The sequence below is a fragment of the Arachis hypogaea genome, chromosome 14 (assembly GCF_003086295.3).
Source record: "Arachis hypogaea cultivar Tifrunner chromosome 14, arahy.Tifrunner.gnm2.J5K5, whole genome shotgun sequence".
NCBI lineage: Eukaryota > Viridiplantae > Streptophyta > Magnoliopsida > Fabales > Fabaceae > Arachis > Arachis hypogaea.
Genome location: NC_092049.1, coordinates 44819884 through 44891972, shown reverse-complemented (window position 1 = coordinate 44891972; position 72089 = coordinate 44819884). Strand labels below are relative to the sequence as shown.

Genomic DNA, 72089 nt, shown 5'->3' with positions numbered 1-72089 from the left:
ATGCACATATGATAGAATTAAAATACAAAGTTGAAACATGAGTATGGGTTGAAAAAGGGAATTATGGGTAGCTAAGCATGAATTTAAAAGCATATACAATATATGTATATTAGGTGAGAGCTTAGGTTAATTAAAGATTCAATTTATATAGCTCACTTAGCCATATGTATATCCTTACCTGCACCTTGGCCCCATTACAACCCTGAAAAGACCTCATGATGTTTGCATTAGTATATTAACTGTTGTTGATTGGTTAAGAGAAAAACAAAAGTTAGAAAACATGACTAGAAAAGAATTGAGTGATTACCCTATACACTAGAGATTGGAGCGTACATACATTATCAGTGAGGGTTCAATGCTTGAATTTTCATGTTTCCTGCTTTCATAAGCTATCTTCCTGCACTTTTATCGGTTTTATTGTATAATGATAGAATTAGTGGAATTATATTTGTAACTGTTTTGAAGGGCTTATTTACTTTTGATCAAGTGGACAATAATCATATAGTTGCATTTATTTATATACGCAGGACTGTATTGCATTTCATGAGTTTTTGCATGTTCATACTTATTTCCTTGTCTCCTTCAATTTAGCATGAGGACATGCTAATGTTTAAGTGTGGGGAGGTTGATAAACCACTATTTTATGGTTTATATTGTGTTTAATTGTGTGGTTTTGTCATGATCCTTGCCCACTTATTCATCAATTTAGCATGCATTTAGATTTTCTTCCTAAATTCAGTACATGTTTGAAAATTGCTTCCTAGAGACTATAATTATTTACTTTTAATTCTTCTTTATTCCATTCGATGCCGTGATCTGTGTGTCAAGTGTTTCAGGCCTCATAGGGCATGAATGAGATGGAGATTGGAGAGGAAGCTAGCAAAAATGGAAGGAACACAAGAATTTGAGGAGATAACCAGCGAGAAGTGACGCGGTCGCATGGCTCATGTGACCGCGTGAAGGAGCGCAAATTGCAGCGACGCGGCCGCATGGCTTGCGCGGCCGCGCGGATTGGAAAGCGCAAGCAACGCGGTAGCGTGGATGACGCGAACGCATGGAGAGGAAAAAGCGCAAGCGACGCGTCCGCATGGACAACACGATCGCGTGACATGTGCGATCTGCATAATCTACAGAATCCGCTGGGGGCGATTTTGGACCTTATTTCGGCCCAGTTTTCAGCCCGGAACAGCAGACTAGAGTCAGAGAATATGCAGAAACAACACACACATTCATTCAGCAGTTTTAGATCTAGTTTTCTCACTCTCTTAGGTTATTCTCTCTAGTTTTTAGGATTTTAATTTTCAATTGATCTTAGCATTGGAACATTGAGAAGAGTTATTTCCTCATCAAGACTTCATTATTCTAGTTTGTTCTCTTAACTTGGTTTTATTCTTTCATGTTCTTTGTTATATTCAATTTTGTCATTCAGATACTTTTATGATTAATTAATGCAAGGATTATTTCTCTTTAATTCAATTTCAATTCCAATAATCATGTCTTCTTTTAATTCCCTTTTATGTGTCATGGATTCTTTATTTACAATGTGTGAGTAGTTTCATTACTTGATAGGGAGTTGATTAAAAGGAACTTTTGAGTTGGAAGGATCGAAGGAGAAATTTATAGTTGGGTTAAATGTTGGATTGCTATCCTGTCACCAACGCCAATCCCTTTGAACTAAGTGGGTTGTAACTCGTGAATAGATTTGGCAGTCCAACTTGTTTGACTTTCCCTTACCTAGTAAAGGATAACCGAACAGAGTAACCGTTAATTATAAATCAATCTTAATAATCACTCCATCAATGATAGAGATTCTAACTGATCAATTCCAAGTCAAGGCTTTTATTTATATTATTTAAAATTCCTCAATTTAAATTCCAATTTACTTAGCTCAACTTCTTGGAATATCTGATTAATAAAACAACACACTTTTCTGCAACTCGTTGGGAGACGACCTGGGACTTAAAACTCCCAGTAATTTTAATTTAAACTCTCTGTGACATATTTCTAAATTGATAGGCAGATTTTCGGTGAGTTAAGAACTATACTCGCAACGTAACTATTTTAATAAATTTTTAATTCACCAGCTTCTGCTTCCCATCAGACACTCAGCTTGCCACCAGGGCTGGGCCTCTCCCACTAGCTGATAAGCGGCAAACATGACATATTGATTGAGGGGAACATGTTGCGCCCATAAAGCACGCTTCATAGCCTAAAACCACTGATCCGCTTCAGTAGGATTAGTAGACCCTCGGAAAGTTGGCGGATGAACCTTGAGGAACGTCGCCAAGGTCATCGGAACTTCTCCCATGTTATCGCCATTTCCCTCAGTATTATCATTGGCATTTCCTTCTCCGTTCCCATTGCCATTCCCTACCGGTTGGCCTAACCTCTGCACAGCTTGCAGAGTCACAGCATCATTATCTTCCATGGCATTAGCGAGATTCGCCATTGGCGCCATAAATTCGGCATGACTGTCAGCTGGTTGCTCATTCCTACTTTCTCGGGTACGTGTTCGACCTCGCCCACGAGTGGCCATGTAGGGTTCCTGTCTACACCAAACAATCGATATCAAGGTGATCAGTCTCAATATCAAAAGTCTAGTGCTTCAATTATCCCAAACAGGCACTCACAAACAAGCATGCTATACATATATCAAGTAGATAACCTAATAGCATCAAGGAAAAAGTCGCAGAGTATGCAAAGAAGCACAATCGGTTCATCCCTCAGGCTCACGAGGACGAACCGCTCTGATACCACTAAATGTAACACCCTAATTAGCCTAAGCTTAACCTCGCGTCGTAAAGCAAAGGTTAACCTAAGATTACGATAGTTCTAAAGCTCATACGTATAATATATAGAAAGAATAATATAATCTAGAAGCCCGATGAAAGATATAGCTCAAACTTTTGGATTTGAAAAGCGCAAAACGTACTAACGAAGCTACTAACTTAAGGCACAAGAAATAGATAAGATATAACAAAAGATAGGTATATAATATCATAGGAAAGTAGCCACGGCCCGTGGAGTTTAAGCCGGCTAATCATATACAAGTATACAGAACCATACAGAAGCCTGACAGTTAAAAAACAGCTTATACAAGTTTTACTCCCATAATACAAGACTCTAGGCAAAGACAAAATACAAAAGGAGAGATGTATAAACAAGATAAACCAAAAAGACTTCAAAAGAATCCAAGATCCTCCGCTTCTGTCACCATCCAAAGCAACTCACCGAGGTGGGTTGCGACCTGCATCTGAAAAACACAACAGAAATATGGTATGAGAACTGGGGGTTCACAATATGGTAACAGTGCCCAGTGATGTAAGATATAAGACCTCGAGACGCCAAAGGCAATCCTAGCTCCATATCCATCACAAGATTCAACTTAAAGCATTCTAAAACAAATAAGCATAATTATATGAAACCTTAACATAACTAAGCAGGGTACTCTATCTTAGGGGAATACTATTCTAACCAAACATCGTTGTCCCACAGCCTTCACCAACCTATCCTCCATGCGATCTCATCGCCACCGCCTTCTGAACCTCCTCAATCCCAATAGAAAGCATAATTAATAACAATGCAAGTAATTCACAAGTAAAAGCATACAAGGCAGGTAGATCAAGTAAACAAATAGGCATGTTATTCAATTAGGTATACAATTACAAGTCGACAAAGCAAACAAACAGATAGAAAATTCATATGATGAATGCCTGCCCTATGGCTGTGATATCACATTTTCGGTTCAACTGCCAACCCGAAACATCTCCATGGAGATGTCGCCCTTCAGATTTTCTAATATGGGAACCCCCGATTATGGAGTTTTCGAAATTATATTAATTAAACAGAAAATAGGGATAGAAACACTTATGTAATTCATTGGTGAAAATTTCAGATAAGCGTATAGAGATGCTTTCCTGAACCTCTGCTTTCCTACTGTCTTCATCCAATCAGTCTTACTCCTTTCCATGGCTGGCTTTATGCAGGGGCATCACCGTTGTCAATGGTTACATCCCTTCCTCTTGTGAAAATGGTCCAAATGCTCTGTTACAGCACGGCTAATCATCTGAGGTTCCCGATCATGCTGGAATAGGATTCACCCTCCTTTTGCGTCTGTCACTACGCCCAGCACTCGCGAGTTTGAAGCTCATCACAGTCATTCAATCCCAGAATCCTACTCAGAATACCACAGACAAGGTTTAGACCTTCCGGATTCTCATGAAAGCCGCCATCAATCTAGCTTACACCACGAAGATTCTGATTAAGAGATCTAAGAGATACTCATTCAATCTAAGGTAGAACAGAAGTGGTTGTCAGGCACACGTTCAAAGGGAATGATGATGATTGTCACGTTCATCACATTCAGGTTGAAGTGCGAATGAATATCTTAGAAGCGGAACAAGTTGAATTGAAGAGAAAAACAGTAGTACTTTGCATTAATCTTTGAGGAACAGCAGAACTCCACACCTTAATCTATGGAGTGTAGAAACTCTACCGTTAAAAATACATAAGTGAAAGGTCCAGGCATGGCCGAATGGCTAGCCCCTCTGATCTAAGAACTAGGCGTCCAAAGATGTCTAATACAATAGTAAAAAGTCCTATTTATAATAAACTAGCTACTAGGGTTTACAGAAGTAAGTAATTGATGCATAAATCCACTTCCGGGGCCCACTTAGTGTGTGCTTGGGCTGAGCTTGGATGTTACACGAGCAGAGGCTCTTTCTGGAGTTGAACGCCAGGTTGTAACGTATTTCTGGCGTTCAACTCTGGTTTGTGACTTGTTTCTGGCGTTTAACTCCAGACAGCAGCGTAGAACTGGCGTTCAAAGCCCTTTTACGTCATCTAAACTCATTCAAAGTATGGACTATTATACATTGATGGAAAGCCCTAGATATCTACTTTCCAACGCAATTAGAAGCGCACCATTTCGAGTTTTGTAGCTCCAGAAAATCCACTTTGAGTGCAGGGAGGTCAGAATCCAACAGCATCAGCAGTCCTTCTTCTACCTCTGAATCTGATTTTTGCTCAAGTCCCTCAATTTCAGCCAGAAAATACCTGAAATCACAGAAAAACACACAAACTCATAGTAAAGTCCAGAAATGTGAATTTAACATAAAAACTAATGAAAACATCCCTAAAAGTAACCAGATTCTACTAAAAACATACTAAAAACAGTGCCAAAAAGCGTATAAATTATCCGCTCATCACATAGCGTCTCATAATCTCAGTAAAAATAATATTTCAGTGGTTTTCAGAAAACATTTTCAGTATACATGGATCCATCATCTCATTCAAAGTCTGCGACTCATCTCAACCACTGCCCATTCATAACTTAGTTTCCAAATATCAATAGTTCATCATTCGTCATCTCATATATCAATCATCCTTCACCTAACGTCAAACCATTATCAGAACTCCAGAAACCTAGGCCTCTGTTTTCTAATTTATCATAAAATCATGTACTAGAACCCTTAAGTTATATCCCATGTTCTAATACTCAAAACTAGGTCCAAAAGTCTTAAAATGGTGTTATAGAAGCTTACAACCTCGTTGGGAAGGTAGAATAGTTGAAAAACATGTAAAATTTGAGAAACAAGACGTGTGCGGCCGCACAGGGGTCCGTACGTGCGCACGCCCAGGAAAATTTTAAAATGTGTGCATACGCACAGGTGGCTAAACTTACAGAATTTATTTCACTCACACAACCTGTGCCAGCGCCTCTAACAGACTGGCCTTCCCAACGTGTGCGTCCGCATAGGTTGGAATTCTTCCTTAGATATGTGCGCGCACAAGCTGTGCTAGCGCTGCAAACAGAATGCATTTCCCTGCCTATGCGTCCGCACAAGGGTGTGCGCTCGCACATATCAGAAATCATGAAATTCTGCAACCTTGCAGAATTTCAGATTTTTAACACCAACTTTGAATGATCATAACTTACTCTACAAAATTCCAATTTTTACAAACTTTATATCAATTTAAAGGGTTTTCAAAGATCTTTAATTCTAAATAAATTTCAATCAATTTCAAAAATTGAGGCAAAAGTTATGATCGAATAAAGTTCACCAAAATTCCTTTTTTACCCAATTTTCACATGTACCCAAATTTACCAAATTCACAAGCCACACCCAACTAGATCAATACCAAACTTCCATTTCCAGCACAATCTACCCTTTTAAATCACATTGACCATTCTTAATCATCAAACACAAAATATGTGACACTAAGCTTAATTGTTCCACCGACACATTTACCAACCATCAATTTATTCCTATCAATTCTCATCATCAATTTCATTCATACTTATATCAATATCCCACCACATATAATCATTCAAATCATCAAACATCTCAACTCAACATCATCATTTCCCAACAAAACAACATCAATTTAGCATACAACTTCAACCAGCTATCATCAACAACCATAAATCCAACCTATCCTATAGGTCACTAGCCTAAGTGTCCATGAATATTATATACTACATAGAGGAAACCAAAACCATACCTTGGCCAATTCCCTATATGCACCAAAAACTCCAATTAGTACAAACAAGCTCCCAACCACAATCCAAGCTATCAATTCCACTCCAATAGGCACAATTAAGTTCCAATAGCTCCCAAAGCCACAACAATCAAACTATATGCATATAAATCACCTCAAATCAACCAAGGGTTCCAATTAAACATAAATTCATAAGGGTTTAGTGGCTCTTACCTTTTCCAACCAATTTGGATGTCAAAGCCCAAAGCTAAGCAAATATTATAGTGAACCTAAACATCCAAAATCACAAAAACTCACTTAATCACAAACCCTATGAACCGAAATTTTGGAAAGGATAATAAAAAGGATTTCGTGGTTACCTCTCCAGTTTCTTGTGTGGGTTTTGTAGAGCTCTTCACGAAGAACGCGTAGCCGCAAACGGTGCGGCGATCGGAGCTCTATAGCTCAAGATATGAGCTTGTGAAGGTGGTAATAAATAGTAACCATGGGGTTTCTCTCTTCTTCTCTTTTCAGCATGTATGAGTGTGTTTGTTTATGTGTTATGCTGAAACAGGTTCACTTATGAACCCTTTTATATGTTAGGCTTGGACTCAACTTGGGCCCGGTCCAACCCGTTAGCGTTTTTAGCCCGTTTGGCCTAACTTCGGGCTAAACCTTTAAAATTAACGGCCGGTTTTCTATTTCTAAATATTTTTTAAGGTTTTTGACGGTTTTCACTTTTTCTCGTGCGGTACCGGGTAGACTTGAACCAGTTCAACTGCCAGTTCGCCATTTTTTGCAGAAGGCACATTTTCTGACTCAGAAAAAACCACTGAGTCCAAAAATAACCTTTAAATCCTCAAATTCTCTCTCTAACTTTTCGGAATCTAATGTGGGCAATATTAATTACTTAATTAACCGGTTGATTAGTTGTGGTTCTTACACTCAACATTGCCTCAAATTCATACTTACATCCTTTATTCTTGTTTACAACGCCAATACTAAACCGAATTCAAGCCTATATCGTACCCCTCCTTCTCTTTCTTATCCCCCTCAAATCAACCTTAATACTACATCAACATTTCAATTCAATATTCTCCAAGTCTATCTTACAAAACCAACAACTTATCCATTACAATCTAAGCCCAAAGTCATCATGATCAAATATCGCAATCCTTATCTTTCAAACATGATAATTGTACTCACTTTTTACCCAAATCCAATTTACTCACCTACACTCATCTCCACAACCATTTTGGAATCAGTCTAATCTTACAGTCAAATTCAAACTTAGTTTCCTGAAAATCATTATTTTCATTAATCCCCTAACCTAAGATATTTTCGGTCACAATTCTACTATTCCTATTCGCAACTATACCAATTCTAATGCTAAACATTTTTTCACAGTTCCAAGTACTCATCCATCAATTTTCAACCATCCAACACTTTCAAATCCTAACAATTCAAATTCAATCCACTACAATAAGTCACTCAATCCCAACAACAGTTCATATACTAATAGCAATTTCAATACCATCCACACAATCACACTCATAACATACTCAATCATCCCAACACCTAAAATATTCTATTCTCCATTTTCTCCACTCATTCAACAAAATCCTAAGGTCCACAATACTACCTTTATTCCATATTTAATTATTCAATTCATTTATAATTTCACCAATGTATACAATTCAACCTCCCTTAAACAGACTAAACAACTAATGAATTTCTACTTATCGTAACCAAAGTCAAATGTCACTCATTATCAAACCCAGCCTAAATCTCGCTCACTTATTTTTCTCCTTTTGACTTATCTCTGCACTTCAACAATTTACCAGAATTTTCCTTTCTCATTGGTTCTTCGAAACAAACTCTAAGCTTTTCCATCCTTAACGGTGACATTCCATGAGATAAAACTAAGCTAAACCTTGGTCCTAGCAATATATCATACCAACTTTATCTACTTACCTCTCTTCAGTGGATCCGATCCTGTCACATCACTCACATCCAAAGCAAACTCACGGTCTGGTTTCTAATTCTGACCCGCATCTTGGTTTCTCTTACGACGGCAGTTCTTGGATAGATGTCCAGGTAGTCCACAAATATAGCATAGACCACTTCCCTTAATCTGGTTAAACTGAGCATTGTTGTTCCTTCCGAATTCCCTTGACCTTGAAGATACTGAGAAGCATGTCCATCTCTCTTGAAGTTTTTCCCCATCGGTGGAAAGTACTTCCCACGACTTCTGCCACTGGTACTCCCGCGAATATCTCTCGTCAAATTCGTCTTCTTAATGCAATACTCCACAACTTTTGCCTCATTCACCAATTCTTAAAATCTCCTAATCTCCAATGGAGCCACAACACACATGATATCTTTCCTCGGCCCTACTTGGTATTTAATGCATTTTCAACCCTTGTAGGACTCAGGGGAACCCTGACATATTCTCGAGAACCTACAGAGTTCCTCGAACTTGCTGGTGTATGCAACAACAGTTTGACCCCTTGCTTCAGCTATATGAGCTCTAACTCTCTGGCCTCCCTTAGTGACTCATGAAAGTATTTCTTGTAGAAAGCTATCTGGAATAACGCCCACGAAATGTCCATATTCTGTTGGTGTAGCAATCGGCGCTCTCCTTGCCACCATTACTGAGCTTCTCCCACTAATTGATAAGCCGCATTTTCTACGAACTAGTTATACAATACATGTTGAGTTCTCAATGCACGCTCCACAGCTTGAAACCAGTTGTCTGCTTCAGTAGGTTTTGTCGATCCTTTGAAAACCGGTAGGTTAACTTTCAAAAAAGCAGCTAGAGTTCTCGGGACATCACCTAAACTATTCCCAGTCCCTTCTCCATTTCCGTTCCCAACTGGTTGCCTTGTGCTTCCCATAGCATGAATAGTCGCTGCAGTGCCCGCTTGAATCGTGTTAACCAAGTTAGTCATCGCCGTCATGAATTCAACATGATTGCTCAGCGACGGGTTACACTCATTTTTTCTCCGAGTATGTGTCTGACCTCGTCTGCGAGTTGCCATTTAGGGTCCTGTCCATACCAAACAATCAATATCAAGGTGATCAGTCTCAATATCTCAAGCCTATTTCTTCAATTATCCCAAAAAGGCACTCACAAATAAGCATGCTATGCATATCAAATAGATATCCTAAATAGCACAAAAGAAAAATGACCCAGAGTATACAATAAAGCACAATCGGTTCATCCCTCAGGCTCACGAGGACGAACCGCTCTGATACCACTAAATGTAACACCTACCTCTAGCCGTAAAGCGAAGGATAACAAAGTGCCATGACAGTTCTAAAGCTCATACCATACTATATATATAGAAAGAAATAGTAATACTAGAAGCCCGGCGAAGGAGTAAAAGCTCATTTGCATGAAGCGAAATTACAAAACTCGAAATGTTCACACACGATAACTACAAGCGTAAAGAGACAAAATACGACATAGTACACTAATAATCTAGGTACATATACATATATATAAGTTTGATAGTCAAAAGGATACCAGCCGTATCCCGCGGAGTTTAGTCCGACTAGTTAAATACAGATATAATAGAGTGTTTGGTTTACATCATAATCATCAATAATCATCAATATCTATCATCAATCATTATAATCATAAACAACATCAATACTCATCATATTATCATCATAATTCATATATCACACATCCCAACACTCCATATCATTCTCTTCATCATCAAACATAAATTTACGTATAATTAATCATACACCAACATTATTCAATGCTATCTTAGCGTCCACTAGCCTAAGTTTCATGAAACATTACATATTACCTAAAGAAAATCAAAACCATACATTGGATGATTCCCAATATGCTCAAACACCAAAACTTGATTCCAACAAGCCTCCACCAAGCTCTAATCTACCAAAGCCAAACCAAATGTCAGAACCAACTCCAAAATCACCAAATTTAAGCTTCATACATACAATTTTTCTATATATTAATAACTAAAGCTCACAATACACCAAACCACAAGGATGTAGAGGTTCATTACCTTATCCGACAATAATTGGGGCAAAGTCCGACAATTACTTGCTACTAGAGTTCACCTAAACAATCAAAATCACAAAACTTACTCAAAATCCAAACCCAAAAGTACAGAATTGTTAGGACTAGAAACTAAAGTTTGAGTTTTAATTTCTTACCAACAATGCCTAGCTAAAAATGACAGACTTGGTGAGAGCTTCGCGTGGCCATAAATGACTCGTCAATCGGAGTACTATAGCTTAAGTTATGAGCATAACAAGGTTTGAGTGAATAGTGAAATCCCAAACCCCTTCTCTTCTCTCTTCTCACCGTCCCTCTCTCTCTCTTTTCTGAAAAATGAGGCTGAATGCCTCTTAATGATCACATATATATGTTGGGTTTGGGCCCAGTCTAACCCGTTAGTGTTTTAGGTTCATTTGGCCCAACTTTGTGCCAAAACTTTTAATATTAGTGCCCGATTTTTAATTCTAAATATTTTTCTAAGTTTTTCAACTGTTTTCATTATCCTCATATAGTACCAAATAGATTTAAGCCGGTACTTCTGGCTAAATTACCGGTACGTATTTTTATGCAATTTTTCGCAAAAAATTACATTTTTCCACTCGAAAAAATCTACTAAATTCAAATCTCACTTTCAAATTTTAAAATTTAGACTTCTATATTTTTTACCTATTTTCTGGCAATTAATTTATTATTTTATTCTAAGTTATCGGTTAATTATTTTTGGTTCTTAAAACAAACTTGTACCACATCAGCACCCAGATCAGCCTGAGGATCAGCTGGACCCTGAGCCTGAGTCTATGGAGGAGCATATAACAGAGCCTATACTTGAGGAGGATATTCCTGTAGAGCAGATCTCAGTATCTTCGTCTAAGCCGTCATCTGAGGAGTCGCACACCACCTCCATTAGTGGACCGACGAGTGTCAGCCAGACCAGTAGTACGAGTGCCAGGGCCCCTCCTGAGATTATTGAGATTTCTGATGATAAGGTCGAGGATCATGAGTGTTCAGATATGATTGTGATTTTCTCTGACGACGACAGTTGAAGCTTGGAAGCTGAGGAAGTGGCTTTTGGGAGTTTTTTTGTGTTAGTCTAGCTTTTGTGTTTTAGTCTCTCACTTTTGAGTAGACTCACTGAGAGGATAGGATATAAATAGTTGACTAGGCTAGTTTCGGGCGTCAGCTTAGGGCCTTCCTATATGGACCAAGGTCCGGAGTGTTAATTAGGTATATAATAGCAAGATGTGAAGGATTGTACGCTAAATTACATATATATATATATATATATATATATATATATATATATGTATGTATGTATGACAGTACCCTTATACGTATGTATGATCTATGATATATGTTATGTTTATATATAATGTTGGCCTTGTGTATGTTTTTCTTAATTTCTTTATATGGCTTATATATGTTTAATTAGTTGCCCTCGCAAATCTTTATATAAAGAAAAAATTTTCCCGAAAATTCGATAGTGCGCTAATATGATTACAGGCTTAATAATAAATAGTTAAAGTTTTAGGTAAGCAAGTTGGTGACACTCGATTTTTAATATGATCATGACGTACTAGGAATTAGGTCGTTACATAGCTGCCCACCGGGAAAGAAAGAGAAAATAAGGCAGAAACAAATTTTGTTGATGTTTGTTAAAGAAAAAGTAAACACATCCATTAATATTATACATCCTTGAATGAATTCAAGATGTTTGAATCTAAAAATATTCAGGGGAATACCTTCTCCCAAATGTGCATATAATAAATTGTATTATATCCTTAACTTTCCCATTCGCAAACAAATATTTTTAGTGGAATTTATAAAAAAAATACCAAATAATTACTCAACCATTGATAGAATTTGAGCAAGAGAGTGTGTAAGCAGAAAAGCATAGAAATAAAATTGGAAAATTTGTTCCATAAGCACGGCTGAAAAACTAAGTTTTCATTAGTTACAAGCCTTTCAAAATTCTTCTAGCCTTTGTTCAAACACTACACCACCCTCTCTTCAAGCACCCTCTTTTCAAACACCCTCACTTGCCTAAGATTCCACCAGTTTCACATTTTCCAATTCCTCACAAGAGATTTCCACCATTACCACCAGTTTCGTATTTTCCAATTCCTCATAAGAAATTTCCATCATTCCTACCAAAACCAAAGATTTTTCATAAATACCCTCACCCTTTTTTTTCACCTACCACTCCTAGCCATATCTATTTCTCAAATATTTTGTTAGCTATCGAAAAGAAACAAAGAATCAAAATAAAAAGAAGTTGTATATGCGAAAGAAACGAACAATTGAATATTTGATGAAAATGTACATAGTTAGGGCAATGAAATTGAATAGCACAGAAGGAGGTCGTAACTTCTGGAGGAAATTCAAAGACTATAATGCTGTCACACACACTCACCAAATCAATCTTTAAAGACCTATATCATTGAGAAAAGTAGTGAATCATCTAAAATTTTTTATCCAAAAAATTGATGAAAAAAATCAATGAAAAATGAAAGAAAGAGAGAGTAACTGATTTTTGGTTGACCACTTTTAATTCAAGAGAAATATTAGGGTAGCGGCAATAAAGAGAAGGAGGGATGGCAGCATGACAGTAGCGGAGCGACGGTGGTGCGAGCAAAAGGAGTGATAGTGGCGCGAGCGTGAGGAGCGATGGTACCGCGAGCGTGAAGAGCGACAGTGACGCGAACGTGAGGACCGACAACAGCACAGCAGCAATAGAACGCGACGATGGCGCGTGCAAGAGGATCGATGGTGGTGCAACCATGATGGAGTGACGGTGACAGCGGAGAATGAGGGTTGAAAATGGTGAATTTGGGGTAAAATGAGGGTTGGTGATGAATGAAAAATTTGGGAAAATTGGTGAATTGTGTTTCTGAATTTTGTACGCGGAAAGTGGACGCGGGTGTGTGGTTTTAGTGTTAAAAATCAACCGCACTGTTGTCGATTTTAATTTGAAAAAAAAAAGAATAATCTAAGGATTTATTTTTTACATTAAATCTAAACCATTTATTTGATTTTGGAAAGTGATCTTGATCGTTTAAATATATTGATAGTAAGACGGTATCGATATTTTAAATAATAAAATAGACGTCATGTTCATTGATTTTTAAATAAAAATATTTTTCACCTACAATTTGTCGACAATGTGATGATAATAGGAATGGTTTAATGTATTATAAAAAAAATCGATGAACTCGCTGTCGATTTTAATATTTTATTTTCAGTTATCTTTTTTTAACCATATCAATAGCTTTGCTATCGAAAAATATCGACGGGAGAGATAATCGTCGATTTTTAACGTCGAGAAAAACACTGTTTCTTGTAATGTACACCAGCATCAATTACTAACAAACTACATTAACTAGGAAGGAATTAAACCTCGTTGACTTGATTCGATTTAGAACAATGATCTAATTCGCTCTGGTTCAACTGATTTGAACTTGCATCATTCATTGTTTTTGAAAATGAAAAACCTATACAAATCTAATTTCACTACTTGATTTAAAAAAAAAACTAGAATCACAACGAAACAGCTAATAATTTGATCGAAAACGAATTCAGATCAAACATCATTGATCATAAAAGGAAAAATTTATAGAAAAAAAGAGAAAAAAATTCGTAGAGAACACAGAAAAAAAAACAAAATTCGCATAGAAACGCAAAGAAAGAATCCATTTACATCAAAAGGTAGCTAGTTATATATAAGTGGCGCATGGATGTAAAAGAGGTTATACTAACTTAGTTGGATTTGATTAGGTAATTCACTTTGTTGTAGGGTATTATTGTATTTTTTTTTTATAATATCAAATCGCCGAAAAGTATTACTACACATCAACTTTGATTAGTAAATTTAGCATAATTATGTATTACTACTACTTAATATTAAACTTTTATATATAAAAATACATAATACTAATGAGTGTTATAATTTTTGTTAAAGAATTATTTAATTATTATTTTTAAAATTTTGCTATTTTGTGTCCTAAAGACATAAATTAAAAATATTATAAAAAAATATTTTTAATATTATTTATTATTTTTATCCATTAAAAACATAAAATAATTTATTTTTATAATAAATAATATTAAAATATTTTTTTATGGTATACTTAACCTATGTTATTAAGACACAAAATAACAACATTCTTATTTTTATTTGACTAAATAATTAATTATCTCAATCAAAATAGTATTATATAATATCAATAATAATAATATGATAATTGAAAATGCTAAATATTAATTAAGAATGATAAATTATTTTAGTTGAGTTTTAATTTAAGTTTTAAGTTTAAATAAAATCATATATAATTTCTTTTAAATTAAGATATGTTCTGATTCAATTTGAAAAAAAAAAAAAAAAGATTTGAAAACTATCAAAAGACGTCATATATATATATATATATATATATATATATATATATATATATATATATAGCATTAGTAAATAAAAGGCATAGAATTCTATTCACAATCTTATTCCTCCCTGGACATCTATATACATAAATATGTAATATAATTCTTAAAGAATAATTCTGGTACAAAGAATTTCTTGATTTATGTCAAACTTTTATTATTTTGATCAAAGAGTTGATAGTAAAAATTGACATCCATATAGATCAGATATGTGTATAAGACCTTCGTTTAATCGAAAAACAAATATTTTTACTGATAACTAAAACGTATTTAGATAAGTATATTTGATTTAAATTATTTTATTATTCTCGCTATGTGTTGGCACCTAATACTCCTCTAGAATAATAGTCACCCTACTTTCCACTGTCATCTTAGCAGATTAAAGTCCAATATAAAATACCATATACTGCTACATAATAAATAATTATTTGAGGTACATATTTTTACCTTTTTATTAATTAATGATGATTTTGTTTTAAGCAATTTACCGTAACCTTTTTTTATAAATTGAAGAAAATTCGTTACTATTTTTGCTGCACCCGAAATATTGAATTATCAATGAGAAGATCATTCACAAAATTATTAGGTGTACGATAACTAATTTATATATATTCATATAAAAATATTATATCTTTATAATAGTTAAATACTAAAATATCAATATAAATACTAAAATATTTTTATAAATAGACATATATATTCATATGATTATTTTTTGTTAAAAGATTAAATAATCTTTTTTTATTGTTCTGACTAAAATATTTTTTACAATAAAATAATTAAAATCAAATTCTAATCTAATAATAATCACAAAATAAAACTATATTTCCAGAAAACAAATTGGAAATCCAGCATCACCCACGCACCATTCAGAGTAGGGGTGTGCATGGGTCGGGTGAAACCGGGTTTGATGTGACCCAGACCCGATCCGAAATATATACCGCGCCTATTTGTTAGACCCGAACCCAACCTTAGACCCGATGAAACCTATACACTTTCGGGCCACGATTATACCGGGTAAAAACCGGGTAAAAACCGGGTCGTTAACATTATATTACCTTGATACCTTCTTGTAAGTTAGCATGTAAAAATATCCAAATTTCTAAGACTCCAACCATTATTTGACATGGTAAAATTCACTTAGAAAAATATAATAAGAACTAACTCTTCTCTAAAATTAAAGTATAACCATAATCAATACTAATATTGCCTAATAACACCAAATATTTAAATCAATACAAATAACACAAGATTATGCATTAGTCTAAAGTCTTATGCATTTTAAACATAAAACATTAACTTATAGTCTTATATATAATGACTAATAACACAAAATATTAAGGTTTACAATACTTAAATTTCATATAATAATAGCCATCATCCATCACTAATAACACAAAATATTAATTGTGTATGATGACCGGGCCACCGGGCCGATTTCGGGTGACCCGAGCTATGGTCAGACCCGACCCGACCCGAAATAATGACCGGATCTACTTTTGAGACCCATACCCGACCTTAGACCCGATGAAATCACATCAAATTAGCCCCTAAAGTGTTTGAGACCGGGCCGGATCTTCGGGCCGGACCGGGCCATACACACCCCTAATTCAGAGTAATGAAATTAATCCTAGTTTAATCGTTTATGTCAACCCAATAACAAAGCAAAAGTCAAATTCAAACCCTACCCAATTACACCACCCTAAATAACCCCAGCTTCAAAAAATCCCATTTTTCATATAACAATTTGGATTCAAAACCAAATCACATAGTTTTCCCATGAAGTTAGTGAGGATCCGTCCTAACCTCTGTTCAATTCTCCAATCAGAGGGTCCCTCCGCTCTACCGCGGCATCGCTGCCATGGGCCTTGGAAACTCTAATAAACGCATTGCTCATGGCACTTCTGGTGTCGTCGCTACATAGTGAAGCAGAGGCTCCAATTGATGAGTAAAAATGGTTACAAGGGTGATTGAGTGAAGAAGGATTTGGTGCGTTTTATGCTTCTTATATGTGAAAGATATGAGAAGAGGAGATTAACAAGTTTACAATTTGTTTCTGGAAATTTGGTTTTGCTTTTCGTTTTTCTGTTTTAAAATTATTAGACTAAGATCTGATTTTTTTATTATAAAACAATATTTTGATCATATCAATAAGAAGAGTTATTTGGTCTTTAATAAAAATAATCATACGAATATATATAATTATTTAAAATTATTTATAAAGATATTTTAGTATATACATTAATTTAATAGTTTTTAAAAATAAATAAATATTAAATAATGATTAAAAAAATATAATTTATATATGACAATTTTTTATTTATTTATTGGTTTATTATATCGATACGTAAAAATTAAGTATCGCACCGAAATATAAACACCAAACTTTATTATATTGATGAAAATGGAAATAATCCTTAAAAGTCAATTTCTATCCTACCCCATATACAAAAGAAGAAAGAGAAGTACCCTGCTTACCAAGCCATGCATCCACCTTATTCTAATGATCCGGTTTTTATATTCTCCACATAGAAGAACAATATATGAAATTAAAAACTAACAGTCAACAACGGACTAATGAGTCACGAACCACCCATGCCATATACAAAATCTTCTCAATCTCCCTTCTACATTTGTCACTTTTATTTTTACTTTTATTTAAGCATGTTCTCACATTTGAAACCTTTCTATTCTATATGCGGATTCAAATGTTGAGGGGTAAGTTTGATCCAATTTAGAGTAACCAACCTCACTTCTCATCACATTAAAAACAACCGAATGTCTTCCTCCCAATTTGGCAAAAGAAATTATTAAATAAGAATGAGAAAAAATATAGGTCTCATGATACTATTTCTTCTAAATACTTAAGATTTAAATTAATAGAAAGAAATATATAAATAATTATATCTCTAATATATTTTGTATACAATAAATTTTTTTTGATTTGTATAACTTTTATATAAATTTTTTTTTCATTAGCCTTATGCTAAATTTTTTTTTTTTTTGAGGTCAACAAGAATTGAACACTAACTCTTTAATTAGTTCATAGAAGTTCTAATATTATGCTATGATATAATTTTTTTCAAAAACTTAAGTTAATAATAGAGGGCAAAATAAATAGATATATCTCTAAATTCTAGGAAACAACTTTTTAGTAACTAACTTTTTATCGTAAAATTATAATTTTTTTTACCTTTATTTTTAAAAATTTTAATATTTAAAATTTAAAATTTAAAAATTAGCTGAAAAAATTAATTTTCTAGCTGAATTCTAAAAAAAGGTAATTTATATGCGACAAAAAAGTGCCTTTAAAACTTAAAGGTAAATTCTATCGCACCGTTATAAGACCGGCTATGCTTTATGGTACTGAGTGTTGGGCGGTTAAAGGGGAGCACGAACATAAGTTGAGTGTGGCAGAGATGAAGATGTTGAGATGGATGAGTGGTCATACGCGATTGGATAAAATAAGAAATGAAGATATAAGGGAGAGAGTTGGAGTAGCACCCATTGTGGAAAAGATGGTTGAATCGCGTCTCAGGTGGTTTGGACATGTGAGAAGAAGACCGATAGAACATCCAGTCAAGAGGGTGGATGAGATGGAAGATGGACAAAGGGCGAAAGGCAGAGGAAGACCTAAGAAGACCATCCATGAGGTGGTCAAACGAAATCTACATGTAAACGGTCTCTCTGTAGACATGATACATGACAGAGCACAATGGCGTCGTTTGATTCATGTAGCCGACCCTACTTAGTGGGATAAAGCTTTGTTGTTGTTGTTGTTTTTAAAAAAATAAACCCTATATTTTAAATAATTTTTTTTATATTTTTTGGACAAATCAAGTTCGTAGTATTGCCATAGTGAAATATATAATACTGTAGTTGCAGAAATCCATATTCCATTACTACTACCTACTCATCTATCTTAATTTATTATTATTTTTTTATTTTGGTGTCAATCTATCTTAATTTATGATATTACATTAAAATTTTCTAAATGTTTTCGTTATTTATTATTAAAAATATATATGTATGTTTGATATGATCTCAACAAAGCTAAAGCTAAGTGTGCAAGAGATTGCCATGTAGAATATATATGTTCTAAGGTACCAACATTACACTGGTATTTGAGTGGCTAAATAAAAAAAAAAAAAAAAACAAATTATGCATGATCCAAACTTCCAAAACAACTCTGCCATTATTATTTCATTCTCTCTGAATGTGTGTTGTGAGTGAGTGAGTGACGCACGCACAAACCACGCAGTCTCGCATGCATGCATATGGGAGCAAATTAAACCACCGGTCCAAGTCAACTCTCTTTATTTCTTTTTGTCTTCAATTATTATTTATCCAAACCGTACCTACTCTCTCTTCTTCTTCTTTTTTTCTTACTAGCTACTATATATTTTCCTCCTTGTCCTCTTGGGCTTCCTCAAATAAATCTCTTTCTCTCTCTCTTTCTTGCATTGCGTTATTGGCCTTAAAGGAAGGAATTGAAGGTAGCTAGATAGAAAACATAATAATAATGAGGAAGCCATGCTGTGAAACCAACAAAGACATGAACAAAGGAGCTTGGTCCAAACAAGAAGACCAAAAACTCATTGACTATATCAACAAACATGGCGATGTTTGCTGGCGTACCCTCCCTCAAGCTGCAGGTATATACAACGATTTGTTATAAAATATTTTTCATTTTTAAAATTGATACATTGTATGTAAATATACTAAATCATCTATATGTGAAATTTTTAAGTAAAAGATATTATGAAATAAATAAAATATAATTCATATAGAGTCAATAAGGCATATTAATTTTATATACTTTGGTGCTCTTTTATTTTTGTAATTGCAATTTTTTATATAATTTTAATTAGATTAATCGATCTAAATGAAATACTGATTTAAAAATGAGTAATACTAGGAGAGAATTAACTTTTCATACATCATTAGTTAATTTTTAAAATAATTTTATTTATCTTAAATTTGAAATCCTAAATTATGAATCTGTAACTTTAAATATTAAATTATAAATTCTAAAATTAACTAATGTAAACCGATTTTCTATAATTTCTCTTTAAGAATATATAATAGCATGGTACACATTAAAAAAGACAAAAAGTATGATTATGGGTTTTGTCCATTGATGTTTCGTTATACTAATGGATTTACTAGAATGTTTTATAATTAGAAGCTTGCAAACGTGGGTATCATAGAAACTCCCATACATGGAAAAATAAAAGAACTATTTGTAGGTTGGAATAATATAATTAGGGGTTCGTTTTGATGCATATAAAGTAGTTCTACCTATATATCTGATTTAATGTAACACATTACACATTAAGAATTAAGAAATTGTTGTTGATTAGGTCTATTAAGGTGTGGCAAAAGCTGTAGGCTAAGATGGATAAACTATTTGCGCCCAGACCTTAAAAGAGGCAACTTTGCTGAAGATGAAGAAGATCTCATCATCAAGCTTCATGCACTTCTAGGCAACCGGTGCGAATCTATAAGTATAATATAAACTCGGTCTATTTCTTCTTAAATTTCTGTATATATGATTGGATATGCGTAAAAACCTTTTTTGTACCGTTAATAATACAAAACAAAATAAATTGTATTTTTAATTATATAGGTGGTCACTAATAGCGGGAAGATTGCCGGGACGGACGGACAATGAAGTGAAGAACTATTGGAACTCTCACATAAGAAGAAAGCTAATTAGCAAAGGCATTGATCCAAATAACCACCGTTTAATAACCCAAAAAAATCTAATCCCTACTCCACCCATTTCCGATTGTTCAAACTCATCATCGTCTGGCTTATTGAAAAAGAAAAACAAGAATAATGATGAGGCAACAACCAATAAATCCAATAACATTCATAACTATAGTTATCATCAAGTAGTCTCATCAGAAGAGGATGAGTCTAATAATAATAATAATAACAATAAAGGCTTATTATTGCCGGATTTAAACCTTGATCTCACTATCAGCATTCCTTCATCATCATCATCAGCTGAAAACAACGATCTCAAACCAACAACGATTCATCATGAATCAAATTCTTCAGGGCGGGAACGGAACTTGATGATGGCTGGTAATTCCCCTCCAACTCTTCTTCTATTTCAGTAACCATCATCAATGTATATGGAAACGGATGAGCAAGATCATCACGCAAGCAAGCTAAGGGAATGGAAGCAATTCAAAATCAGATCAGCAAATATATATGCATGTAGAGAATATGTTTTCGCATGTAGAGACATATCTTGATGAGGATATGATAACTCAGATCAACATGCAACGTACTTTTATTGCTTCATGGCGACATGATTATTGTGCTAGAACCTAACTAGCTTAGCTTGCAATAGAATCACCATGTCATGACTGTGAAAATGAGAATGATCTATATATTTCCTAAACTCATTCATAAAAGGATTCCATTCTTAGCGGCAAAATGATAGATTTTTTAATCCATTATTGATTTACAGGGCTTAGCTTCTTATTTTTCTAGAAATATAATTATTCTGGTGTCTTTTTTTATTAATTTAAATTTTTTTAAAAAAAATAATATCTTAATATGATATCAAAATGTCTACGATAAAAAAATTTAGTATTTAATTTTTGTTATTCTACTTAAAAAACTATAAAATAAAAATAATAATATCATGACCGCGCGTGTTAATATTTTTGTAATGCAAAAATAATAAGGTTAATGTATATACATAAGTTAATTTTGGATGTGTTAGTGAATAGATAATAGACAATAATCTTAGGAGAAAAATTTTTTTAATCAACGTCAACTAATTTTTTAAAAATTCTTTTGTTTATTTTAAATTTTAAATTTAAATTATAAATCCTTAATCCTAATATCTAATTATAAATTTTAAATCCTCAAAAATATACTAATAAAAAAAATTTGGCTAACAACAACGACTAATGTAAAATTAGTTACATATACTTTTTAATTTCTATTAGAGAATATGCAATATGCAATATAATCCAATTTGGACAATTTTTGGTACGAAAGAAGTGAAGTTAGTTGACTAACAAGCATTAAAGGTATACAGCCAGAAAAATATGGACAAAATTTTTATAGTACAAATGCTAGACATATACATATATAGCACTCAAAACTTCATATCACGAAAGGATTATATATATATGTATAGATGAAATATTTTAGAGCAGTGCTATATATTTTTTGGTTTGGAAACCAAATGCACGAATTAGTCAATACAAATTACAAATTCAACCAATCAACGAGAGGTCTATCCAAAAATTATGGGGAGACAAAAAACGAAGCATGGAAAAGAAAATTCAACGCCATCCTTGCATTGCTCGTGAGTGAAAGCAATATATATACAATTCCATTAGAAAACCAACAAAAAATAACTAACGGTAGTTAACCATCAATTAATTTTGTTTTTTTGACTTTTTCTAGAGAGAATATAAATTTAAATTATCATAAAAAAAATTTAAACCTTCACAAAAAAAATCCAAAATTTAAAAAATAAAACATCTAATTCCGATAATAACAAATATCTAAAATTATATAAATTATTTTAAAAATCTATTTTAAATATTTTAAAAGTTCTAAAATTTATTTTAAACATTCAAAATTATTTTTTAAATTCCAAATTTCATTTAAAAATTCTAAAATTATCTTAAAAATTCCAAAATTCATTTTAAAATTTCAAATCATCTTAAAATTTTCAAAATTCATTATAAAAATTATAAAATCATTTTAAAAATTATTTTTAAAATTTCTAATAAAAATATCCGAAACGTAACAAAAAAAATCCAAAATCTAACAAAAAAAAATTATCCAAAATCATTTTAAAAACTTTAAAACTTAAACAAACGAGACATTCAAAAAATATTAGAAAAAGAACATCCAAAAATTAAGAAAAAAACACCTAAAATTATTTAAAAAATCATCTAAAATTCAAAACAAAGAAACATCAAAAGCATAAGAAAAAACATTCGAAACTTAAGAAAAAGAAACATCCAAAACCAGTAAAAAGAATAATGAAAAACCAAAAAAAAAAACATCCGAAACATAATATGACCAAGCAAAAAATGAGATATCTAAAAATTTTTTAAAATTTCTTTGAAAGGAACGTCAATTCAAATTATCACGAGAAATATCTAAATCCTAATAAAAAATATCTAAAATATTAAGAAAACCATCTAAAACTATTTTCAAAATTCAAAATTATTTTAAAATTGTAAAATTTCAAAATTTATTTTAAAAATTCAAAACTTTACAAAACTAGACATCCAAAATTATTAGAAAAGAAACATCCAAAAATTTGGAAAAAAACATCTAAAAATATAGAAAAAATTCAAAATCTAAGACCAAAAAAATCTAAAATGAAGGGCATCACGGAAAAAGCAAAGAGAAGAAGAAGAAGCGGCGACAGAAGCGATATGAAAAAGAAGAAGGAAGAGGAGGAAGAAGAAAAAAGTCATCGCCGACAACCTACAACTTGCCCGGATGGAGGGGGAGAGGCGGTTGCGACTTCAGTGGTGATGATGACGAGGTGGGAGACGTTGCTGCATGGACAGCGTGAGCATTTTCCTCATTGTTTCTTCCTCCATGATGAGCGCCCCTGCATGAACAGCAATGAAGGCAGTGGCTGCGGCTGATTTCGTCACGGACGAAGGGTAACATATTTCTGAACGACGCATTGCGCGACTGCTTTCTTGCCTTCACGAGGGTTCTTGCGTCAACAGCGGTGACTGCAGAGGCAACGCGGTGGCAGCCTGACGAACGGCCATGCGGAGGGCTTAGGATAAAGGGCAGCATAGCGTGGGATCTTAGAAGATAGATATTTAGGGTTGGTGTGGTTATTTTATTCATTATATACTCTAAATATATGTGAAGGTGAAATTAGATTTAAATTTGGGTGATTTTTAATTTTTAAATTTTTTTGGAATTATTTTTATCTTAATTGACTCTAATTAGTTAGACCACTAGTTAGTCTGCTAGACTTTCTCTTATACATAGCAGCAAGAACATAGGTTGATCAGTGAGGGGAAGAAAGACTTCACAGAAGATGAGAACATAAGTGAGGTTACTTATCTCTTAAGAAAACCGAGTTTGTTGTGATTATTAGACTTAGCAACATCTCAGATAGCTAGAGCTAACTATTATAACAGAATACTTATAAGAGAAACAAAACTAATCACTAGTTATGATGCGGGAGCAAGTAGAGTTAGTAGGTTAATTATATTAGTTAATTGTAATAAGGGAATACAAGTCCTATGTTGTTTAGAATAGTAAACTTTGTGTTATGTATTAGTCCCACATTGTCTAAGTCATGAAGACTTTTCTCTTTCCCACTAGTATAAATGACTCATGGACTTTTTGTTTATAAAATGGAGTTGAGTTGAATATGATATAAGTTTGGTGCTTATTTTACTCTAGGCTTTCTTTAGAGTAAGAAGTCTAGTTTGCATCCTTGGTTTGGCCAACCAAGAAGGGTTCATAGCTATATACTTTCACTATAGTGGAGTTGCTAACTTCGTCAAGATTGGTGAATTTAAACTATGTCACCATAGTGGGGTTGTTAACCTCGTCAAGATTGGTGACCCAAATGACGTCCCGGCGTCAAGTTATAATAGCTTAATCATAATATAATTTTCAACCATGAAAGTGCACACTAAAATTAATTACTAAATCCGGTCACTAAGGTATAATATATATTGAAATATAAAATATATATTAACCAACTAATTTGAGTTGATCGAGTAGTTAGGTCACTCGTCCGCTTATAAAAATGTCGGGAGGTTCGAATTCCGTCTTGTGCATGCAGTAATCTATTACCCAGTGGCAGACTCTTAAATGAAGCTCAAATCTATAACGAATTAGTCCTTAATCTATCGGATTGAGGAATACTGTAAATAACTAAAAATAAAATATATATTCAAAATAAGTTAAACAATATAAATATTTAATAACTGATTTTGATGCATAAATAATATTTTTATATAATATTTTAAGTGATATATGATAAATTTATTTATATTTTTGGTTAGCTGCATGATCAATTTACTTATCTAAGATTTAAAGAACATATCAGATTATTTGACTGAATAGTTGATAAGCGGATATTTTATACACTTTTTGGCATTATTTTCATATAGTTTTTATTAGGTTTTGTTTAATTTTTGCTATATTTTCATAGGTTTTAGTGCAAAATTCATATTTTTTTATTCTACTTTGAGTTTGTGTGTTTTATGATGATTTCAAGTATTTTCTGGCTGAAATTGAGGAGCTTTGGAAAAGTCTGATTCAGAGACAGAGAAAGGACTGCAGATGCTATCAAATTCTGACCTCCATTCATGTCGAAGGAACATTTCTAGAGTTACAGAAGTCCAAATGGTGTGCTCTTAATGGCTATGGAAAGCTAACATCTAGGGCTTTCTAGAAATATATAATAGTTTATACTTTGCTCTGGAAATGAAGGCCCAAAACTGGCATTCAACGCCAACTACGTATCCCATTCCTGGCGTTGGACGCCCAAAAGGGAGCAGCTGGCATCCAACGCCCAAAAAGAAGTCCAAAGATGGCGTCTAACGCCCCAAAGGGAGTACCAATTCGTGGCTTCACTCAAGCTCAGCCTAAACACTCACCAAGTGGGCCCGAAAAGTGGATTTTTGTACTACAAGACTAGTTTATCTTATTTCTTGTAATCCTGAGTTATTAGATTAGTATATATAGAACAAGGATCACTGGTTGGAATTTATAACCCACAAACTAACCGACAAGTGCACCAGGTCGTACCAAGTAATACCTCAGGTGAGTGAGGGTCGATCCCACGAGGATTGATGGATTAAGCAACAATGGTTAAGTGATTTGCTTAGTTAGACAAACAGAAAATGGTGTTTTGAGTGTTAAAAAACATTAACAGTAAATTCAGAATATCAAAAAGCAAGCAGTAAATGGATTGTGAATAATATAGGAGAAAATAGTTAAAGTTTCAGAGATATTTATTTTCCGGATAAACTTTTCTTACCAACTACTTCAATCATGCAAGATTCAATTCATGGCAAACTATATGTGACTAAACCCTAATTTCTTAGACCTTTTTAGTCTCCTCTAACCTTCATCAACCGCCAATTCCTTGGTCACTTGATTTCAATTAGAGGGTTAAGTTCAATTCTAGTTTATATGCCACAGAAATCCCAATTACCCAAATATAAGAGGATTATATGTTACGTATCCCGTTAAGTCCAGATAATTAGAAATTTAGGAGAAATTGTTTTCAAGTTGTTGTTCAAGTAAAGAGCTTTTCCAAGTTTTATAAGAACTCAATTAGAACAAGGGTCATACTTCCGTTCCACCAAGATTCATAAGATAAAAAATGAAAACAATTCTTGAAATTGAAATAAATACATGAATTAAAATAGAACAGTAATAGTATTAATCCATAGAATAAACAGAGCTCCTAACCTTAACAGAAGAGGTTTAGTTGCTCATGGCTCAAAGAGAAAATTAAGATTCTGTAAAACTGTAAAGTGCGGAATGAGGTAGAAGAAAAGAGAAAAGCCCGAAGGGGTGATTCTTTTTCCTTTTATATCTAATCCTAATTAAATGTAAAATATATTTTCTAAAGCTAAATAATATCTTTTTCTATTTATAAATAAAATAAAAGTTTAATCAAAATTAAATGAGAATCTTTGTGGCTTTGCAATTAAGACGTGGGGACCATTGTGAATCATTAGTGTGGCACCTAACTTGGAGGACTTGGTGCCTAACTTGGAGGAGGCAGCAAGGATTGGACGTGACTTGCTTGACCTGGTGCCTAACTTGGTGGATTGTGGCGCCTAACTTGAAGGAGGCAGCAATGAATGAGTGTGAGGGTTGTGTCTAGCGCCTAACTTGAAAAACTCCAAGTTAGGCACCACCTAGGCAGTGAACACTTGAAGCCTTTCTTTTATCCTGGCGCCTAACTTGGTGAAGCCCAAGTTAGGTACCACCTATGTAGCATGCAATTGATGTGTAGAGTTTGTCTTGGCACCTAACTTGGAAAATCCCAAGTTAGGCACCACCCTTGCCGAATTGCTGGAGAAGAAGTGCAGACTATTATACATCGTTGGAAAGCTCTGGAAGTTATCTTTTCAATGCCAATAAAATCACATCAATTAGACCTTTGTAGCTCGAGTTATTCATGTTAGAGTTCAGGGAGGTTAGGGTTGACAACATCATTTGCTTTCTTATCTTTTTCTACAGAAACTCCATCAAATTCATCCGAATGCCACCTGAAATAAACAGAATTGCACACGACTCAAAGTAGCATGCATAATGGCTAAAAGATTTTTAATTCTTGATTAAACTCAACAATTTGAATGCAAATTCACTAGAAAAAGATAGGAAAGATTCTCATGCATCAATCACTCTTGTTCAAAAACTTTATGCCATATTTTCGAATACATTACTTTTTGTAAGCTATGAGTCACTAACCTCCTAAGGATAAGGTTAAGAGCTCTGCTGATTCTTATGGATTAATAATATCATTGTTCTATTTCACTCTATGCTTGATTCCATTCTATGATGTATCTTTGTTCTTCATCCTAATGAATTGGGAGTGTAACTTGACCGTCGTCCGTATTCTACATGGGTTCGTGCGAGTACTTGATGGGATAGTACTGAACCACAAGCTTGATTATACATCTCTTAGATGGCTAATCCACGACTTCGTTGGAGACTTGGAGACATCAGTTCAACCAAGGTACGGGGCGATTAGGGCCTTTGTGGTATAGGCTAGAATCAGGAAGCAGCATTCTCTGATCCGGAAGGTCCGACCTTGTCTGTGGCACTTTGAGTAGGATCACCAAGGGAATGGACTGCAGGAGCTTCATCCCCCTTCAGATTGGATGACCACTGACCTAGCATTTGATTTGAAGTAGAGGAGATTATTGACCACTGACCTAGCGTTAATCACTTACAGCCTGCCATAGAATGAATCATCAGAAGTTGAAGTAGATAGTGAGAAAAGTTGATCCAGAAGGAGGAAGCATCTCCAAAGCCTCAACCGTTCTCTTATCATTGATTTCATACCAATTAAGTAACTCTATTTCTATTCTGTTTATATGTATTTTTCACAACAACTATATTTTCTATATGCCTAACTAAGATCTACAAGATAGCCATTGCTTGTTCAAACCAACAATCTCTGTGGGATCGACCCTCACTTACCTGAGGTATTACTTGGACGACCCGGTGCACTTGCTAATCTATCTATGCGAATATTGCAGAGTCAATTTTGTGCACTAAGTTTTTGGCACCATTGCCAGTGATTATTCGAGTTTGACAAACTACTGGACTATCTTGTTGCTTAGAATAGGTACTTTTAATTGTGTCTTTTGTTTTCTTTTTTCAAAAAACTTTTTTTTTTCAAAATCCATCTTTTCTTGTCTTGTGTTTGAGTCTTTTGTTAAAAGTTTCGAACTTTCTTGGTTTCTTTTGCCAAAAATTTTCAAAAATTGTGTCTTTTGTTTGAGTCTAGTGTCAATTTTTAAGTTTGGTGTCCCTTGTGTGTTTATCTTTTCTTTAAATTTTCGAATTCGTTCTTAAGTGTTCTTCTTGGTATTCAAATTGTTCTTGTTTCTTTTCTTGTTTCGATCTTAAAATTTTTAAGTTTGGTGTCTTTTGGTATTTTTCTTTTTAATTTTCGAAAAACTTGTGTCTTTGATATAAAAATTTTTAGTTTGGTGTCTTTTGGTTGTTTTTCTCTTTCTTCTTTAATTCGAAAAAATAAAAAATATTTATTTTATCTTTATTCAAAATTTCAAAAATCTTGCTTTCTTTTCCTATTTTGATTTAAAAATTTTAAGTTTGGTGTTTTCTTGTTAGTAAAATTTAAATTTTGATTTCAAATCTTATCTTTTCAAATCTTCTTTAATCATTATCTTATTTTATCTTAATTTCAAAATTCAAAAATCAAATCTTTTCAAATTTCAAAAACTTTTCAAATCTTCACCATATCTTATCTTTTCAATTTATTTTCAAACATTTATCTTATCTTGTTTCAATTTCAAAATTCAAAATCAAATGTTTTTTAAATTTTCTATCTTATCTTATTTTCAATTCTTTCTTAATTAGTTACTTGCTTTATCTTATTTTAATTTTAAAAGTTTGGTATCTCTTTAATGCTTTCCCTTCTCTTTCCTCTTTTTCAAAACTTCCTGACTAATTTCTCTCTCTTCTATTTTCAAAAACTTCTTACCCCTTTCTCTTCTTTTTCAAAAATCATCTATTTAATTTTGGGATCTTTTTAGTTAATTAGTTATCTTAGTCTTTGATTTCCTTTTTCTTTTCGAATTCAATTAATAATTAAAATAAAAATAAAAATATTTTAATTCTAATTTCCATTTTTGCTTCTAATTATTCGAATTTTCCTACCTTCTTTCAACATGGACCCAAATGGGAATGAACAGTTCAGAAGAACTTTGGAGTCCTATACGGCCCCCACTCTTGACTTCTATGGGAGAAGTATCAGTATACCCCTTATTAGAGCTAGTAATTTTGAGCTAAATCCTCAGCTCATTACACTGGTGCAGCAAAACTGCCAATACTTTAGACTTCCACAGGAAGAGCCTACTGAGTTTAAGGCAATTTTCTTACAAATTGCTGACACAGAACACACTGAGAGAGTAGATCAGGATGTCTACAGACTGCTACTCTTTCCTTTTTCTGTAAGAGACCAAGCAAAGAGGTGGTTAGATAACCAACCCAAATCAAGCTTGAAAACATGAAAGCAGCTAGTAGACAAGTTTCTGAATCAATACCTTCCCCCAAGGAAGTTAACCCAGTTAAGATTGGACATCCAAGGCTTCAAGCAAGAGAATAATGAATCTCTTCATGATGCTTGGGGAAGGTATAGAAGAATGCTACGAAAATGCTCTACTGAAATATTTTCAAAATGGTTACAATTAGACATCTTCTATTACGGCCTAACAAACATGGCTAGGATGTCTCTAGACCACTTTGTTGGTGGTTCTATACATATGAGGAAAACAATTGAAGATGCTCACGAACTTATTGATACAGTTGCCACGAACCAGCATCTGTAATCGGTTGACGAGACTTCCATAAAAGGAGAGGTTAAGGCAATATCTACTGAATCTAACCCTCCAAAACAAAATGGCCCATTGACTCAGCAGCTACACGCCCTTGCACAACAGTTGGTGGAATTGTAAGAGACTTTGCAAGAAATTCAGACTTCTAACAGGAATATAGAAGCACAGCTGAGTCAAACTAGGCAGCAATTATCTAAGCAGATAAAAGAAGAGTGTCAGGCTATTCAACTGAGGAGTGGGAAAACATTAAACACCCAACCTCAGAACAATAGGAGACCAGGGGAAGAAAAGCTAACAGAAGGTAACTAGACTGCAATCCAAGACACCTCTGAGGGCGTTGAACGCCCAGAGAGGAATGTCATTGGCGTTCAACACTAAGAAGGGGGTAGCACTCCTAGCGTTCAACACCAAGAAGGGGGTAGCACTCCTAGCGTTCAACACCAAGAAGGGGGCAGCACCCCTGGTGTTGAACTCCCAAAAGGGGACAGTATTCCTGGCGTTGAATTCCAGGGAAGGGGTGACAAGGGTGTTGAATGCCCAAACAGGGATAGTCAGACACATGCAAGTGCTGATAAGACCCCTCCTAAGCAAGCTACTAACCCCCCTTCCATTTCTGTAGGCATTCAACCTACATCGACTAAGGTTGACAAGTACAGGGCCAAGATGCCATTTCCTCGGAAACTCCGTCAAGCGAAAAAAGATAAACAGTTTGCCCGCTTTGCGGATCATCTCAAGACACTTGAGATCAAGATCCCTTTTGCAGAGGCTCTTGAGCAGATACCTTCTTATGCTAAGTTCATGAAAGACATCTTAAGTCATAAGAAGGATTGGAGGGAGGCAGAAATAGTCCTCCTCACTGAAGAATGTAGTGCAGTAATCTAAAAGAGCTTACAAGAGAAACTCAAAGACCCTGGGAGCTTTATGATACCCTACACCATAGGGGATGCCTGCACAAAGACAGCCTTATGTGATCTCGGAGCAAGTATTAACCTAATACCTACATCACTAATAAAGAAGCTCTGTTTAACTCATGAAGTTAAACCAACCCGCATTTGTCTTTAACCTGCTGATGGCTCTGTTAAACTTCCATCAGGCATGATTGAGGACATGCTTGTTAGGGTTGGACCCTTTGCTTTTCCCACGGATTTTATGGTACTAGAAATGGACGAGCACAAGAGTGCATCCCTCATTCTAGGAAGAACCTTCCTAGCTACAGGACGGACCCTCATTGACATTCAAAAAGGGGAAGTAACCCTGAGAGACAATGAGGATGAGTTCGTGCTGAATGCTGTCAAAGCTATGCAGTATCTAGACACCCCAGAGGAGTGCATGAGTATTGAAATCATTGATTCCCTGGTGGAAAAAATGAACATGGTTGAGAGTCAAAAACCAGAGTTGAATGACATCTTTTATGATGCCCAGCCTGATTTAGAGTAGTTAGAGGAAATAAAGGAGCTTTTGAAAACTTCTAAGGATGAGGATAAGCCTCCTAAACTCGAGCTCAAGCTATTACCATCATCCTTGAAATATGAATTTCTTGGAGATGGGGATACTTATTCTGTGATTATAAGCTCTACCTTAGAACCACAGGAAGAAAAGCAATAATCCAAGTGCTAAAAACACAAGACAGCTCTTGGGTGGACAATAAATGACTTAAAGGGCATTAGCCCAACCCGATGCATGCACAAGATCTTGCTGGAAGATAACACCAAACCAGTGGTGCAACCACAAAGGTGACTGAATCCAGCCATGAAGGAAATGGTACAAAAGGAAGTCACGAAATTATGGGAGGTTGGGATTATTTATCCCATTTCTGACAGCCCCTGGGTGAGCAATGTCCAACTTATTCCCAAAAAGGGAGGCATGACAGTGGTTCATAATGAAAAGAATGAACTGATTCCTACAAGAACAGTTACAGGGTGGCGTATGTGCATTGACTATAGGAGGCTTAATAATGCCCCCAGAAAGGATCATTTTCCTTTACCATTTATAGATCAAATGCTGGAGAGACTAGCGTGTCATGCATTCTACTGCTTTTTAGATGGCTATTTCGGCTATAATCAAATTGTAGTGGATCCTCAGGACCAAGAAAAAATAGCATTTACATGACTATATGGCGTGTTTGCTTATAGGCAGATGCCATTTGGCCTGTGCAATGCTCCTACAATCTTTCAAAGGTGTATGCTCTCCATTTTCTCTGATATGGTGGAAAAATTCGTTGAAGTGTTCATGGATGACTTCTTTGTCTTTGGGGACTCATTTGACTCCTGCCTTGACCATCTATCCCTAGTTCTGAAATGCTGCCAAGAAACAAACCTAGTTTGAAACTGGAAAACATGCCAATTCATGTTGACTGAAGGAATTGTTCTTGGGCATCGGATTTCGAACAAGGAAATAGAAGTGGATCAAGATAAGGTGGAGGTAATTGAGCGATTACCACCACCAACTAATGTTAATGCAATCAGAAGTTTTTTGGGCCATGCAGGATTCTACAGGATGTTTATAAAAGATTTTTCCAAAATTGCAAAACCCCTATGCAACTTATTGGCTACTGACACTCCATTTGTTTTTTACAAGGAATGCCTGTATGCCTTTGAAACTCTGAAAGCCAAGCTTATCAATGCACCCGTCATCTTTGCTCCCAACTGGGACCTACCATTCGAATTGATGTGTGATGCCAGTGATCATGCCATTGGCACAGTTCTGGGGTAGAGACATGACAAGCTTCTGCATGTCATTTATTATGCCTGTCATGTTCTAAATGATGTCCAGAAGAACTACACTACCACATAGAAGGAATTGCTTGTAGTGGTTTATGCCATTGACAAGTTCAGATCCTATTTAATAGGATCTAAGGTCATTATCTACATTGACCATGTTGCTCTTAAATATCTCCTCACCAAGTAGGATTCTAAGCCTAGGCTGATAAGATGGGTACTACTTCTGCAAGAGTTTGATATTGAAATCAGAGACAGAAAAAGGGTTAGAAAATTAAATAGCTGACCACTTGTCTTGGATTGAACCAGTAGAAGGGACATCTCCTCCCTCTACTGAGGTGTCTAAAACCTTCTTGGATGAGCAACTCTTTGCCATTTGGACATCACCTTGGTTTGCAGATATTGCAAATTACAAGGCTATAAGGTTCATCCCCAAGGAATACAGTAGGCAGAAAGCTTGAAAACTCATTCATGATGCAAGATACTACTTGTGGGATGAACGATATCTCTTTAAGAGATGTTCGGACGGGATAATCCACCGCTGTGTGTCTAAAAAAGAAGCGCAGAAAATCCTATGGCATTGCCATGGTTCAGATTATGGAGGACACTTTGGAGGTGAGCGAACAACCACAAAGGTTCTCCAGAGTGGTTTCTACTGGGCCACACTCTTTAAGGATTCCCGAGAATTTGTCCGTCATTGTGACAGTTGCCAAAGGGCTGGCAATCTCCCTCATGGTCACGACATGCCTCAGCAGGAAATCCTAGAGATTGAGTTGTTTGATGTATGGGGTATAAACTTCATGGGACTTTTCCCACCTTCATACTCAAATAGCTATATCATCATAGTAGTGGATTATGTGTCTAAATGGGTTGAGGCAGTCACGTCACCCACGAATGACACTAGAATAGTGATGAAGTTCTTCCAGAAGAACATCTTCAGTAGGTTTGGTGTCCCTCGGACACTGATCAATGATGGAGGATCTCACTTCTGCAACAAACAGCTTAACTCTATTCTGAACCGATATGGAGTTCACCATAGAGTGGCCACCCATATCATCCACAGACAAATGGGCAGGCTAAGGTCTCAAATAGAGAACTGAAGAGAATCCTGGAAAGGACAGTGAGCACCTCTAGAAAGAATTAGGCAAGAAAGCTTGATGATGCTCTCTAGGCATACATAACAACTTTCAAGATCCCTATCAGAACATCACCATATCAATTGGTGTATGGGAAGGCATGCCACCTGCCAGTAGAGCTGGAACACAAGGCCTACTAGGCAACCAAACTCCTAAACCTTGATGCAAAAGCAGCAGGAGAGAAATGGTTGCTCCAGCTAAATGAGTTGGATGAATTCCGACTTGCTGCATTTGAAAATGCAAAAATTTATAAAGAAAGGGCCAAGAAGTGGCATGACAGAAAGATATCTTCTAGAGTCCTTGAACCTGGAAAGAGGGTTCTGCTCTTCAATTCTAGACTAAAGCTCTTCCCTGGGAATCTCAAGTCAGGTTGGACAGTACCTTTCCTGATCACTAATGTATCACCCTATGGTTATATAGAACTCCAGAGTAACCACTCCGATAAGAGATTTACTGTGAATGGCTAGAGAGTGAAACATTACTTGGGTGGTGATGAGCGGATATTTTATACACTTTTTACTATCATTTTCATAGAGTTTTTAGTAGTTTTTATTTAGTTTTTATTAAGTTTTTATAGGTTTTAGTGTTAAATTCTCATTTTTGGATTCTATTTTGAGTTATCATGTTTTTGGGTAATTTCAGGTATTTTCTGGTTGAAATTGAGGAGCCGGAGTAGAAGTCTGATTCAGAGACAAAGAAAGCACTACAAATGCTGTCCAGATCTGACCTGCCTGCATTCGGAAGAGCTTTTCTGGAGCTACAGAAGTCCAAATGGAACGCTCTCAACGGATATGGAAAGCTGACTTCGAGAGATTTCCAGAAATATTTAATAGTCTATACTTTGCTTCGGATTAGAAGGCCCAAAACTGGCATCCAACGCTAGCTTCCTGCCCCCTTCCAGGCATCCAGCGCCCAAAGAGCAGAGCTCAGCATCCAAAGGCCCAGAGAGGATCCCCTAGCTGGCATTCCATGCCCAAGGAGCCTCATAACATGTGGATCTCAGCAAAGCTCAGCCCAAACACTCACCAAGTGGGACTCAGAAGTAGATTTTAGCACTATATAGACTGTTTTACCCTTACTAGTCATTAGTTTAGTATTTAAGAGATTTAATTCTTGTAACTTAGAACGAATCATAAATCTCTGATTCAGGAGAGCACCATTCACGTTTTCCACCATTATTTTTATTTTCAGCATGAGTTTCTAAACCTCCTAGGTTGAGGGGAGGAGCCCTGCTGAGTCCTATGAATTAATAAAAGTACTATTTCTTCTTCTTCAATCCATGTTTGATCTATCTCTAAGATGTATATTCCGATGTTATCGTGATGAATAGGACGATCTGACAAATTGGCTCTATTCATCACATTAAGATGAACGTGCCTGACAAAACCCCCGTCTACTTGGGTTCGTGTGAATACTTAGCTGAAAAGCACGAGCCAACAACTATGTTTATACATTGATGCATGGAAACTTGTCTCTCAACAAATCTCCCTTCGGCAAGTATACCGATTGTCGTCAAGTAATAACTCACAAAAGAGTGAGGTCGAATCCCATAGAGATTAACGGATTAAGCAATCAATAGTTGATTGATTATCCTAGTTAGACGATCCAGATTGAAGTGATAAGCAGCAGGAATTGTAAATTGACAGAAAAGAAAGGAAAAGCAATAAAGTGCAGAAAAGTAAAATGGCAAGGAAAATAAATATAAGAACTAAAAATAAAATGAACATTGGGATCAAGAGATATTGCAATCTTCCGGATCAAGTTCATTCTTATCTCTTCCTCAATCAATGCATTTATTGATCTCCTTGGCAATCTTAAGTGATTGGGTCCCAATTCCTTGGCAACTCAATCTCTCTAAGCTTGAACAATTTCCCAATTCCTTAATTTAATTGCTCATGGGAAGAGATGAAGTTTGGTCACTAATTATACCACATGTATTTCCAAATCAAAGTGTTGGTAGGATTATATGTCACTATATCCATCCAAACCCCAATTTGGTCCAACATGAGAAAGCAATTCTAGCATGATCTCCTCATCCCTTTTCCAAGGCTCAGAGGAGATCCAATTATGGAGAGATTCTCTTCCAAGATAGCTAACCAATTGGATGAAGACCGAAAGCTTTCTAGTAAAATCAAGAGAAAAGAAAGAGGAAGAAGAATGAAAACTACAATCGATCCATTAAATGCAATAGAGCTGTCTAACCCAATGAAAAGAGTTAGTTGTTCATTGCTCTACCAAAATAGAAAAGAAAGAAAGTGCAAAAATATAAAGATGAAGATTAAAACTAAAATTGAAACTTCAAAGTTCATAAATGAAAAGTACAAACTGGAGTTAAACTACTACTAAGAAAAGAAAAAGAAGAGAAAAGGAAGAAGAGTGTAGGGGGGAGGTGAGTCCGAAGACCCCTCTTCTCTGGTGTATCCAGCCCTCAGAATCCCCTCTCCAATCCCAAATGAATTTAATGTAGAAACTAAGGCCTTTTTATAGGCTCTCCTAAATTACAAAATGAAATTAAAAGCAAATTACAATGAAATGTAGATTAACTATTCTAGATGCTTCTTGTGGCCTTGATTGATTGATACTTGTGGGCTTGCTTCCTTGAGGTTGGGTGGTCATTGTAAGTGAATCATGTTTAGGTCCATGTGCTAATGTTAGTGCTACCGTTAGCCACACTAACGCTACAAGTGTGGCGTTAGTGCTGAAGTTAGTGTGGCTAACGTCACACTTGCTACCCAGTTGGTGCTTTTGGGGTTTAAAGGATGCCTCTTGTTTATACTTCAATTTCATGTCTACTATAGACTATTATATATCGTTGGAAAGCTCTAAATGTCAGATTTCTAACACAACTGGAATCACCTCAATTGAACCTCTGTAACTCAAGTTATGCTCATTTGAAGGGGACAGGGTCGCTGGCATAGTCGCTGGCGTTATTGGCAAAAGTGAGTGCCAATAACGTTAGCGTTCAGGGGATTAATATTGCCAGGTTCTGGAGCTCAAACTTAATGTCCACCCCATACTGTTATATATTGTTGGAAAGCCTGGATGTCTACTTTCCAACGCCTTTGGAAGCGCATCATTTGGAGCTCTACAACTCGAGTTACACTTCTTGGAAGGTGAAGAGGTCAGCTGGCCTTACTACAGGTTGATACCATGTTCATCTTTGCACTTTTGGGGCAGGTTTTCTCCCTCAAATTTAGTGTCCACCATGTAGTTCCATATATGCTTGGAAAGCTCTGGAATCCTACTTTCCAATGCCACTGAAATCACCTCATTTGGAGCTTTGTGGCTCAAGTTATTCTTGTTTGAAGAAGGCATGGTCAGGCTTCCGGGTGAGATTTTGCCCACGTTAGTGTTCACGTTAGTGGCACTAACGTGGCCACTAACGTAGGCCTTCTTTGCTTCGTAAAAGTTAGTGGCATTCACTTTTTCCACTAACTTTCACAGCTGCCTCCTTTCTTCCATGTTAATGCCCACGTTAGTGGCACTAATGTGGGTGTTCTTGGCTTCGCAAACGTTAGTGGCATTCACTTTTTCCACTAACGTTGGAGTTGTTTACTTTTACCACTAACGTGGAAACTAACGTGGGTCTTCTTGCCCTTCACTAACGTTAGTGGTGTTTACTTTTACCACTAACGTTCTAAACTTTCCTTCCTTCCACGTTAATGGCCACGTTAGTGGTACTAATGTAGCTCTTCTCTGCTTCTTGTTACCTGAAATCAATCAAACAAAGTGCATCAAAGTCTTGCTCTTAATCATGAGATCATGCATCATCCATTTTATCATTCAATTCATGCATAATTCTCATGAAATCATTCAAAATTCACAATGTTTTCTTGAATCATGGTATGAATGTATTTTCAACCAAATACTTTCTTATTTCCTAAGAAAATGCATGAAACCAACCTAAAGCATACAAAAAATGGCTAGTAAAACTAGCCAAGATGCCCTGGCATCATACATCTCTTAGACGGTTAATCCACGATTTCGTTGGGGACTTCTTGAGACACCAGTTCAGCCGATCTCCGGGGAGATTAAGGTCTCCGTGGCATAGGCTAGAATCAAGAAGCAACGTTCTATGATCCGGAAGATTTGACCTTGTCTGTGACATTTTGAGTAGGATCGCCAAGAGAACGATTTACTAAGAGCTTAACCCTCTGTTAGATTGAATGACCACTGACAATGGTGTTCAACCTGTAGCAGAGGGGATCAAGGACCATTGGCGTGGCTTTGATCACTTACAACCTGCCATAGAAGAAGATCATTCACAAGAAAAGAGGACAGTAGTACTAGAGTTACTTTAGAAAAACAAAGCAACTCCAACTCTCAATCTAATCTTATTACTTATTCCTTTCACAACTTCTGAGAAATGTTACGTTTATATCACTGATAATCCAAAAACCTTCTGATTCTGTCTGACTAAGACCTGCAAGACAACCATAAGCTTGCTTCAAGCCACAATCCTCGTGGGATCAACGCTGACTCGCTCAGGTATTACTTGGACGACCCAGTGCACTTGCTGGTACTGCTACTGTTATACAAAATAGTGTGGGTTTTCTGTACACGCGCAACCAAGTTTTTGGCGCCGTTGCCGGAGATTGTTGAGTTTGGACAAACTGCCGGATTGTTTTACTCCTTAGATCAGGTAAGTTTATTTTACATTATTTTAATTGAGTCTTTAATTTTTGTTTTCTTCTTCTTCTTCTAATTTTTTTTCGAAATATTCTTAAATTTAAAAAAAAACATTTTTTATTTTCTTTTCTTTGTTTAATTTTTGTGTTCTTAGTTTAAGTCTTTGAGTCTTTAACTTTTATTTTCTTCTTCTCTATTTTTTTTCGAAAATCCTAAAAAGGTTTTCCAAAGGTTTTAAATTTCTAGCTCAGTTGGTTACAACATTGGCTTATGTTCTTGGTTACTGTTGTTCCTTTGAGTCCTTCTTTCAGAAAATTTTCAAAAATAATTTTTCTTAGTTTAATCTTGTGTTAAGTCTTTAAGTTTGGTGTTTTCTTTTTATTTTTCTTGCAATTTTCGAAAATTTTGTTTTAGTTTTCTAAAAATTTTATGTTTAGTGTTCTTGTTATGTTCTTGAGTTCTTTGAGTCTTAAAATTTTATTCTTCGTGTTCTTATTCATCTTCAAAGTGTTCTTGGTGCATGTGTTTTGATCTTAAAAGTTTGGTGTCCCTTGGTGTTTCCCTAAAAAAAGTTTTTAAAAACAAGGATGCTAGATCTAAAAATTTTAAATCTTCTGTATTTTTTGTGTTTTTCTCTTTCATCATAAAATTCAAAAAATAAAAAAAAATTATCTTTTCTAACTTATTTTCAACCATTTTTTTGAAAATAAAAAAATAAAATTCAGATTTCAATTTTCAAAATTTTATCTTATCATATCTTAATTGTCAAGTTTTCAAAAATCAAATTTTTCAAAATTTAAAAATTTATCTTTTTCAAAAATCTTATCTTTTTCACATCTTTTTCAAAATTTAAAAATTTTATCTTATCTTTTTGTTTCTTATCTTATCTTTTCTAACTTCTAATTTTTAAATCATATCTTTTTCAAAATCAGATTTCAAAATCTTATCTTTTTCTAATTTCAAATTTTAATTTTAAAACTTTTCTTATCTTATCTTTTGTTTTCTATTTTTTTTATTTTTATTTTTATTTTTATTTTTATCTTTTCATAATTAATATCTTATCTTCTCTCTCATCTATTTCAAAACCACCTAACTAACTTTTCCCTCTCTCAATTTTCGAAAATCACTTCCATTCTTCTCTCTCTCTTCTTTTTCAAAACCACCTAACTAACTCTTCTCTTCCTTAACTTTCGAAAATATCTCTCTTCTTCTCTCTCATCTTATTCAAAGCCTCCTAACTAACTCCTTCTATCCTTAAATTTCGAAAATATCTCCTCTTCTCTCTCTCTTCTTTTTCAAAACCACCAAATTAACTCTCATCTCTCTCAATTTTCGAAAATTTCTCTCTCTTTTCTCTCTTCTATTTTTCGAAATTTACATTTAAAATTCATATTCTTTTTAAATTATTAACATAATTTTAAAAAAAATTAATTAAATAAAAATAAAAATATTTTAATTCTTATTCACTTTTTCTATTTATACTTCTTCTCTTCTCATCTCTATTCATTCAACTCTACTTTAATCGACTCTTTGCCTATAATTCTTTATCTTCTTTCCTTTCTTCTTCACATCTCACTTGGAGCTTCTTGCTAATTGACACAGATAGCTTTCTTGTGATTTTCTTTCTTTATTTACTCTTATCTACTATATCCAAGGTATTTTTCCTTTACTTATTTTATTTATTTTTATTTTAATTTGTATTCTCTTCTTCTTTCTCTACTTCTGACTTCAAGGAGGAGCTTCTTGTCTATTGGAAGTCTCTTTCTTTTCTTTATTTTTTTTGGCTTATTGTTTATGACTAGGAACAGGAATGAAGAACCCCTCTTGACTCCTGATCCTGAACCTGAGAAGACTCTGAGGAGGTATTTACAACTAGCTAAAGCACAACACTCCGGAAGAAGCCTTTCAAAAAGTTTTGAACAAGAAACAGAGGATATGGCTAAACCACAAGAGGAGCCTAGAAAGATCCTTGGTGACTTCACCATGCCTACTGACGAAGAGGATTTATCGTACGGTTCAGAATTAATCAAAGCAAGAATCAATTCGTTAGTAGCATAGTCCAAACCAACAACGAATTCTCTCAATCAAATGTTTTAAATTCAAATTATAATAACCGAGATCAAGAGTACTTCAACCTCGGGTCGTTCTCCCTAGGATGCAATTGAAAATGTTTCTCTTTTGGTTGTGAGGGCAAATGGGGTTTTTGTAGATAAAGAACAAAATATTAAAAGAACTAAGCAATAAAATAACTAAGCAATGATCAAAATTAGAATTAATGCAAGTAAGAAGAAGACAAGATCAAAACTCAGTGAAAATGCTATAAGTGTGATAAAAGAGCCTTGACTTGGGAGTGAGGATCCAAGGAATCCTATCATCGCCATAACCACAACTATGATAATTATGATGAGTCAATCTCACCTAGTCAACCCCAACCATCGAGGAGTAAGTCAAGCAAGCATAATTGACCTTAATCCATAAGTCCTAGCTAACTTACCAAACTAGTTAGTAAAAAGCTAGCGTCAATGGAAACAATAGTCAACTAACTACCCAAGAATTACCACTAAATGTCAGACATTATGACTCTAGTATTCTAGGAACTCAAACCACAAGCCAAGGTGAGAAAATCTACTCAAAATCTAAGGTTGCCATTTTCACAAACACCTTGTGTGCATAAAAGTAAAACATAGAAAATTGCAAGGAAAAATAACAAACTATAATCAACTATCAACAAAACCAAACATAAACAAGCAATCAAACATAAAGGAGGCATTAAACATAAAATTCATTGACCAAAACATCAAGAAACACAAAATTGGAAATATGAACAAAGTAACTTGAACCAAGGAAATGAAAGTGCTTTAATTAAAAGGAAATTGAGAGTACTTACAATTAAGGAAGCAAAATGAAAGATCAAAGCTTGCTATAAAATGCTATAATTGAAATGGAAATGAAACCCTAATAGAGCAATCTACTCTACACTACTCCTACTCCTATTGAAGCTTCTTATACTACTACTACCTAATTAAAAGTGAGCTCTCTTTGATATGTGTTGAATCCCCCTTATATAGCACTCCAAATTCAGCTCCAAGCCTTCAAAATTTGGGCCAAAAGCCCTCAGAAAATGTACATCACACATTTCATTAATAAAATCACGTGCAGGGACCTGTGCGGATGCACAGGTGTGTGCGTGCGCACACTTGGCTGTTTTGGCTCCTGTGCGTACGCACGGGTACTTGTGCGCACGCACACATGGAAATTCTCACTTGTGTGCACACACGCAGGGCTGTGCGAACGCACACTTCGCTGTGTGTACTTTTCTTTGTTTTCTTTATGTTTTCTCCCTTATACATGCCTTCTTCCACTTTTGGCTATCCATTCTTGCCTCCAAGGCTTGAAATCACTCACAAACCATATCATAGCATCGAATGACACAAAAGTGGAATTAAAAATCACTAATCTAAGCATTAAAACACATGTTTTCACATTTGAGTTCAAATCAGGGATCAAACACAAAAGTATGCTATTTTGGTGCTTAAGTGTGAGTTCATGTGCTAGAATCCATCCAAATTGAGTCAAAATATACCATCAAATATGGACCCATCACCTACCTCTGACTTTTATGGCAGAAGCATTGTTGTACCTGCCATTGTTGCCAACAATTTTGAGCTTAAGCCTCAGTTAGTCTTTCTTCTGTAGTAGAACTGCAAGTTGCATGGACTTCCAATGGAAGATCCACATTAGTTCTTGGCAGAATTCTTACAGATCTATGATACTGTGAAGACTAATGGAGTTAATACTGAAGTCTACAAGCTCATGCTTTTCCCTTTTGCTTTAAGCGACATAGCTAAGTTTTGGTTGGATGCCTAACCAAGAGAGAGTCTTGACTCTTGGAAAAAGCTTGTAAATGCTTTTCTAGCTAAGTTCTTTCCTCCTAAAAGGATGAGCAAAATTAGAGTGGAAGTACAAACTTTCAGACAAAGAGAAGGTGAATCCCTCTCTGAAGCTTGGAAAAGATACAAGCAGCTGATCAAGAGATGTCCTCCTGACATTCTCTCAGAATGGTCCCTCATAGGCGTGTTCTATGATGGCTTGTCTGAGATATCCAAAATTTTCTTGGATAGCTCTGCAAGTGGATCTCTCCACTTGAAGAAAATGCCTACAGAAGCAAGAGAGCTCATTGAGATGGTTACAAACAACCAATTCATGTACAGCTCTGAGAGGAATCCTATAAATCATGGAACCTCTCAAAAGAAAGGAGTTCATGAAGTTGAGACTTTGAATGCCATCCTAGCTTAGAATAAGATCTTGACCCAACAGCTCAATATGATCTCTCAACATCTCAACAAACTGCACCTGGCAGTAATTAGGAAGCTTCTCTTGACGATGAAGCTTATGATCCTGATCAACTCATCATGGAGGAGGTAAATTACATGGGAGAAGCCTACGGAATCACTTACAACCCTTTATGGAGGAATCATCCTAACCTCTCATGGAAGGATCAACAGAAACCTCAACAAGGTTTCAATCAAGGTGGTAGGAACCAGAATAGGTTCAACAATAGACCACCATTCCCATCTTCTCAAGGGAATATGGAGACCTCTAAGCAGAGCCTTTCTGACTTAGCCACTCTAGTCTCTAGCCTCACTAAGACCACTCATAGTTTCATTAATGAAACAAGGTCCTCCATTAGAAATTTAGAGGTACAAGTTGGTCAACTGAGTAAGAAGATTCCTGAGATCCCTCCTAACACTCTTCCCAGAAATACTGAGGTTAATCCTAGAGAAGAGTGCAAGGCCATAACCATGGAGGTTGAGGCCGAATTGAAGGAGAACGGGAAGGCATTGAACGCCAGTGAAGAAGCCTTTACTGGGTGTTCAACGCCTAGAATGCTAGAGGGACTGGCGTTGAACGCCAGTTATAGCACACCCTTTGAGTGCTCAAAGCCCACTGATAAACCCCATTTGTAGGGTTTATCTTGTGAAGAATTTAGAGCATTTCGGTAACCTTTCCTCACATTTATTCAATGAAATAGCATGGTTTTATAACTTCTTCTTTAATTGTGCTTAAGAGTGAAAACATGCTTTTAGGACTCAAAATAGCTAAATTTAATTCACCTTGATTCCATTAGATACCTTGATATGTTCGTTAAGTGATTTTAGATTTAGGAGGCAAAGATTGGATCATGGGAATGAAGGAAAAATATGTAAAAATGGAGAACTCATGAAGAAATGAAGGAATCGCAAAAGCTGTCAAGCCGACCTCTTCGCACTTAATCGGCCATAACATGAGCTACATAGGTCCAAATGATGCGGTTCCAGTTGTGTTGGAAAGCTAACATCCGGGACTTCGAAACAATATAAGATTTTCCATAGTTATACCGCGCATAGGGGCGCGCACGCGCACGGTATGCATACGTACCGATGGGTGCACATCATTTACTAAATGCAACTCGTGGCCAGCGATTTTAGAAGCCTTGTGGGCCCAATCCAACTCATTTATGATGCTATTTAAGCCAAAAATTAAAGGGGAATTGATATACTTTTGATCATTAGTCATAGTTTAAGCTTTAGGAGTAGTTTTAGAGAGAGAAGCTCTCAATTCTCTCTAGGATTAGGATTAGGTTTTAGATCTAGATTAGAATTCCTTAGATCTAGGTTTAATTCATGCTTTGATTTACTTTTCCTTTATCAATTATTGTTCCTCTTCTTCTCCTCTCTCTAGTTTTGCATTTAATTCATGTAATTCTTTACTTTTATGTTGATGCATTTTTGTTTCTTCTATTTTTATTTTATTGCAATTTATGATTCATGTTCCTTTATTATTCATTTGATTTGTTGTTGTTTAATTCCTTGCAATTGAGTAGTGTAGATTTACTTTCCTTGCAATTTTTCTATGCTTTTCTTTTAATGCCTTCCAAGTGTTTGATAAAATGCTTGGTTGGATTTTAGTGTAGATTTTGTTCCTCTTGGCTTGGGAAGGTAACTTAGGAACTCTTGAGTTACTAATGTCCAAGTGATTGAAGATTGGGAGCCATTAACGCTAGATCTCACTAATTGATTTGGTGGAGAACTAGGACTTATGGTCTTGGATTGACATAGCTCACTTGACTTTCCTTTATTAGTTAGAGGATGACTTAGTGGGGTAGATCCTTGCCAATTCTCATGTTGTGGTTAGTGATTAGGATAGAGATCCTTGACCACCAAACTTTGCCAGGGTCTTTTTAGCTATGAGTTTACTTCCTTGTCATTTATATTTCATGTCTCTTATCAAAAACCCCAAAAACATACAATTCATAACTAATAACAAGAACATTTGTTTGCAATTCCTAGGGAGAACGACCCGAGGTTCCAATACTTCAGTTTATAGATTTTAGGGGTTTGTTACTTGTGACAAACAAATTTTTGTATGAAAGGATTATTGATTGGTTTGGAAACTATACTTGCAACGAGAATTTATTGTGGAATTCTAAACCGTCAAAAGTCCATTCATCACCCACTCAAGAATCCTCTAGCCTAGAACCAAAGGAAACCATCAAGACTATTGAGGTTCCTTTGAATGCACTTCTGCAATGCATAGGTTCTGATGACTACTCATCCTCAAGTGAGGATGAAGACACTGGGGAAGAGCAAGTTGCTCATGTCCTAGGAGCTCTATGAAGCTGAACGCCAAACTATTTGGTACAAAGCCTCTGGAGGAAGAACCTCCAATACTCACCAAAGAACTCCATGTTTTGGTTCAGCAAGAGCTACCTCAGAAGCTTCCAGACCCTGGACGCTTTCTAATTCCTTGAACCATAGGCACCATGACCTTTGAAAAGGCTCTGTGTGACCTAAGGTCAAGAATCAACCTCATGACACTCTCTGTAATGGAGAATTTGGGAATCCTTGAGGTACAAGTTACACACATCTCTTTAGAGATGGCAGACAAGACCATGAAAAAGCCATATGGCTTAGTGGAGGATGTCTTGGTTAAAATTGAAAACCACTACATCTCTGCAAACTTCATAGTCTTAGACATAGGAAAGGATGAGGATGATTGTGTCATCCTTGGAAGGCATTTTCTAGCCACATCTAATGCTATCATTGATGTGGCTAAGGAAGAAATAACCCTAAAGTTAGAAGAGGATCACATCTTATTCAAGATGCCTCATCCTAGCTCTCCCTCTAAAAGAGAGATAACAGTGTAACACCTAGTGTGCCAACCCTCTCTTTCTGTACAGAGCTCTGCAGAGCCCCCAGACATCAATTCTAAGTTTAGTGTTAGGCAGCCCTCAACAAGCTCTAAGCACAAAGGTACTAAGAAGAAAGTACCTAAAGGCTGGAGGGACAAGAAAGTCCCAACTGAAGGCCTCTCACCTGGCATGAGAGTTGTCTTCACTAAGAAGCCAACCCTTCCACATACAGTGAGCTGTGTCCTATCTCAAGAGCATGTAGAGCTCATTCATGAGAGGACAGGCAGAAAATTCACTGTAAGTGGCAAAAATCTGAGCCCATACTCACCTCCGTAAGGAGCTGAAGGTCAAGCTAGTGACTTTAAAAGAGCGCTTGTTTGAAGGCAACCCAACTTTACTCAACCATTTATTTTCGTTTTTTTTTTCCTTTCAGTTGTTAGAGTCATGATTATGTGCATCAATCAAGAGACAGATTTCACAGCAGTGAAAATAGAACACTCCAAGTGGAGTGTTAAAGTTGAACACCAGCGAGAAAGCCCTCCTGGGCGTTCAACGACTCAAGAGGGGAACATTGCTGGTGTTGAACGCCAGCCAGGGAGCAGCCTTTGGGTGTTCAAACACCAATGTAGAGAAGTAGGGAAACTGGATTTCCCAACCTCTCAGGACTTGTAGGTCCCACAGAAGCTCCACCTACCCCACCTTCTTCTACTCTACTTTGCTTGAGGACGAGCAAAACTCTTAAGTTTGGGGTTGTAAAAGCTCTCCTTTGTGACTTCTACCACTCTTAAGTATAGAAGAAGAGGATGGAGCAAACTAGGAAAAATGCACAAAAGCCTGTGCAGCCGCCTCAACAGAGACAAAGGAGTGACATAGAAGAGATCAAGCACTACACGGGATCCTCAAGGAGGAGCACCGGCCACCATAATTCAGATAGATTCGTTCTCTTTTACTCCCTTCATGTTATTTTTCTATTTTCTGTCTGTTTATCTGCTCTCTTGTTCTAGTTGCATGATCATTTGCATTGATGCCTTAAAGATGTAAAATGTTCCATATATCCCTTACCTTGCTTAAATAAAAAAAAATTTTTATTTGAAAAGAACTGAGAGATACATGAATTTCAAGTTAAAAATAAGAGTAGTTAATTAGTTTGATATGGTGTCATATGCTTTTGTTTTCTGAATGTATGAAATAAACGGTGCATATTTGAAGTTGAAATTTATGAATGTTAGATCTTAAAAGAATAAGGAAAAAGGAAAAATATTGTTGATAATCTGAAAAATCATAAAATTAATTCTTGAAGCAAGAAAAAGTAGCAAAAAGCAAAAGAAAAAGCATGTTGCAAAAGAAAAAAAATTATATGCATGCGAAAAAGAAAGAAAAAAGTGGCGGAAAAAAAAGCAGAAAAATCCATTACTGCCCAAAAATGCAGGAAAATGAGGGCAGATTGAAAAAGCCAGTAACCCTTTAAACCAAAAGGCAAGGGTAAAAGGAACCAAGGCTTTGAGCATTAGTGGTTAGGAGGGCCCAAAAGGAATAAAATCCTAGCCTAAGCGGCTAAACCAAGTTGTCCCTAACCATGTGCTTGTGGCGTGAAGGTGTCAAGTGAAAAGCTTGAGACTGAGCGGTTAAAGTCGTGGTCCAAAGCAAAAAGAGTGTGCTTAAGAACTCTGAAAACCTCTATCTGGGGACCCTAGCAAAGCTGAGTCACGATCTGAAAAGGTTCACCCAGATAGAGTGTCTGTGGCATGAATGTATCCGGTGGTATATTAGAAAACAGAGTGCTTAGGGTCACGGCCAAGACTCAGAAAGCTGTGTTCAAGAATCAAAATAATGTTAACTAGGAAAGTCAATAATATCATCTGGATTCTTAGTTCCTAAGGCTCCAACATCTCTGGGTTTCAATGGATAGTGAGATGGCAAAACTATTCAAAAGCAAAAAGCTAATAAGTCCCACTCATCTAATTTTAACTAAGCTTCATTTGAAACTTAGAAATTTATTGTATCTTAATTTTCTTTTCTATCCTACTATGTTTTTAGTTGCTTGGGGACAAGCAACGGTATAAGTTTGGTGTTGTGATGAGCGGATATTTTATATGCTTTTTGGCATCATTTTCATATAATTTTTAGTAGTTTTTATTTAGTTTTTATTAAGTTTTTATAGGTTTTTGTGTTAAATTCACATTTTTGGATTCTACTGTGAGTTTTTGTGTTTTTGGGCAATTTCAGGTATTTTCTGGCTGAAATTGAGGAGTTGGAGCGGAAGTCTGATTCAGAGATAGAGAAAGCACTGTTGATGCTGTCCAAATCTGACCTGCCTGCATTTGGAAGAGATTTTCTGGAGCTACAAAGGTCCAAATAGAATGATTTCAATGGCTATGGAAAGCTGACTTCCAGAGATTTCCAGCAATATATAATAGTTTATACTTTGCTTTGGATTAGAAGGCCCAAAACTGGCGTCCAACGCTAGCTTCCTGCCCCCTTCCAGGAGTCCAGCGCCCAAAGAACAGAGCCCAGCGTCCAAATGCCCAGAGAGGACGCCCTAGTTGGTATTCCACGCCTAAGGAGGCTCATAGCATGTGGATCTCAGCAAAGCTCAGCCCAAACACTCACCAAGTGGGCCTCAGAAGTGGATTTTAGCACTAAATAGACTGTTTTACCCTTACTAGTCATTAGTTTAGTATTTAAGGGATTTAATTCATGTAACTTAGAACGAATCATAACTATCCAATTCAGGAGATCACCATTCATGTTTTCCACCATTGTTTTTATTTTCAGTATGAGTTTCTAAACCTCCTAGGTTGAGGGGAGGAGCCCTGCTGAGTCCTATGATTTAATAAAAGTACTATTTCTTCTTCTTCGATCCGTGTTTGATGTAGCTCTAAGATGTATATTCCGATGTCATCGTGATGAATAGGACGATCTGACAAATTGGCTCTGTTCATCACATTAAGACGAACATGCCTGACAAACACCCGGGTCTACTAGGGTTCGTGTAAATACTTGGCCGGAAAGCACGAGCCAACAACTATGTTTATACACCTCTTAGACGGTTAATCCACGATTTTGTTGGGGGCTTCTCGAGACACCAGTTCATTCGATCTCCAGGGAGATTAAGGTCTCCATGGTATATGATAGAATCAAGAAGCAACATTCTCTGATCCAGAAGATTTGACCTTGTCTATGGCATTTTGAGTAGGATCGCTAAGAGAATGATTTGCTAAGAGCTTCACCCTCTGTTAGATTGAATGACCACTGACAATGGTGTTCAACCTGTAGCAGAGTAGATCAAAGACCATTAGCATGGCTTTGATCATTTACAGCCTGCCATAGAAGAAGATCATTCACAAGCAAAGAAAACAGTAGTACTAGAGTTACTTCAGAAAGACAAAGCAACTCCAACTCTCAATCTAATCCTATCACTTATTCATTTCACAACTTCTGAGAAATGTTGTGTTTATATCATTGATAATCCAAAAACCTTCTGATTTCATCTGACTAAGACCTGTAAGACAACCATAAGCTTGCTTCAAGCGACAATCCTCGTGGGATCGACCTTGACTTGCTCAGGTATTACTTGGATGACCCAGTGCACTTGCTGGTACTACTGTTGTAGTACGAAATAGTGTGGGTTTTGCGTACACGCACAACCAAGTGGTAAAGTTGAGCAAGAGAAATCCACCCTGTTGCTGACTGATAATGAGGTTTGTCATGTCAGTCTAGAATTTCTTTTATAGAAACAAGAACTTCGTTGTAAGCATATCTCCAAACCAACAAACAATTCTCACATAAAAAATTTGAGTTGTCACAAGTACAAACCCCAATAAGAATTAACCGAAGTATTTAGACTCCGGGTCGTCTCACAAAGAATTGCAATGAAGTGGTCAATTATTGGCTATGAAGAAACAAGGGATTTGAATTATAAGAGTGGCAAGAAGAGTAAATCAAGTAAGTAATTAAAGAAAGCAAGGTAAAGAACTCTTGGCTAAGACGTAGGTAATTGAGATCACCATCCTTGTCAACATTCTAACTATTGATAATTATGAGGAAGCGATCTCATTAGGTCTACTCACTAAAACCTTAAGTACGTAATATCTACCCCTAGGCTTGGAGTACGTCAAATTGCTTGATCAACATCAATCCATAGGTCCCAACCTAGCCACTAATTGACTTAGTAGTAGGCTAGAGTCAATGGTTATCAAATTGATCCCGAAGGGTTCTAGAATCACTAATTCAATGAAACCCAATGACTCAAGATCACTCAATCCCCTTATCCTAGGCCAAGGGTCAAGAGAACTACTCAAAAACTAAAGGAGACATTCTATCAAACACTTAGAGTGCAATACAAGTAAACATCACAAAATGCAAGAATTAATGAAACCCATAACTAACATAAGCAAGAAATCGATAATAGCAAGCAAGATCAACATAAGAGAAACATAGAAACGTGAAATTGCATTAAAAGGAAATTAGATACAACAATGTGCATCAACATAAAAGAGAGCAAAATGAGAAATTAACAATACAACTAAGAGAGTCAAGTAATAAAAACAAGAAATCATAAAGGAAACAAGATGAGAACATGAAATTGAATCAAGATCTACAAGAAATTAACCTAATCCTAACCTAATTCTAGAGAGAAGAGGGAGCTTCTCTCTCTAGAAAACTAACTAAAGGCTCATGTTGACTAACAAAGTGCTCCCCCCTTTTGCTTGGGCTTCAATTCTTCATGAAATACACTCAGAAACAAGCTGGATTTGGGCCTAGGCAGGTCAGAAATTGCCTCCAGCATTTTGCCTTTAAGTGGGTCACGTGCGAGTAATGGCGCGTACGCGCCATGTGCGCATGCGCGTCGCTTGGCCATTTTTCTCATCCGCGCGTACGCGCCATGTACGCGTGCGCGTCGACGTGCGATGCCACTTCTGCGCTCGCGCGCCTTGTTCGCTTGTGCGCCCATTGAAGTATTCCCAATCTTTGTTTCTTCATGAATTCTCTACTTTGTATGCTTTTCTCCTCATTTCTTCCACCCAATACTTGCCTTATGAACCTGAGATCACTCAACAAATACATCAAGGCATCGAATGGAATTAAAGTGAACTAAAATCACTAATTTAAGGGCCTAAAAATCATGTTTTCATATTTAAGCATAATTTAAGGGAGAATTACAAAACCATGCTATTTCATTGAATAAATGTGGGAAAAGGTGATAAAATCTCCTAAAATAAGCACAAAAAAACCACCAAATTGGGGTTTATCACTGACATAAGCGCAGTAAAGTCCAGCTAAACGACAGTAAAAAAGCGCTTGTTGGGAGGCAACCCAAAGAGTAGTAGCATATTATTCTTTTCAGTTTCTTTAAATTGTTCTCAGTTAGTCTAGTTTTCTTGAAATTTCAAGTATTTTTCATAGTTACTTTGCTTTCTAATGTTGATGATCATGTGCACCTCCTAGAACAGAGACAACAGTATTCAGAGCTCAAAAGAGAGCACCCTGGGAAAAGCCCCTTGCTGGCGTTGAACGCCAGATAAGAGGAAAGGATGGGCATTGAAACGCCCTCAAGAAGCAGCAAGACTGGTGTTGAACGCCATCCAGGGGACATTGGTTGGCGTTCAACACCCTCTAGGAGCAGCAAGCCGGCGTTGAACACCAGCTAGGGGACACTGGCATGGAGTTCAACGCCCTAAAGGGGGAAGCAAGACTGGCATTGAACGCCGGCCAGGGAGCACTGGTTGGGCGTTCAACGCCCAAAGAGGAGTGGCAAGCTGGCGTTGAATGCTAGCCAGGAGGGACTGTCTGGGCATTCAACGCCCAGGGGGAGCATAAGGTTGGCGTTGAACGCCAGAATGGGGGTATTTTGGGCATTCAACGCCCAACAAAGGTAGGGGAGGTTTTTGACTTTTTCAAAACATATCTTTTCCAATTCTTATCTTTTTAATCATATCTTTCAAACAAGATTCTTTCAACCATCATCTTTCAATTTCAAATTCCTTTTCAAATTTAAAATCTTTTCAAATCTTTCTCAATTCTTTTTCAAATCTTTTTCAAAATTTCATATCTTCTGCAATTCTTTTTCAAATCTTTTAATAAACTTTAAAATCTTTTATGTACCCTCCATACTTTCTATCTTATCTTTTGTATCTTTTTCATATCTTTGATAATTAAACAAATTTCAAAACTCATCTTTTTCTATCATTTACCAAAGTGTGAATCATATCTTCTTTATCTTTTATCTAATTAAATTTCGAAAACCCACCCTACCCCTCCCTATATATATCATTCACCCCACACACTCCTTCATCTACATCCCATTTGAATGAGCCTTACTTTCTCACTCTATTCGAATTCCATGGCTCTAAAAAATTGAAAACCCACTTTAAGAAGCAAAGAAGATAACCCAACAGCTATTTTCAAACCTTTCAGATTCTATACCAAGCAGCATGAAGAACATTATTACAAAAATAATGTGCAAGAAGATAGTGATCCCGGAGGCCAAATTCGAATTAAACGAAGATGAGTACCCGGAGATCCAAGAGAAGTTTCAAAAGAGAGGCTGAGAGACCCTGGCCGATCCTGTGACCAATGTTGGAATAACAATGGTTCATGAATTCTATGCAAATCTGTGGATGACAGATAAGCAAAAGGGAGATGGACAAGGGTTCCATACTTTTCGCACCATGGTCCGAAGAAAGACTCTCTATTTTCATCCTGACAAGGTGAGAGAGATCTTTAAATTACTTCCACAAAGGGATGATCCATAATCCTTTAATAGAAGGGTGCTAGAAGACATATGTCTACCTGGAACTTAGTGGATCAATAACATAAAAGGTAAACCAAACCAATTGAGAAGATTGTATCTCAAACCAGTTGCTAAGGGTTGGCTGGATTTCATTGGGCGTTCCATACTCCCCACTAGCAACCACTCTGAAGTCACCATTAGAAGGGCTGTGATGATTCACTGCATCATGATGGGGAATGAGGTGGAAGTCCACCAATTAATCCCCTTTGAGTTGTACAAGGTTGCAAATAGGATGTCAACTCAAGCCAAATTGGCCTATCCACACCTTATCTTTTGCTTGTGCAAAGAGGCTGGAGTCCTGATTAACAGAGACTCATATATTGATGAGCGAATTTTTTATGGTAAAGAATTTCACAAATGGAATCTCGTTGCTAGTATAGTTTCTAAACCAACAAATAATCCTTTCATGAAAAATTTGGTTGTCACAAGTAACAAACACCTAAAAATAATAACTGAAGTATTCAAACCTCGGATCGTCTCTCAAAGGAATTATAGGGAAGTGTTCTTGTTATTGGTTATGAGATGTATATTTTGGGGTTTTGAATAAGGAACAAGAAAAGTAAATTGCAAGAATAAAACTAACAGCCGTAAATTACAAGAATAAAACTAATAGTTAAGAAAGCTCTTAGCAAGGAATGAGAATTGGAAGTCCTATTCTCATTATCATCATCAATTGTGACATCAATTGTCCATTGCTCCCACTTAGTCAACCTCTAACAATGAAGGAAAGTCAAGTGGATAAATCAACTTGGATCCTCAAGTCCTAGTCAACTTCTAAGGAAAGACTAGAGTTAGTGGAATTTAAATCAACTAGCAACTTTCAATCATCAATCAACAAAGGAGTTTGATAATTCAAGAGTCTCCAATTACTCAACCAAAGCCAAGAGAAGAAAAATCTACTCTAACATTCTTCCAAACATTTAATCAAACACTTGGAAGGCACATAAGGAAAGCAAGATAAAATTGCAAAAAAAGTAAATTTACAACTATTAATTGCAAAGAATTAACAACAAGCAATTCAACAATAAAGGAAATCAAACATAAATTGCATTAAAATAGAAATAGAAGAAACAAAAGTGCATCAACAACAAGTGAACAATTACAAGAATGAAATACAAAACTAGAGAGAGGAAAGGTAGAGGAACAAGAAATTGAAAAGGAAAAGTAGATGAAAGCTAGAATTAAACCTAGATCTAAGAAATTCTAATCTATATCTAACCTAATTCTAGAGACAAGAGATAGCTTCTCTCTCTAGAAACTAACTAAAGCATTCCCTCCAAAATTCAATTATGACTTCCCCCTCTTAGACTCCTCTTGGTTTCTGCATATAATAACCTCAAAATGAGTTGGATTTGGGCCTGGGAAGCCCAGAAATTACCCCCAGCATTTTCACTTTAATGAAGTCACGTGCGAGAATCGACATGTATGCGTGGATCACGCGTACGCGTCACTTGGTGATGAGCGAATAATTTATACGCTTTTTGGCATTGTTTTTACATAGTTTTTAGTATGATTTAGTTAGTTTTTAATATATTTTTATTAGTTTTTAAATAAAATTCAAATTTCTGGACTTTACTATGAGTTTGTGTGTTTTTCTGTGATTTCAGGTAATTTCTGGCAGAAATTGAGGGACTTGAGCAAAAATCAGATTCAGAGGTTGAAGAAGGACTGTAGATGTTGTTGGATTCTGACCTCTCTGCACTCAAAGTGGATTTTCTGGAGCTACAATAGTCCAAATGGTGCGCTCTTAATTGCGTTGGAAAGTAGACATCTAGGGATTTCCATCAATATATAATAGTTCATACTTTGCCCGAGTTTAGATGACGTAAACTGGCATTCAACGCCAGTTCTCTGCCCTATTCTGGAGGTAAACGCCAGAAACAGGTTGCAAAGCAGAGTTAAACGCCAGAAACAGGTTACAAACTGGCGTTCAACTCCAAGGAAGACCTCTACACGTGAAAGCTTCAATGCTCAGCCCAAGCACACACCAAGTGGGCCTGGAAGTGAATTTTTGCATCATTTACTTATTTCTGTAACCCTAGTAACTAGTTTAGGATAAATAGAACTCTTTACTATTGTACTAGAGGTCTTTTCCCAATTTTCGAATTCATATGCCATTTAGGGAGGCTGGCCATTCGGCCATGCCTAGACCTTGTTCTTATGTATTTTCAACGGTAGAGTTTCTACACACCATAGATTAAGGTGTGGAGCTCTGTTGTTCCTCATGAATTAATGCAAAGTACTATTGTTTTTCCATTCAATTCAAGCCTATTTCTTCTCCAAGATATTCATTCGCACAAAAGAACATGATGAATGTGATGATTATGTGACGCTCATCATCATTCTCACTTATAAACGTGTGCCTGACAAACACTTTCGTTCTACATGCAAACAAGCTTGAATGTGTATCTCTTAGCCTCCTGATCGTGAGATCAGAGTCTTTGTGGTATAGGCTAGAATTATTGGCGGCCATTCTTGAGATCCGGAAAGTCTAAACCTTGTCTGTGGTATTCCGAGTAGGATCTGGGAAGGGATGGTTGTGACGAGATTCAAACTCGCGAGTGCTGGGCGTAGTGACAGACGCAAAAGGATTACTGAATCCTATTCCAGTATGATCGAGAACCGACAGATGATTAGTCGTGCGGTGACAGCGCATTTTGGACCATTTTCACTGAGAAGACGGGATGTAGCCATTGACAACGGTGATGCCCTACATAAATCTTGCCATGGAAAGGAGTAGGAATGATTGGATGAAGACAGCTGGTGCACGAAAATTACTTCACACTATGTAATTCCGCAGAACTAACCAGCAAGTGCACTGGGTCGTCCAAGTAATACCTTACGTGAGTAATGGTCGAATCCCACGGAGATTGTTGGCTTGAAGCAATCTCTGGTTACCTTGTAACTCTTAGTCAGGAAAACAATTCACTTATCAAATTGAATTACGAGGAATAAAAGAGCATGAAATAAATACTTGTTATGCAGTAAATGAGAATATGTTGGAGTTTTGGAGATGCTTTGTCTTTTGAATCTCTGCTTTCTCCCTATTTTATTCTTCATGCACGCACGTCCCTCCTATGGCAAGCTGTGTGTTGGTGGATTACCGTTGTCAATGGCTACCATCCTTCCTTTCAGTGAAAATGGTCCAGATGCGCTGTCACCGCACGGCTAATCATCTGTAGGTTCTCGATCATACCAGAATAGGATTTACTATCCTTTTGCGTCTGTCACTACGCCCAGCACTCGCGAGTTTGAAGCTCGTCACAGTCATCCAATCCCAAAATCCTACTCGGAATACCACAGACAAGGTTTAGACTTTCCGGTTTCTCAAGGATGCTGCCAATGGATTCTAGCTTATACCACGGAGATTCTGATTAAGGAATCTAAGAGATACTCATTCAATCTGATGTAGAACGGAGGTGGTTGTCAGACACACGTTCATGGATTGAGGAAGGTGATGAATGTCACGGATCATCACCTTCTCTATAATTAAGCGCGAATGAATATCTTAGATAGGAACACGCATGTTTGAATGGAAAACAGAGATAGTTGCATTAATTCATCAAAACACAGCAGAGCTCCTCACCCCTAACAATGGAGTTTAGAGACTCATGCCGTCAGAGATTACAAAGTTCAGATCTAAAATGTCATGAGATACAAAATAAATCTCTAAAAGTTGTTTAAATACTAAACTAGTAACCTAGGTTTACCGAAAATGAGTAAACTATGATAGATAGTGCAGAAATCCACTTATGGGGCCCACTTGGTGTGTGCTGGGGCTGAGACTAAAGCTTTTCACGTGCCTGGGCTGTTTTGGGCGTTCAACGCCAGGTTGTAACCTGTTTCTGGCGTTGAACTCCAACTTATAACCTGTTTCTGGCGCTGGACGCCAGACTGCAACATGGAACTAGCGTTGAACGCCAGTTTACGTCATTTATCCTTGAGAAAAGCATAGACTATTATATATTGCTGGAAAGCCCTGGATGTATACTTTCCAACGCAATTGGAAGCGCATCAATTGGACTCCTGTAGCTCTAGAAATTTCATTCCAAGTGCAGAGAGGTCAGGATCCAACAGCATCAGCAGTCCTTTTTCAACCTGAATCAGATTTTTGCTCAGCTCCCTCAATTTCAGCCAGAAAATACCTGAAATTACAGAAAAACACACAAACTCATAGTAAAGTCCAGAAATATGAATTTTTCCTAGAGACTAATGAAAATAAACTAAAAACTAACTAAAACATACTAAAAACTATATGAAATTAACCCCAAAAAGCATATAAAATATCCGCTCATCAACAGCAGGAAGCAGAGGTTCAGGAGGAACAAAAGCATCTCTATACGCTTATCTGAAATTCTCACCAATGAATTACATAAGTATCTCTATCCTATTTTACATTTTATTTATCTTTTAATTATTAAAACTCTATAACCATTTGAATCCGCCTGACTGAGATTTACAAGGTGACCATAGCTTGCTTCAAGCCGACAATCTCCGTGGGATCGACCCTTACTCACGTAAGGTTTATTACTTGGACGACCCAGTGCACTTGCTGGTTAGTTGTGCGAAGTTGTGACAAAGAACTAAAATTATGAACGTGCGTATTAAGTTTTTGACGTCGTTACCAAGGAATGAACGATCACGATTTTGCATACCAAGTTTTTGGCGCCGTTGCCGGGGATTGTTCGAGTTTGGACAACTGACGGTTCATCTTGTTGCTCAGATTAGGTAATTTTATTTTATGTTTAAGCTTTTTACATTTTATTTTCGAAAAATTTCAAAAAAAATTATTTTAATTAATTTATGTTCTTCAGAATTTTTTAAGAAGGAATTCTATAATTTCATGGGAAATGTTGAATCCTGGCTGGCTGTAAAGTCATGTCCAAATTCTTTTGGACTGAGGGTTCTTCTTCACATGCTTGAACTATGTATGCTGAAGCTTGGCTGGCCATTGGCCTTGTCTAGTGTTTTGGACCGGAGCTTTCACTGAAAGCTTGGCTGGCTAGTAAGGCATGTCTAATTCCTGGACCGGAGCTTTAGACTAACATTGCATGATTCCTGGAATTCTCATTAAAAATTTTGAAATCCTTATTTTTCTTTTCCAATTAATTTTCGAAAAAAAAACCCAAAAAATTTGTAAATAAAATAAAAAAAACCCAAAAATTTGATGTTTCTTGTTTGAGTCTTGTGTTAAATTTTAAGTTTGGTGTCAATTGCATGCTTTTATAATTTTCTTTAATTTTCGAAAACTCATGCATGGTATTCTTCATGATCTTCAAGTTGTTCTTGATGATCTTCTTTGTTTGATCTTTGCATTTTCTTATTTTGTGTCTTTTCTTGTTCTCCATATGCATTTTCAATTTGTTAGTGTTTAAAGTTTGAAAATTTCTAAGTTTGGTGTCTTGCATGTTTTCCTTCTCTTAAAAATTTTCAAAAATAAGTTCTTGGTGTTCATCTTGACATTCAAAGTGTTCTTGATGTTCATCTTAACATTCAAAGTGTTCTTGCATGCATCATGTGTTTTGATTCATAATTTTCATGTTTTGAGTTTTTTTGTTGTTTTTCTCTTTCTTCATTAAAAATTCAAAAATCAAAAAAATATCTTTCTCTTATTCTCTCATAAAATTTTCGAAAATTTGGTTTGATTTAGTCAAAAAGTTTTTAAATTTAGTTGTTTCTTATAAGTCAAATCAAATTTTCAATTTAAAAATTCTATCTTTTTCAAATCTTTTTCAAAAATCAAATCTTTTTCATTTTTTCTTTCATAATTTTGAAATTTTCAAAATTTATTTTCAAAATCTTTTTCTTATTTCTATTTCATATTTTCGAAATTAATTCTAACAATTAATGTGATTGATTCAAAAATTTTAAGTTTGTTACTTGCCTAGTAAGAAAGGTTCAATCTTTAAATTTTAAAATCATATCTTTTTGGTTTCTTGTTAGTCAAGTAATCAACTTTAACTTTCAAAATCAAATCTTTTTAAATTTTTTTTTCAAATCTTTTTCAAAATAAATTTCAATCACATCTTTTTCAAAATCAATTTCAAAATATTTTCCAACTTCTTATCTTTTCAAAATTGATTTTCAAATCTTTTTCAATTAATCTTATCTTGTTTATTTGTTATCTTTTTCAAAACTACCTAACTAATTCTCTCTCTCTAATTTTCGAAAATCACTAACCTCTTTTTCACAATTCCTTTTTAATTAACTAATTGTTTTAATTTTTTTTAATTTTATTTGTCTTTTTTTAAAATTTTCGAATTATAACTAATATTTAAAATAAAAACAAAAATATTTTTATTTTATTTTATTTAATTTTCGAATTCTTCTCTCTCTCACCCCCTTCTATTTATTTATTTATCTACTAACACTTCTCTTCTACTCAAAAATTTGAACCCTCTCTTCCTCTTGGTGTTCGAATTTCTCTTCTTTTATTCTTTTCTTCTTATACTTACATAAGGAATCTCTATACTGTGACATAGAGGATTCCATATTTTCTTTTGTGTTCTCTTCTTTTTCATATGAGCAGGAACAAGGATAAGAATATTCTTGTTAAAGCTGATCCTGAACCTGAAAGGACTCCGAAGAGGAAGCTAAGGGAAGCTAAAGCACAACTCTCTGGAGAAAATCTGACAGAAATTTTCGAAAAAGAAGGAGACATGGCCGAAAATAATAACAATGCAAGGAAGATACTTGGTGACTTTACTGCACCAAATTCCAATTTACATGGAAGAAGCATCTCAATCCCTGCCATTGGAGCAAACAATTTTGAGCTAAAGCCTCAATTAGTTTCTCTGATGCAACAGAACTGCAAGTTTTATGGACTTCCATCAGAAGATCCTTTTCAGTTCTTAACTGAATTCTTGCAAATCTGTGATACTGTTAAGACCGATGGGGTTGATCCCGAGGTCTACAGGCTTATGCTTTTCCCGTTTGCTGTAAGAGACAGAGCTAGAATATGGTTGGACTCTCAACCTAAAGATAGCCTGAACTCTTGGGATAAGCTGGTCACGACTTTCTTAGCCAAGTTTTTTCCTCCTCAAAAGCTTAGTAAGCTTAGAGTGGATGTTCAAACTTTCAAACAGAAAGAAGGTGAATCCCTCTATGAAGCTTGGTAGAGATATAAGCAACTGACCAAAAAGTGTCCTTCTGACATGCTTTCAGAATGGACCATCCTGGATATATTCTATGATGGTCTGTCTGAATTATCAAAGATATCATTGGACCATTCTGCAGGTGGATCCATTCACCTAAAGAAAACACCTGCAGAAGCTCAGGAACTCATTGACATGGTTGCAAATAACCAGTTTATCTACACTTCTGAAAGGAATCCTGTGAGTAATGGGATGCCTCATAGGAAGGGAGTTCTTGAAATTGATACTCTAAATGCCATATTGGCTCAGAATAAAATATTGACTCAACAAGTCAATATAAATTTTCAGAGTCTGAATAGATTGCAAGCTGCATCCAACAGTACTCAAGAGGCATCTTCTGATGAAAAAGCTTATGATCCTGAGAACCCTGCAATAGCAGAGGTGAATTACATGGGGGAACCCTATGGAAACACCTATAATCCCTCATAGAGAAATTATCCAAATTTCTCATGGAAGGATCAACAAAAGCCTCAACAAGACTTTAATAATGGTGGAAGAAACAGGTTTAGCAATAGCAAGCTTTTTCCATCATCCACTCAGCAACAGACATAGAATTCTGAGCAGAATCCATCTAGCTTAGAAAATATAGTCTCTGATCTATCTAAGGCCACTTTAAGTTTCATGAATGAAACAAGATCCTCCATTAGAAATTTGGAGGCACAAGTGGGCCAGCTGAGTAAAAGAGTCACTGAAACCCCTCCTAGTACTCTCCCAAGTAATACAGAAGAGAATCCAAAAAGAGAGTGCAAGGCCATTACCTTACTTGGTGTGGCCGAACCCAAAGAGGAGGAGGAGGACATGAATCCTAGTGAGGATGACCTCCTGGGACGTTCACTGACCAATAAGGAGTTTACCTTTGAGGAACCAAAGGAATCTGAGGCTCATCTAGAGACCATAGAGATTCCTTTGAACCTCCTTTTACCATTCATGAGCTCTGATGACTATTCATCTTCTGAAGAAGATGAAGACATTTCTGAAGAGCAAGTTGCTCAATATTTAGGAGCAATCATGAAGCTGAATGCCAAATTATTTGGTAATGAGACTTGGGAAGATGAACCTCCCTTGCTCACCAATGAACTAAATGCATTGGATAGGCAGAAATTACCACAAAAGAAACAGGATCCTGGTAAATTCCTAATTCCTTGTAACATAGGCACCATGACCTTTGAGAAGGCTCTGTGTGACCTGGGGTCAGGCATTAACCTTATGCCACTCTCTGTAATGAAGAAACTTGGGATCTTTGAGGTGCAAGCTGCCAGAATCTCATTAGAGATGGTAGACAACTCAAGAAAATAGGCTTATGGATTAGTAGAGGACGTGTTAGTAAAGGTTGAAGGCCTTTACATCCCTCCTGATTTCATAATCCTAGACACTGGGAAGGATGAAGATGAATCCATCATCCTTGGAAGACTCTTCCTAGCCACAGCAAAAGCTGTGATTGATGTGGACAGAGGAGAGTTGGTCCTTCAACTGAATGAGGACAACCTTGTGTTTAAAACTCAAGGATCTCCTTCTGTAACTGATGCCAAGGCATCTTAGGCGAGTTTCACTAGCATTTTTCTGTTAGTTTTAGTTGTTTTATGCACTTTCTTGAGCTTAAAGTAACCAAGAATGGTTAAATGAATAACAAAGCAATGAACCATCCAAACAGTATGATTTTTATGCAAATTTCATGAGTTTTTAGTTATATTACTTGAATGCTATGAATGGAAGATTCTCATAAAAATTTGCAAGACTTTGATGCAGTTGTTTGGATGATTTCAGGAAAGAAGAGGCTAGGCAAGGAAGCAACAAAAATCAATAAAGGAAGCTTGAATATCACATGTGGAGTTTAAGTTCCAGTTTAAGCTTAAACTGGAACTTAAACGGCCAAAATCATGAAAGCTGAGGAAAGGGTGAAAGTGGCGTTTAACCTCCAGTTTAACCTTAAACTGGAAGTTAAACGCCAGAAATGGGAAATGCACCAGGGAGCCATTTCCACGTTTAAGCTCCAGTTTAACCTTAAACTGGAGCTTAAACGTGTTCGACCAAGTTTTCTCCTCCAGGGTTGCTTTCTCCATTTCCACGTTTAAGCTCCAGTTTAACCTTAAACTGGAGCTTAAACGTGTTCGACCTCCAGGGGTTGCTTTCTCCGCTTCCACGTTTAAGCTCCAGTTTAACCTTAAACTGGAGCTTAAACGTGTTCGACCTCCAGGGCTACCTTTCTCCGCTTCCACGTTTAAGCTCCAGTTTAGCCTTAAACTGGAGCTTAAACGTGTTCGACCTCCAGGGCTGCTTTTCCTATCTCCACGTTTAAGCTTCAGTTTAACCTTAAACTGAAGCTTAAACGTGTTCGACTACGTTACCCTCCAGGGCTGCCTTCTTCCATTTCCACGTTTAAGCTTCAGTTTAACCTTAAACTGAAGCTTAAACGTGCTTCCACAAAAGGCATCACTGGAAGTGTCTGGCGTTTAAGCTGCAGTTTAAGCTTAAACTGCAACTTAAACACCACTCTTGGAAAAGGTTTCTGGGCCAAAAATATTGCAGTTTAAGTTAGCATTTGAGCACAAACATTAACTTAAACTTACTCTGGTATGAAACCCAATTGAATATCATGGTTTATGGGATTGGGCCTGAAGGATTGATGAGTCTGGAATTTCAATTTGTTGAGTCATGTGTCATTACTTGATTATCACTAAGTTGGCTCAATGAATGTTACAGAATTTGGATCAGCAGCCTCATCAAGATTATGGATCATAAACCCAAAGCAAAAGGAAAGCAGGGAGAGGCCTCAAAGCCCAAGAAACACAACAGAAGCTCAATGAAGAAAGTGTATAAATAGGATAGAATTTAAGTTAGAGGGACGGACTTTTCTTTTACCTTTTGGGATTTTTGGAAGTTTTCATACTTTTGTAATTGAATTCAGAGCTATGACTCACTAAACCCCCTTTCATTGGGTTAGGGAGCTCTATTGTAATTCAATGAATCAATAATAGTTTTATCTTCTTCTTCAATCTTTTCTCTTGAATTTTGTTAGAAAGCTTCTCGATCTAATTCCATTGGGTAGTTGTCTTGGGAAAGAAACTACCCATAATTGGAGTCCTTCGGAACCTTGGGAAAGGAATGGAGGATTCATGCTAGAGAAGCTTTCTCACAGTGAATTGGATTGGGGTTTGGATGGATATTGTGACATGTAATCCTACCAAATTGTGGTTCATGAAACTGTGTGGTATAATCAGTGATCGAGCATCATCTCTTCTTATGAACATTTAAGCCAAGGGATTGGAAATTTGTTTGTTTTTAGAGAGAATTGGTGAGCCAAGGGATTGGGATCCAATCATATAAGATTGCCAAGCAAAAATTCAATGAACGCATTGGTTGAGGAAGAGATAAAAATGTTTTGATTCGGAGATCTCAATATCTCCTAAAACCCAATGAATTCCCCATCTCCGATTTCTACTTTCTCTTTACATTCTGCAATTCAATTCATGCAATCACCCCTATTCCCTTTTAATTTCAGCAATTTAGCTTCTCGCTCTTTAATTCATGAAATTTAAGATTCCGCAATTTCAATTTCTTGCCATTTACGTTTCCCGCCAATTTTACATTCCGCAACTCTCATCTAATTCTTGATTCCGCTCAACTAGACACACTTCTAATACGAATTGCTCATTCAACCAATCCTTGTGGGATTCGACCTCACTCTATTGTGAGTTTTTACTTGACGATAACCGGTGCACTTGCTGGAAGGAATTTTGCCGATTGTGCAATTTCCTAAATCGTAGCATAACTAGTTTATGCGCATCAGTAACCATGGAGAGTAAGCATGAAAAGCTTCCCTCACTGCAGAGTCAACCAAAGCCCCCACAGTCAAACTCTAAGTTTGGTGTTGGGAGGCCACAACCAAACTCTAAGTTTGGTGTTGAACCCCCACATTCAAACTCTAAGTTTGGTGTTGGGAGATTCCAACAATGCTCTGAACATCTGTGAGGCTCCATGAGAGCTCACTATTAAGCTATTGACATTAAAGAAGTGCTTGTTGGGAGGCAACCCAATGCTATTTAATTATATCTATTTTATTTTTATTGTTATTTCATGTTTTATTAGGTTGATGATCATGTTAAGTCACAAGAACAACTAAAAAATTAAAAACAGAATCAAAAATAGCAGAAGAAACAGCACACCCTGGAGGAAGAGCACTCTGGCATTTAAACGCCAGAAACAAGCATCTGTCTGGCATTTAACGCCAGAAACAAGCACCAAGCTAGCGTTAAATGCCAGAAACAGGATACATTTGGGTGTTTAACGCCAAAACAGGCAGCAGTCTGGCGTTAAACGCCAGTATTGCATGCTAAGGGCATTTTACACGCCTAATTGGAGCAGGGATGTTAAGTCCTTGACCCCACTGGATCTGTGGACCCCACAGGATCCCCACAGAATTTGTGGACCCCACAGGATCCCTACCTACCCCACTTCTTCTTCTCTCCTCTTCACACCTTTTCATAACCCTCTTCCCCAAATACCCTTCACCAGTCACCTCAATCACTCTTCCCCATCACCTCTTAACCACTCACATCCATCCACTCCTCCCCATGAACCCCACCTACCTCCAAAATTCAAATTCTTTTCCCTCCCAAACCCAACCCTAATGGCCGAACCCTAAACCTCCCCCCACTCCTATATAAACCCCTCATTCCTTCTTCATTTTCACCTAACACAACCCTTTCTTCTTCCCCTTGGCCGAATACACACATTGCTCCCTCTCCTCCATTTTTCCTCCTTTTCTCCTTCTTTCTTTCTTCTGTTGCTCGGGGACGAGCAAACATTTTAAGTTTGGTGTGGCAAAAGCATTGCTTTTTGTTTTTCCATAACCATTAATGGCACTTAAGGCCAGAGAAACCTCAAGAAAGAGGAAAGGGAAGGCAATTGCTTTCACCTCTGAGTCATAGTAAATGGAGAGATTCATCTCAAAGGTCCATCAAGACCACTTCTATGAAGTTGTGGCCAAGAAGAAAGTGATCCCTGAGGTTCTTTCAAGCTCAAAAAGAATGAGTATCCGGAGATCCGACATGAGATCCGAAGAAGAGGTTGGGAAGTTCACACCAACCCCATTCAACAAGTCGGGATCTTAATGGTTTAAGAGTTCTATGCAAACGCATGGATCACTAGGAACCATGATCAAAGTGTGAACCCGAATCCAAAGAATTGGCTTACAATGGTTCGGGGGAAATACTTAGATTTTTCAGTTCAAAAAATGTAAGGTTGGCGTTCAACTTGCCAATAATGCAAGAAAACACACGCCCCTACACTAGAAGGGTCAACTTTGATCAAAGGTTGGACCAAGTCCTCATGGACATATGTGTGGAAAGAGCTCAATGGAAAGTTGACTCAAGAGGCAAGCCGGTTCAATTGAGAAGACTGGACCTTAAGCCTGTAGCTAGAGGATGGTTAGAGTTCATCCAATGCTCAATCATTCCTACTAGCAACCGGTCTGAAGTTACTATAGACCGGGCCATCATGATCCATAGTATCATGATTGGGGAGGAAGTGGAAATTCATGAGATTATACCTCAAGAACTCTATAAGGTGGCTGACAAGTCTTCCACTTTGGCAAGGTTAGCCTTTCCTCACCTCATTTGCCACTTCTGCAATTCGGCTGGAATTGACATAGAAGGAGACATCCTCATTGATGAGGACAAGCCCATCACTAAGAAAAGGATGGAACAAACAAGAGATCATGGACCTCAACAAGAGCATGAGGAAATTCCTCACCATGAAATCCCTGAGATGCCTCAAGGGATGCACTTCCCTCCACAAAACTATTGGGAGCAAATCAACACTTCCCTAGGAGAATTAAGTTCCAACATGGGACAACTAAGGATGGAGCACCAAGAGCACTCCATCATCCTCCATGAGATTAGAGAAGATCAAAGAGCTATGAGGGAGGAGCAACAAAGACAAGGAAGAGACATAGAGGAGCTCAAGAGCACCATTGGTTCTTCAAGAAGAGGAAGATGCCACCCTCACTAAGGTGGACCCGTTCCTTAATCTCTTTGTCTATTTATTTTTCTCTGTTTTTTGTTTACTATGCTTTATGTTTATGTTTGTGTCTTATTACATGATCATTAGTATTTAAGTGTCTATGTTTTAAAGCTATGAATGTTCTATGAATCTATCACCTCTCTTAAATGAAAAATGCTTTAATTACAAAAGAACGAGAAGTACATGGTTTCGAATTCATCCTTGAAACTAGTTTAATTATTTTGATGTGGTGACAATACTTTTTATATTCTGAATGAATGCTTGAACAGTGCATATGTCTTTTGATATTGTGGTTTATGAATGTTAAATATGTTGGCTCTTGAAAGAATGATGAAAAAAGAGAAATGTTATTGATAATCTAAAAAATCATAAAATTGATTATTGAAGCATGAAAAAGCAATGAATACAAAAGCTTGCGAAAAAAAAAGAGAGAAGAGAAAAGAAAAATGGCGAAAAAAAAAAGAAAAAGAAAAAGCAAGCAGAAAAGGTCAAAAGCTCTTAAAACCAAAAGGCAAGAGCAAAAAGCCAATAGCCCTTAAAACCAAAAGGCAAGGGTAAAAAGGATCCAAGGCTTTGAGCATCAGTGGATAGGAGGGCCTAAAGGAATAAAATCCTGGCCTAAGCGGCTAAACCATGCTGTCCCTAACCATGTGCTTGTGGCGTGAAGGTGTCAAGTGAAAACTTGAGACTGAGCGGTTAAAGTCAAGGTCCAAAGCAAAAAAAGAGTGTGCTTAAGAACCCTGGACACCTCTAATTGGGGACTTTAGCAAAGCTGAGTCACAATCTGAAAAGGTTCACCCAGTTATGTGTCTGTGGCATGTATGTATCCGGTGGTAATACTGGAAAACAGAGTGCTTAGGGCCACGACCAAGACTCATAAAGTAGCTGTGTTCAAGAATCAACATACTGAACTAGGAGAATCAATAACACTATCTGAATTCTGAGTTCCCATAGATGCCAATCATTCTGAACTTCAATGGATAAAGTGAGATGCCAAAACTATTCAAGAGGCAAAAAGCTACTAGTCCCGCTCATCTAGTTGGGGCTAAGTTTCATTGATATTTTGGAATTTATAGTATATTCTCTTCTTTTTATCCTATTTGATTTTCAGTTGCTTGGGGACAAGCAACAATTTAAGTTTGGTGTTGTGATGAGCGGATAATTTATACGCTTTTTGGCATTGTTCTTACATAGTTTTTAGTATGATTTAGTTAGTTTTTAGTATATTTTTATTAGTTTTTAAATAAAATTCAGATTCCTAGACTTTACTATGAGTTTGTGTGTTTTTTTGTGATTTCAGGTAATTTCTGGCTGAAATTGAGGGACTTGAGCAAAAATCAGATTCAGAGGTTGAAGAAGGACTGCAGATGCTGTTGGATTCTAACCTCCCTGCACTCAAAGTGAATTTTTTGGAGCTACAGAAGTTCAAATGGTGCGCTCTCAATTGCGTTGGAAAGTAGACATCCAGGGCTTTCCAGAAATATATAATAGTCCATACTTTGCCCGACTTTAGATGATGCAAACTGGCATTCAACGCCAACTCTCTGCCCTATTCTGGAGTTAAACGCCAGAAACAGGTTGCAAAGCAGAGTTAAACGCCAGAAACAGGTTACAAACTGGCGTTCAACTCCAAGGAAGACCTCTACACGTGAAAGTTTCAATGCTCAGCCCAAGCACACACCAAGTGGGCTCGGAAGTGGATTTTTGCATCATTTACTTATTTCTGTAACCCTAGTAACTAGTTTAGGATAAATAGAACTCTTTACTATTGGACTAGAGGTCTTTTCCCAATTTTTGAATTCATATGCCATTTAGGGAGGCTGGCCATTCGGCCATGCCTAGACCTTGTTCTTATGTATTTTCAACGGTAGAGTTTCTACACACCATAGATTAAGGTGTGGAGCTCTGCTATTCCTCATGAATTAATGCAAAGTACTATTGTTTTTCTATTCAATTCAAGCCTATTTCTTCTCCAAGATATTCATTCGCACACAAGAACATGATGAATGTGATGATTATGTGATGCCTATCATCATTCTCACTTATGGACGCGTGCTTGACAAAAACTTCCGTTCTACATGCAAACAAGCTTGAATGTGTATCTCTTAGCCTCCTGATCATGAGATCAGAGTCTTCGTGGTATAGGCTAGAATTATTGGCGGCCATTCTTGAGATTCGGAAAGTCTAAACCTTGTCTGTGGTATTCCGAGTAGGATCTGGGAAATGATGGCTGTGACGAGCTTCAAACTCATGAGTGCTGGGCGTAGTGACAGACTCAAAAGGATTACTGAATCCTATTCCAGAATGATCGAGAACCGACAGATGATTAGCCGTGTGGTGAAAGCGCATTTTGGACCATTTTCATTGAGAGGACGGGATGTAGCCATTGACAACAATGATGCCCTACATAAAGCTTGCCATGGAAAGGAGTAGGAATGATTGGATGAAGACAGCAGGAAGCAGAGGTTCAGGAGGAACAAAAGCATCTCTATACGCTTATCTGAAATTCTCACCAATGAATTACATAAGTATCTCTATCCTATTTTACGTTTTATTTATCTTTTAATTATTAAAACTCTATAACCATTTGAATCCGCCTGACTGAGATTTACAAGGTGACCATAGCTTGCTTCAAGCCAACAATCTCCATGGGATCGACCCTTACTCACGTAAGGTTTATTACTTGGACGACCCAGTGCACTTGCTGGTTAGTTGTGCGAAGTTGTGACAAAGAACTAAAATTATGAACGTGGGTATTAAGTTTTTGATGCCGTTACCAAGGAATGAACGATCACGATTTTGCATACCACTTGGCAATTTGCGTTCCACGCGTACGCGTTATGTACGCGTACGCGTCGCCATGCGACTTCACATTCCACGCGTGCGCGTCTGCTACGTGTGCGCATCGATGAATGCATCCCAAATCCTTGATTTCCCATGATTTCTACACTTTGCATGCTTTTCTCTTCATTCCTTTGATCCATTCATAGCCTTTTCAACCTGAAATCACTAACACACATATCAAGGCATCTAGTGAAATCAAAGGTGAATTAAAATTAACCAATTAAGGGCCTAAAAAGTATATTTTCACTCTTAAGCGCAAATTAAGGAGAATATACAAAACTATGCTATTTTGGTGAATAAATGTGGGAAAAAGGAGATAAAACCCCCTAAATTCAGCATAGAATGCACCACCAAATAGTGGTTCATCAAATCTCCCCACACTTAAACCAAGCATGTCCTCATGCTTGAATCAAGAAAGAGACAAGGGTACTATCATTTATTCAATGTAAACTACCTAAATGCAACCTATATAAATGCAACTATCTAAATGAATGCAATTGCTTGGTCAAAACAACTCAACTTCCAAGAAAACTAATATAACCACAAGGGCTAAAGGTATTAACAACCAAGCCAAACCACAATTGAATTGAGTTATTAAAGATTTTAGATACTTGCAAGAAGAGTGATGATTGTAGGTGAAAACATGTAATTGAGCAATCGAACCCTCTCCGGTTGTGTATGCATTCTAGTCGCTCAAGTGTTTAGGGTCGATTCACTCAATTCTCCTCTAATCATGCTTTCCAAGATTTATTTTTCATCTAACAATCAACAATTATTTCATGCATGCATACAAATATCAAGAGGTCTTTTCCATAGGTTGTAATGGGACTAGGGTCAAGGTAAGATGCATATGGTTAAGTGGACTTGAAATTTGAATCTTTGATTAACCTAAGCTTCCCACCTAACCTATATAGCAACCTATACAAATCTAAACTAACCTGACAACCCATTCTTCTCACTTTTTCACATACTTATGCATTCTTTCTTTTTATCATAACACATGGATTGATTTTTATTGGACTTCACTTTGGGACATTTTGTCCCCTTTTTATTTCTTTCTTTTTCTTTTTCTTTTCTTTCTATTTTTCTTCTTTTTTTTTCTTTTCATATGTATTTATTTTTTTTTGTTTTCTCATTTTTTTTCTTTTTGCAATAACATATATACAAAAGCATCAATGCATATAGTTTTACATTTAATTAACATATGAGCATGTACCCAATTCCCAATATTTTCAACAAAAATACAACACACACCTTTTCCCAACCAATGTCCCAAGTTTCTCCACACTTGAATAATACACACTCACTAGCCTAAGCTAATCAAAGATCCAAATTAAGGACATTTATTATTTTTCGCTTCAAGACTTGTAATGTGCTAATATTAAGAACAAAGGGGATTGAAATAAGCTCAAAGTTGGCTAACAATGGTTGATGAAAGGTAGGCTATTTGGATAGGTGAGCTAGATGAAGTGATGGCCTCAATCATGTACATGTATATATACACAAAATAATGGACATAAAGAATCAAACAAATCAAGATTACAATCATAGAAAGAGAACAATATACACAAGAAGGAAGATAAGTGGTTATAAGATGTAACCACACAATTAAGGCTCGAAACTCACAAGCTTGTGTTCTTAGCTCAAAAACCATGTTCCACAATATATACATAATTCAAGCAAGTTCAATTAAAATTTTTTACTCAAATCAATAGGGTCGTGTGCCCTATAGATAAATTTCTTGAAAAATTTCATTATTTTGACTAAGCTTATTAAATATATATATGCAAAAATAAGAAAATACAACTAAAGTTCCTAAAAGACCTAAAAGTGAAATGCAAAAGTGTTGGGATTAGGAATTTGTCACCCAAAAATGCCGACTGGTCGGACGACCTCCCCACACTTAAAAGTTTGCACCGTCCTTGGTGCATTCAAAGATGATCAAGGGGGTACGGCGACTTGCCGAGTTGCTACCTTCAGCTGGTAGATCAACCGGTTGCTGCATGTTCTTTGTCTCGCTTCCGTTTTAGCTTATAATGACTCATCCTGAAAATAGAAGGCAGGACAGTAAGAAAAGTAAATGCAAAAGCAAGGAAGCATGCATTGTTGGAATGAGGTAATAATCACTAGAATCAAGTGAGTGACCTAATGTGTGACATGGATAAAAGTAAGTGTGCATTCTAAGTTACGCACGCTTTAGAACACACACTAGCATAAAAAGAACTATTCACTCATCCTAATGTGCTTGAGATGCTCTAAACTTGTAGGTTAAGACACCCACACAAGCAATAAAGAAGCATGAAAGCATTTAAGCCAAAAAAAACATATGGATGCATATGATCAAGAAATACAATGCATTAAGATAAATGCACAACATCCATTAAGAAATTGCCTAATTAAAGAAAAGGATTCAAATCACATGGTGGCCAAATCATGCAATTCAAAAGATTTAAAAGCTTGAAGGTAATTCTCATTCACTTGGTGTTCACAAACATTAAGCATGAAGAGTTCAAAACCAAGTAATGAATTGTAACCTCAACAAGATAATCCAACAATGACAATTAACAAAAATGATGTTAAACTAACATCGCATCAATAATCAGCAGCAATAGATAGTAAACAAGATGTATAATCCGACACTTATGATGAAAACTAGAAAATTGATGAAAATTAAACTAACTAAACAACTAACTATCTAAAAGGAATGGTTTAAATGGTGTTTGGAAGTGTTGGATGAGGGGTAAGAAAAGGGAAGAAGAGAGGAGATGAAAAGAAATGGAAAGAAGATGAGAAAAGAAGAGTGGTGAAGAAGGTCAATCCACGGGTGCGCGTGCAACGACGCGTACACGTGGTGATGGTGAAATGGAAGTGACATGTACACGTGTGTCATGCGTACGTGTAGATGGCTTATTCAGAGAGTGATGCGTATGCATGAGGCGCACGTACGCGTGGGTGAAGGCACAAAGTTGGCACACTTCACGCACAACTCTCAGGTTTTTGGCTGGGAGGTGGAAAATTGGGATCCACGCGTACGCGTGGGTGACGCGTGCACATGGATTGGTGAAAAAAGCTTAGGGTCACGCGTACACGTGAGGCACGCGTACGCGTGGGTTGGTGCTCTATTTTTCAAAATTTTCTATGTTTTTGCACTAAACCAAGCATTTCAAACCTCCAAACAGCTACCAAAACACCATAAAACCTTATTTAACATACCAAACTACTAACTAAACTCAACAAACTAATCAAAACATGAAATTAAACTAATTCTACCAATATTTACAAAAGAGAAAAATGAAAAGATGTTACCATGGTGGGGTGTCTCCCACCTAGCACTTTTCTTTATTGTCCTTAAGTTGGACTTATGGGGAGCTCCTCATCAAGGTGGCTTGTGCTTGAAGCTACCCTTGAACATCCACCAATGCTTGAGTCTCCAATAAGCTCCATTCTTTAACTTTAATACCTTCAAGCTTTGATGGAGTTCTTCACAAACCATGGGCTCCCTAAATTGATTCTCCTTGTGCGATCCGGGATCCCACACTTTGGTTTGACACCCGTCTTTAAATTGATCATCTTTGACGTGTCAACCAAAAT

The 72089-nt window shown here is 36.4% G+C and overlaps 1 protein-coding gene and 1 non-coding gene across 2 annotated transcripts; one reads left to right on the top strand and one right to left on the bottom strand.

Moving 5' to 3' along the window:
- The first annotated feature begins 19341 nt into the window (after positions 1 to 19341).
- On the top strand, positions 19342 to 21163 carry LOC112742025 (transcription factor MYB8). The gene is made up of 3 exons (XM_025791240.3): positions 19342 to 19605; positions 20314 to 20443; positions 20580 to 21163. The coding sequence occupies exons 1-3, from the start codon at positions 19473 to 19475 to the stop codon at positions 21076 to 21078; spliced, it is 762 nt and encodes a 253-aa protein (XP_025647025.1). The 5' UTR covers positions 19342 to 19472; the 3' UTR covers positions 21079 to 21163.
- A 38368-nt stretch (positions 21164 to 59531) lies between these two features.
- LOC112745896 (small nucleolar RNA R71) lies at positions 59532 to 59639 on the bottom strand. Its single transcript, XR_003173802.1, has one exon. It is a non-coding gene; the product is annotated as a small nucleolar RNA R71 (small nucleolar RNA).
- Positions 59640 to 72089: the final 12450 nt, after the last annotated feature.

Coding starts and splice junctions, on each gene's coding strand:
- LOC112742025 (XM_025791240.3), top strand. CDS start 19,473: ATGAGGAAGCCATGCTGTGAAACCAACAAAGACATGAACAAAGGAGCT. Junction 19,606..20,313: donor TACCCTCCCTCAAGCTGCAG/GTATATACAACG, acceptor GTTGTTGATTAG/GTCTATTAAGGTGTGGCAAA. Junction 20,444..20,579: donor CATGCACTTCTAGGCAACCG/GTGCGAATCTAT, acceptor TTAATTATATAG/GTGGTCACTAATAGCGGGAA.